Source organism: Mytilus trossulus, chromosome 14, assembly GCF_036588685.1.
Source record: "Mytilus trossulus isolate FHL-02 chromosome 14, PNRI_Mtr1.1.1.hap1, whole genome shotgun sequence".
Lineage (NCBI taxonomy): Eukaryota > Metazoa > Mollusca > Bivalvia > Mytilida > Mytilidae > Mytilus > Mytilus trossulus.
Window position 1 is genome coordinate 2,490,090 of NC_086386.1, and position 72,089 is coordinate 2,562,178.

Sequence of the window (72,089 nt, forward strand, 5' to 3'; positions counted from 1 at the left end):
ATTCTACGTACTGATGTTATTTACAACCTTAACAACGTGTTATATTGTTCTTTCATTTTTCTTTGTTCAGTTATTAATATTACTTTTACTGTTTAGTCTGTTTTGTGTGATATTCATTTGCAGTGGCTCGGTACTTAAACATCCCGTAAAAGTGTTTGTAATATCATTCATTTTTGCTGGTGTGTTTTGTATATGCGACTTTTTTTGTGTTTCTTTGGTTCTTATAACGTGACTCTTTACTTTTAAAGATCCCGTCGTTATGTTATTGTTCTATTTATAACATATGTTATTGTTTTATCATAAATTTGAAAATGCTTTGAACGACAAACGACAAAATTATTTTACTCGAGTAGTGATATCAACCATATGTGGATTTTCAAAATTCTAAAGAACTTCTAGACAAATTTCAATAACGGTCTGTTTTTTAAATTAATTGTTACATGATAACTTTTGATTTGTTAACCCTGTGTACCACCATTCTCTATATAATATTTTTTTAATATACATTGAACGACAAAATTTCTTTCTATGAGACGTTTGCATTTTCTGACGTCAAACATACGGAGCATTGAATGTGTTTTCTAATTTGATAGATGCTTTTTTGTGCTTTTTTTGTAAATGTTTGTTTTGAGGTTGTAATACAGTGATGACTAATGCATCCGTATGCTGACTATGTTAACTATTATGTCTGTTTTATTCACGCATCGTTGTATATACATGTATAACGGAATTTGATGCGACAGTCGGACTGTCATACAAGTGAGATATTAGGGCTAAAAAACGAGGTTCAATCCACCATATCTGCATTCGTACCAAGTAAGGAATATGACAGTTGCTGTCCAGTCGTTTGATCATTTGATTTTGACATTTGATAAGATACTTTCCAATTTGGATTTTCCTCGGTGTTCAGTATTTTTGTGATTTTACGTTTTATCCAATGACATGATCAAAAGAGTGAAACGCATCGAACGTATAGATAACAACTAACAACTGTCATAGACGTGACTAAGAAAAGGCTTGGGAAATTATTGATAAAGCATTGTTTAAAGCTAACCGATGAAATAGTACCCTGTTTAAGTAATTATGTATGGCGTTGTAAATGATTTGAAGGTCCATTTGTTGCTTTTTTATATTTTATGATATTTAATAGTCCACAGCTTGGTTGTATCCATATTTTCAAATTGAAATTAAACAATCACATTTGAAAAAACTCCAATACATGTAATTGAGATTCTTCAATATTGCCGGTCTTTTCCATAGAACCTGTGCAGAACTGTTAATTTCAATAGCAAAGGCTAAGCACATCAGACAAAATATTTTGTAAATTCAAATTTAAAATCATTGAATTTCAAACTTGATTTTAACGATATTTTGGTGTGTAATATTTATTCTGAAATGTTTAAATTACAAATTAAAACAAATTGTTGTTCCTAATTGTACATTAAACAGAAATCCAAATGAATTTCGACATTTTGTTATGCATTGTATAGTTTATATTTCTAGAAGATAAAAATTCTTAATGAAATACATATTATTTCATGGTAAGTCATGTGTTTAATGGAGTTAAGTTTTCTTCATATACAATTTGGATATTAGTATGGCGTTCATTATCACCGGAACTAGTACATATTTGTTTAAGGGCCAGCTGAAGGACGCCTCCGGGTGCGGGATTTTCTTGTTACATTGAAGACCTGTTGGTGACCTTCTGCTGTTTTTTCTATGGTCGGGTTGTTGTCTCTTTGATACATTCCCCATTCCCATTCTCAATTTATTAATCTTAAGCTAAGAGGATAAAGGGAGATTTTCAACGACACACAAAACTCATGGAAGTAATAACTGCACACAAATATATATTTGTACCTATCACGACATTTGCATGGATGTTTAATGTGTATGAATCCTTACATGTGTTTTATATTTGACCAGTGTTTGTCGTTTTGTTTGGTTTCTGCTTATTTATTTTTTTGTAATGTACACACAACTTTTTCATATTTGTAATTTTGCAATTCTAATACTCTTATTATTTCAAAATTTCTGTAAACAGATTGATGTAAATTTTGAGTTTATGAAACGAAGCAACAGGACACAATTCTATTAATGTAGATGTTGTTCATAAGTTTTTCTCATTTTTTTTTAATATAGATAAGACCGTTTGATTTCCTTTTTGAATGGTTTACACTTATATATTTATATATATTATTTTCGGCACTATATAGCTGCATGTTCGTTGTTAGCTAATGCTCCGTCTCGAAAGCTGTACTTTGATGAGTTTACTTTGACCTATAATGGAATTACTTTTTAAAATTGTAATGTCTCTGTGGCACCCATATTATGTTTCTTTATATCTATAAGATATTGTCAAAGGAACATAACCGCCCAATAAAAGCCTTGTAAGCGCTGTAGGCAGTTAACCAAAAATGATTTGAAAGAACAAACATAACACATTTGTATTTTGTGCATTTATGTTTATTTAATGAATTGATAATTACGGCAAACTAATTAATATGTCATCAAGGTTTTCAGAAGCAACGCATTTATCAATGCGTATTTCTTATATCTTTAATGTTAAGTCTTCAGTGTTACAAGATCGCAATGATAGCAGTTGTTCTAATAGGTAGTTAACGTTGGTACCAGTTGACTTTTAGTGGATCAAGTCAATGGAGGACAAGTTTGTAATTAGTATGAATTGACTTGATTCTCTGGAAGGAACGCTGAGTTTGGATTCTTCAGTACATAAGGTATGAGACACTTATCATAAAAATGTTTACTACAACAGGGATCAAAGGTGAGGTTTGACTTACCTGTCCATAGGAAATGTAAATGTCCCGAACATTCACCCTAAGCCAATGATATCACTCCATAGTAAATGTAAATGTCCCGAACATTAACTATAAGCCAACGATATCACTCCATGATGATTTTTATTTATTTGTATTATTGTCCCATACAAGTATAAATATGGTTGAGGGGTGGGGATCCGTTTTGTTTGTATTCATAAATCAACAGCAATAAATTGGCAAGCAGTCAGGGAATAATTCAATAAAGAAAGGAATTTGAATGTGCATAATCAACTTTAACTAAACAGTCAGGGGCATTACGTAAACAAGTAACAATTAAAATTACCTATACAAGTAATGTTGAAAACGAGGCTAATTTAAATATAACTTATATAAGTTATTTACCTGAATATTATTTCTATAGGTGTCCAAGAATACAGATTTGACTAGCTTTGAATAATTTTCACAGTTATCTGGTTACTTTTCCCTTGATATATAAAAACTAATTCTTCAGAAACATTAATTAACTTTCCGACGCACTTATCTTTCATACCGACGCTTCTGGGTCAAAGATTGGTCTCTTGGGACTATTAAATTATCATTTTCCTCTAAACTCTTGAAGGTAGACTGATATAAAAAGATAGATACTTGTGAATTAATTAAGACCTGAAGTTATTTATAATTTGTAACCTAAATCAATTACATATGTGCCTTAGATAAGTGTAATTGCTATTTTTTTTCAACAATGTTTAAAATAACTTATTCAAGTAATATTTTTGTCATTATTTTCATAGTGACCCTTTATCTCTATACTCCTCTCAAATCTGATAAATTCTTTATTTTATGATATAAAATGTTGTTTAAAATCATGAAAACTACATTTAGTCTATGTTTCTATTAAAAAATTAAATAACTCTATTAAGTAATTTTATTATTTTTAAAATAAAAAAATACTTATATAAGTAATTAAAAAAAATAACTTGTTTAAGTAACACCCCTGACTGCTAAAAGGATATCATGATTAACAATACTTCCTTTTTATCGGGCTTTGTATTATCAGAATCAAACGAACGTACGTTTCCTGTGAGTTAAAATTAACGCCAACTACTATACATAACTTTATTTCCTCTATTATAGATAATTGTTCTTTGATAACTTGACAGCCAAAACACAGGGGATAATAAACTACGGACGGATTTCTATTGAGCATTTATTCCTATGTACAACTTCAGATTTAATAGTTCGTTCGAGGATCATTTAAGGTTATTCTGGTCTTTTTTTTTCGTATCCCAGAATAAAAAGTAAGAAAAAATAATAACTAACATTTTAGCCTGTTAGATTATAACAATGACACTTTTTCAGCATTCGTTGATAAGAACATAAATCTAGGGTGCTAGCATAAAGTAGCTTATGTGTTCAATTATATTGTAGAAACAAACGGACCTTCACGGACAGAATGAGTTTTTGAGAGTATTTATTTGAGGGAGCCCGCCCCCCCCCCTTTGGGAAAAAAATTGGTTGCTTATATTGGAAATCACTGAAGCGTGATTGGAGCGGGCACCCTTTTAGGCAGTCAGTGGGCCCCCACTTATGAAAATTTCTGGATCCGCCACTGAATCTGTGAAATATTGAAATAAAATTTAAAAAATCTGTTATTCAAATTTTATCAGGTTCAACATTGTTCAACAGAAGCCGGTTATAGATTTTCAATATTATTGCAGAGTTTTATATTTTTAAAATACTTATTAAATATAAATTACTGATTATTGTTGCTGAAAACAGACGAAAACAAACGCATAAATATAAACGGATCCGGAGTTGATTGTTTATCAACGTTTTTCTACCTTATGCCGTCGTTAATTATATGTCAAGTTCAAAGTTAAACACATATAATTTTTCATAATCGATTGTGTATTATTCCGAAAATGAACGTTATGTCAGAGTACAATATAATATTAGGTGTAAAGGACATGTGTATAGTTCAATTTTTCGATATTTTAAATAACTTTGTCAGATACACCGTTTTGAATATTGAACTCGACGTTCTTGATATTGACAAAATCACACTATAAAAATGACATTGTAATCCAACAGCTGTTAATATGATAATTTCATGAAAACATTCAGTTTACTGTGTATTATCTCTGTAAGACTTGTGTAAGATATGTTATATATATATTTATATCTACTGGTGTCGGTTTACAGTCAGTGTTTACATAAAATAAGAACATTTATCAGGTATGTTATATATTTCTATCAGCATGATCAGTTGGTGTCGGTGTTTTTTACATATCTTTTCGGTAATTAAAACTGTACACCTGTTGGTTTGGTAATGTTATTGCATAATAATAATGATTTTGTTTTGGTAGCCCACAAACTTGTTCAATCTGTTATGTACTTAACATTTGATGTAAAAAGGGAACTTTGCACCTGTCCTAAGTCAGGAATCTGATGTACAGTAGTTGTCGTTTGTTTATGTAATATATACGTGTTTCTCGTTTTTCGTTTTGTTTATATAGATTAGACCGTTGGTTTTCCCGTTTGAATGGTTTTACACTAGTAATTTTGGGGCCCTTTATAGCTTGTTGTTCGGTGTGAGCCAAGGCTCCGTGTTGAAGGCCGTACTTTAACCTATAATGGTTTAATTTTTAAATTGTTATTTGGATGGAGAGTTGTCTCATTGGCACTCACACCACATCTTCCTATATCTATTGTATAAAATAAACACGTGTTGTCATGGTTTGATGCGATGCCAAAGTACGGACTCATTTAATGTAAAAAAACAACATCTAAACAACATGTACATAGGTTTTATATAAGTGTAAGAGTATGTACTGAAAGTTTTGAAATTGCACTAGTATGTATGCCAAATAGGGCGTAAAGGCCCCTTTTCCTTTCCTCTCCTAAAATGATTCGTCCATTATATATGCATGAATTCAAAAATTACTAGAGACTAAATTGTTAGACTAATGTTTAATCAAGATTCATACTCCATTAACATGATTAATTCGGCGCTCTCAGTTTTCATCCGTATCATGAAAGTTTATATATGTATTCTTCTGGCTTTTTCACATTCATGATTTATTTATGTTGATTACCAAAATAGTAGAATTACATATGTATAAATACATTCATATCAATTGAAACGTCATCTATGTGTCAAAGACTTGGGAATAATGATTATTATGAATACTACTAGTTGTATACCAGTATACCTAACAGAACATGAAGAATGTTTAAGAGAAAAACAAGTAAGCCATTAAACTCTCGATTATAAATATCCTGATTTCATTATAGTATTCTTATAATATTTCTTATTATTTGTAAAAGACAATTGAAATGAAAGGCTGGAAAATAGAAATTCTGGACGGTGTTGACATGTTGTCATTTCCAGGCTGTGTCCCGGGAGTAATTTTTGTGTACGGAGAGACTTCACAGGCAATCCTTGCAAACAAGAAAGGACACGTTTTTTGTGCGGCAGGTTTGTATTCTTTATTGTTATATAGCGTTTATTCTTCTACATGTCCTATGTTGATACAAATAGCAATCAATAAGTGCTATATAAATTTGTTTTTCTCTTGCTGATTACGTTTCTATCGATATTTTACGAATTTCAATTTAAAAGGGTTTTCAGTTGAATTTTTGCTATGTTATAGTTACATTTGATTCGATTCAATGTTTTTTTTTTGTGTTTGAACAACGTACAGTCGATGTTTGTAACAAACTTTGAAACAGATATCGGAAAAATACTTTGAATGTCGAGGCTGACATAGGGATAGCAAAAGACAACAAAAAATCATTTCATCTACTTTAAGCGAGGAGGAATATTATAAAAGCAAAACTGATAATCTATAACATATGTTCCTACTTTCTGTCATAACCATTTATTTTTCTGAAAAAAATTATCAAAACGACTTCGATATTTTTTTTGATATTCCATTGTACTTATATTTAGGTTTGAAAAGAACATCAATACGTTCATATTTTATAGTGTATCTTTCTATGTCACATGTATGATGTGATGTTTCACTAATGCACCAGTCCTAAGTCAGGATTGTATAGTGTATCTTTCTATGTCACATGTATGATGTGATGTTTCACTAATGCACCTGTCCTAAGTCAGAAACCTGATGTTCAGTAGTTGTCTTTGTTTGTGTGGTAATAAGTGTCTTGTTTTTAAATTAAATAGATTAGATCGTTGGTTTTCCTATTTGAATGTTTTTTGTAAATGTAAAAATTAACCTTGTATCCTTTAATACTGTTTATTTTTTCAGCTGAATTTGGTAAAGGAAGAATAATTCTAATGCAATTTGTATGTAACAATTTTTTTCATTGGCTAAAAGTTGACGTCAAATCCACAGTTGACCAGGCGTAACTAAGGATGGACCCGCCATTTTGAATTGTTGAATAAACAAATGTTCGATTACTTCTATATAATCGAAAATACAACAACACCTACCTCGAATTCGCCATTTTGATGTAATTTTATCCGAATTTGAATCGTACCGGTAACGTAATTATCTCCAGTTTGTAAGTTTTCATTTGTATGACGTCACGTTTAGCCATGACGTCTTTGCGCCAAAATCATTAATGAAGTTTCGCGGATTTTTTTTATTTGTCAAATTTAGACCTTTTTTCAAGTTTTATCGTATCATTTCTTTTTGTAATGCATTAGAATCGGAATAACAGTACTGTAGTTGAAGAGTTGCCACCGTCAATTGTAGATTTGACGGTCGCAAATGCAGTTTTACTGGCGACGCGTAGCGTAACTACAGTACTGTTATTCCGTAATTGTATTTTCGCACAATGTATTTGTTAACAGTTTTGGAAAGAAAGATACGAAACGCAAAAACAAACGATTCAACGAAAATATCAGAAATTGGATAACGAAAAACACAGACAAGGGAAATGAGATACCTTGTTTTTCTGATTACTTTAATATCTTCGATGAGCTTCTTCCTGAATGTAGGATATTAACATGGAATGGACTTCCGGTTCGGATAGAGGATGACAGTGTATTGAAATTACTTGATTGGGTAGAGAGAGGAGGTGGATTGATATGTGGAGTGTGCCCATGGAGATTTGCAGAGGTTTATAAAATAGACGTTGAAAATATACCACTTAACATCATCTTCAGGGCAATAGGTATCGCTTATGCTGGTAAATTAATGTACAAGAATGATAGCGATTTAGCGGAACTTTTAGTAAACGACAATATGGCGGATTATGCAAAGCCCAGTGATCTAGTTTCAGCAATTAACAAGCACCCAGAAAAGATTAACAGATTAGGAGGATTACTACACAGTGTAGTACACTTACCAGAGGAACTTTATATCAAACACAAACCACATGTTGTGGAAATGATTCAGAAATTATCAGCAAATAACGACCATATATACCAACACGGAGTAAACCCGTTGAGTCACATGGCGCCAAAAAAGCTGCGATGCTTGTGTGCGATATCATGATACGAGATGGCTTAGAAGGGAATGTAGTATTAGCAGAAGGAATTCATGAATTTCCGGGAAAATTTGAGAATACACCGGAAGTTCAGTCTATCGAATTAGAATTTTCCTCACAAACACACAAATTATTATCATGGAATTGTCGTGCAGCAAGACGAAAAAAACATGGAATATTATTATTGGTCTGCATGGTGACGAGCTTTACAATATTAATTCTAAGCTATGACGATGGCCTAAGATCAGAATAAAGAAAGAGCTTAAAACAAACGAATTGAGAAATTTGTCTTCAACACCACTAACCATTTGCAGTCCATTTGGAGGACTGATTTATTTACAGTCGCCTAAAAGTACAAAGGATAAATTGCAGTTGAGACTACACAATGTCGTACCTGCTCACATATTTACTTACAAAACGGCAGATACATGGGAAACTGTAGAACGTTACAAGCCAGGACTATGGTGTGATATCATTGGTGACAAAATAGCTTTGACCTTACCATCCGCGTCAGTAAGACAGCTCTCAGATCCAACAATGACAATGAAAGTTTGGGATTCTGTAGTATCTGCCCACATTGACCTACTTGGGAAGGATCCATCCAATGGTAGAGGACAATGGGTTGTTACAGATGAACAGCCGTCAATTGGTTACATGCATTCTGGTTATCCAATCGTCACCCATCTGGACATGGCAGATCCTAATAAGGTTCGGTTTAAAAATTGACTAAAGAAAATATGTTAGAATTTTGTATATTCTGTACTTTTTTTAGTCTTTTGACTTTCCTTCTTTTAACGTGATTCATGTTTGCTGTAACAAAAATAGGAAGTTATATTGAAGAGTGTCACATATGGATTTTTATCTGCTCACACGTCCAGCTACATGTTATCATTCTCAGGTTTGAAGGGGTTTGTGTTGCTCAGTTGATATTTTTTTTTATGTTTTCCATGTTTTGGTTGGGCACTAATATTTGTTTGTTTGTCTGTTGATCCTTTCCTTTTGCACACATGACGTTTTAGATATAGTTTATCTCTTATAGTAGTATTTCCATACAAACCAAGCATCATAATTTCAAATTGCATTCCTAACATATCTGACAAAATGACGTCCTTTCATTGAACTAGTATACATATTTGTTTAGGGGCCAGATGAAGAACGCCTCCGGTTACGAGAGTTTCTAGCTGCATTGAAGACCAATGGGTGGCCTTCAGCTGTTGTCTGCTCTATGATCGGGTTGTTCTTTCTTTGACACATCCCCCATTTCCATTCTTAATTGCATTATCATTCTCATTAACGAAAATCCTGATTTGCAAATAGTATGAAGATTGTGTACCCTATGCCTCAAACGTCTTAGAATTTTATCAAATACCAATATGTTTACATTGTAGGATTCATTCAAGAAAAAGTTTTATTATTACATGAACCATTTTACATTTGTAATTAGATCTACGAGGACTGCTTCCTATTGTCCAGGGACCACATTTTAAACGTAAACAACATGAAAGGAGCTGGGGAATGTTCCATGAACTGGGACATAATTTCCAGGATTCTATGTGGACGTGGGGTAGAACGAAGGAGGTGACTTGTAATATATTTACTTTGCATGCTATGGACGTAGTTTGCAATGTGAAACCATGGGATCATCTCTGGGTCAGATAAAAGTTCGAAAATGCAAACAACTATGTCCGGGTAAGATATATCATATAAGTTATATCTATGAGTGTTTGTTCTCAAATTTATACACAATCCTAATTCTTGTTTCATAGATATAGGAAGATGTGGTGTGAGTGCCAATGAGACAACTCTCCATCCAAATAACAATTTAAAAAGTAAACCATTATAGGTTCAAGTACGGCCTTCAACACGGAGCATTGGCTCACACCGAACAACAAGCTATAAAGGACCCCCAAATTACTAGTGTAAAACCTTTCAAACGGGAAAACCAACGGTCTAATCTATATAAACAAAACGAGACACGAGAAACACGTATATATAACATAAACAAACGACAACTACTGTACATCAGATTCCTGACTTGGACAGGTGCAAACATTTTCAGCGGTATTAAACGTTTTAATTGATCCAAACCTTCTCCCTTTTTCTGAAACAATAGCATAACATAGAAAACACAAGATAATCACTTTTTAATGCCAAGAAAAATAACCGGTGTTCAAAACGTGTTTTTGTAACTTGAAATATACGGCTTCGTATACATACCTCTACTGATTAATTTATTGTATAAACAAAACTTGATTGATTTGTGTCAACAAACAAAATAATACACTTGATTTTTATGTCCCTATCATAACTAGATATTGTTTAAATATGGCGGCGATGAGCAATATTAATCTGTCATAATGTATTACAAGAAACTTATTCGAAAATCCGTAATTTCAAAGGTTTTAATTTGTATAGACATACACACACTTTTGTTTACAGGAAGGGGCAAAGTATGACAAATGGTGTACTAATCCTGGTATAGCGTTGTTAGTGTACGCACAGTTGGCAAGGGACTTTGGCTGGGGTACTCAAAAATCTGTATTTAGGACTTATGATAAAATTCCAAAAGACAAACGACCATCAAACCAGAAAGAAAAAGAGAACATGTGGATACAGACGTTTTCCAATGTAGTCAAGAGGAATCTAAGCCTCGTTTTCGAATTTTGGGGATGGCCGATTTGGGGCTTGGACGATTTGAAAAGTTCTACTTATTCACTTTTTATTCATCACTTCTCATGTAGCAAGTTTTGGCAACAATTGAAATAACAAGATTCAATTTAATGTCGGGGTCGATACCTCTGTTGATTTACAATGAGTACCCAGAGAGTGTAATCAGCTCAGTGGTTAGTAATTCTGTACTGACATGATTTGTAGCAAACCATTCTAAAAGTTTACGTTTATAAATTTCAATAAAAAAATGAAACTCAGATTTCAACTTCAACCTGCAAAGTGGAATTTTGATTGTTTTGTCTAGGTCTAAATAATTTTAATATAGCCTTATGATACCATTAGTATCGCGAAAATCGTTTGTACTGGTTTAATGAAAATAATTGTGTGAAGTTCTAGATAACATATTTGTTACATCGTCAATGTTTATGATCCTGTGGCGTCTGTAGTTGATTTAGGTGCTCCTTGTTGTTCTGCAGTTTGTATGCTGTGTCCACATTATATTATGTTCCTGTGGCGTCTGTCGTTGATGTAGGTGTTCCTTGTTGTTCTGCGGTTTGTATACTGTGTCCACATTATATTATGTTCCTGTGTCGTCTGTCGTTGATGTAGGTGTTCCTTGTTGTTCTGCGGTTTGTATGCTGTGTCCACATTATATTATGTTCCTGTGGCGTCTGTCGTTGATGAAGGTGTTCCTTGTTGTTCTGCGGTTTGCATGCTGTGTCAACATTATATTAAGTTCCTGTGGCGTATGTCGTTGATGTAGGTGTTCCTTGTTGTTTTGCGGTTTGCATGCTGTGTCCACATTATATTATGTTCCTGTGGCGTCTGTCGTTGATTTAGGTGTTCCTTGTTGTTCTGCGGTTTGTATGCTGTGTCCACATTATATTATGTTCCTGTGTCGTCTGTCGTTGATGTAGGTGTTCCTTGTTGTTCTGCGGTTTGTATGCTGTGTCCACATTATATTATGTTCCTGTGGCGTCTGTCGTTGATGAAGGTGTTCCTTGTTGTTCTGCGGTTTGCATGCTGTGTCAACATTATATTAAGTTCCTGTGGCGTATGTCGTTGATGTAGGTGTTCCTTGTTGTTTTGCGGTTTGCATGCTGTGTCCACATTATATTATGTTCCTGTGGCGTCTGTCGTTGATATAGGTGTTCCTTGTTGTTCTGCGGTTTGCATGCTGTGTCCACATTATATTATGTTCCTGTGGCGTCTGTCGTTAATGTAGGTGTTCCTTGTTGTTCTGCGGTTTGTATGCTGTGTCCACATTATATTATGTTCCTGTGGCGTCTGTCGTTGATGTAGGTGTTCCTTGTTGTTCTGCGGTTTGCATGATGTGTCCAAATTATATTATGTTCCTGTGGCGTCTGTCGTTGATGTAGGTGTTCCTTGTTGTTCTGCGTTTTGTATGCTGTGTCAACATTATATTATGTTCCTGTGGCGTCTGTCCTTGATGTAGGTGTTCCTTGTTGTTCTGCGGTTTGTATGCTGTGTCCACATTATATTATGTTCCTGTGGCGTCTGTCGTTGACGTAGTTGTTCCTTGTTGTTCTGCGGTTTGTATGCTGTGTCCACATTATATTATGTTCCTGTGGCGTCTGTCGTTGATGTAGGTGTTCCTTGTTGTTCTGCGGTTTTAATGCTGTGTCAACATTATATTATGTTCCTGTGGCGTCTGTAGTTGACGTAGGTGTTCCTTGTTGTTCTGCGGTTTTTATGCTGTGTCCACATTATATTATGTTCCTGTGGCGTGTGTCGTTGATGTAAATGTTCCTTGTTGTTCGGTGGTTTGCATGCTGTGTCAACATTATATTATGTTCCTGTGGCGTCTGTCGTTGATGTAGGTGTTCCTTGTTGTTTTGCGGTTTGCATGCTGTGTCAACATTATATTATGTTCCTGTGGCGTCTGTCGTTGATGTAGATGTTCCTTGTTGTTCGGTGGTTTGCATGCTGTGTCAACATTATAATATGTTCCTGTGGCGTCTGTCGTTGATGTAGGTGTTCCTTGTTGTTTTGCGGTTTGCATACTGTGTCAACATTATATGGTGTTACTGTGGTGTATGTCGTTGACGTATGTGTTCCTTGTTGTTTTGCCGTTTGCATGCTGTGTCAACATTATATTATGTTCCTGTGGCGTCTGTCGTTGGTGTATGTGTTCCTTGTTGTTTTGCCGTTTGCATGCTGTGTCAACATTATATTATGTTTTTGTGTGTATCTCTGTGATGAGTGTTCTTGCATATGTTTGTTCTGTCAAGTATTGTTGTCATTTTAGCGTAATATTTTTACATTGCCGTAAAAATGGGAGGTTGGCTAGCAATACGAACAGGTTCAATGCATCATGTTTTTTCTTAAAATGTTCTTTAACAAATCAGGAATATGGCAGTTGTTAACAAACAGTTCGTTTCTATGTATGTTGGCGTTTGCTTTTGTTTCAGTTTTCCTCTTATATTTGGTGTGTTTCCCTGGGTTGAAGTATGTTACCCGAATTTGCTTTCTCTCAATCAATTTATGTCTTTTGAACAGCATTATACTACTGTTGCCTTTATTTTAGGCCCTGTTTAGTCATATACCTTTTTAACTGTTTTGTTTCTTATACATCCATGGCTTTGCAATATTTGACTTGTAGTTTCTTAATGATGGTAAACTCCAGAAAATTGCTTAAGCGGCATGAAATTTAATCAAAGTGCTTTTAAGCACGTGCACTGAACGGTAAACATTGCTTCAATTTATCAGTGATAGGTAATTATTGCATTGGTTGTACATGTAGTTGATTTCACAGCAATTCTAGACAAATGAAAATAACACCAAATGTATAAGGAAGATTATAACAATGACATCATTCTTCTTTTATAACAGTTATTAGATTCCTGCACTTGCAAAAGTAATGTAATTGTTTTGACAACTGTTACATCATTTTTTGCCTTTAATATCGGAGCATAAATTAAAGCGATATATTTCTTGAAATGTTCATGGATAGGATTAATAGAATGTTATGATCCTTGAACCATATTTTGTGTATAAAAAGGTAGTTATAAGCCTTGGAATATTTAGATATCAAGTCAGTCCCATAAGGTTTGGATTGCATTTCATGCAATCTTCACCTAAAACGTGTTATTTGCATCTTTTATAGCACATTGTCGAGTGGTTAATACTATAAATTTTGAACCAGAACTTATAACAAACAATTAAAAGAGTAAGGTTAAAATCATTGAATGTAATATTTTAATATTATTATGTATACATTTTTACATACATTGGTGACATATTTTATAAACCAAGTTTTAAGTTCAACTTGATACATTTTGTAGCACAGTAATGTATTGACAATAAAAACATTGAACTTGAAACCAAGATGACAACTACACAGACATATTAATACATTTTCTGTTAGATAGAAGTAGAAATTACAAAAATACTCACATACACATTCAAATCAATATATTTTAAAAACATAAAATATTGTAATAAATGCAAGTAAATTAAGGTGGAAGATAGATTATTTTTTTTTATTATAACTTTTGACTTTAACGCCACTTTCAGCACAGTTAAATCAACGCAGCCAATGGTTATTGGTCGAGAAAATATGAGTGCCTGATAGTTGTTTGTGAAAAACTGGCAATTCTTGTTAATATTGATTGTTGGTTGGTTGCTTAACGTCCAGTGGCAAATATTTCATGCATATTCAGGACGAGAACAAGTTCACACTAAATACAATAGGTAGGTTGATACAATAGAGGCCATCTGGGATGATGGTCGGAGCAATTTGGACTGCCACCGGAAAAGGATGGTATATGGAAGGGACAGATATTCTGCCTTGCAACAGGCCACCTACGGACCCCTCAAAGGGTTGTTGCAAGGGTTCTTAACGTGCAAAGATTTAACAAAGATTGGAGTTAACCTTACAGACCTTAGTTTTCACACATTACCTATATCATAAACGAACAACATAGACCACTTGGCCAAAAAAGCTTGGATAAAATTAAGACAACAGCCTTAGATAAAAGCTGAAATACAGACGGCAAATTCGTACTTCTTACAGCATCATGACAGTTAAAAAACATTTTATAGACATGATATAAGTCTTATTACTTTTTTGGTAAATTTTGACATCATTGTTAAAAAATGAAACGAAGATTACTTGACATGAGTTGTTATTGGTATCAATATAATTTAGCCTTTACTTCAGGTTAAATACAAACAGATAAATAAATCAGAAGTATAACAAGAATGAATAGAAAGATAAATTGTGAACGAAAATATGTACATGATGATTTGAAAGGATTCAATCATGCGAAAATGTTGTCATTGTCTATTTAAATGTGGACTAAAATACAATGCCATACTTATTTTCCGGTTATGATTATATGAATTATTAAGAAACTAATGTAGAGTTTCAACTCCCTCAGACTAAATTTATGTAAGATGGATGTGAGTATCATTTCTAGATTCTTTCAGTTCATACAACTCTTCAATTGTTTCAGTTCTTATACATCATTGACTTCAAATGTATGGCTCTGAGCGAGTTCGATAAAGGTTAGTTAATCAAAAAAAGTTGGTCGCAGACTATCAAACCCCTGACATGCAATGAAAGGAAAAACACAACAACAAACAAACAGAAAAGCACTGGCCTGTACAAATGATTATTTTAATAAATTGCAAAGCTTTATAAGGTAAATCTTTTTCTAAGGCTTGCATATCGTCTGAATGGTAGAACCAAAATGTGCGACACATACCGTGGACAGTTTGTTAAATGAATAAAAATTACTAAGGGAAAGGAGTTGAATTTACTCAATTTGTTTTACAAATACCGTGGAAATTAATTTGTTTTTAATCAATATTGTTTTACGCATACCATGCAAATTGTATAGAGGCGCATTAAATGGTACGACACATATTGTAGATGAAATCTTTGTATATTGGATTTAGTTGAACGAAAATGTATGACATATACTATTGCTGCACTTCAGTGTATATCGAGTAAAATGTAAAAACAGCATTCATTGATTGACATTCGTTATTTACAAAATCATTTGCGGAGATACATGTCTTTTACAAACTGAAACCCTCCAAGATGAACGCGTTCCAGACCAACCAGTAACTTGAACACAGTAGGTTTTTCTTCTGTTGAGTTTTTCCATTTTCTTAATATATCTGCGGTTTGGTCGTACATCTTTCGGTAGTCTGTCTTTGTCTGCTCTATAGAATTAATAGTAATTCCTAGTTCTACACCCAGATGTAAAGCGCAGTTACCAAGGTTGTGGGGTAGATTATTCATGATATCATCATTTGGAACTTCGTCTGGTCCGACATTTGGAAATTCTGTAAATGAAAATGAATATTCTTAACAATCTCACGACAAATTGTCATCTATCAATTTAAGTTTCTATTTCTTACACATTTTTGTTATCTGAAATTTATTTCCTTAAATGATTTTGATCACACAAAATTAGGTATGTTGGTGTTCATCATTTTAAATGCTACTTTCCTAGAGCAAATGAACATGTAATTGAGTGTGGAAATTTCAAATGTGTTTGTTTAAAGGTATTTGTACTTCAAAGGGTACAAAATTGTTTGAAATTTCAATGCAAAGGTTTGCACCACTGCATATATATTGTTTTTGAATTTGATTGTGTTCAGCGACCACTTTCCAGAGTAACTGTACCTGTTTGTTGGAAACATTCATATTTTCAGGTTTCCATATGATAAATAGATAACCGTGTTTTAGATAAATTTACATTGTGATAGATTGTGCTAACACACATCAGACAAGTTAATGTCGATTTTTGGCGTTTTCGCCTTTACCGTTTAAGAGTTATTGTACCTGAATATTGTAAAAACATGAGGTTTGTTTCAAGATGATAAATCGGTTATTAACATTATTTGATATTCTAGCAATTTTTTGTTCCACTATAGACCGAGAATATTGATTTTGTTTTTATTTTTACCGTTATGAGTAATGGTACATATGTACCTGATGCAAGATAATTAGAAATTTTGTTTTGAGACAATAAAAAGATAGGCTATCTTTGAAAGTATTTGAAACATTTATTGGTTGTATAGATTATTGACTTTGAAATTTTTGCTTATATGAAAAAAGAAGATGTGGTATGATTGCCAATGAGACAACTGTCCACAAGAGACTAAAATGACATAGAAATTAATAACTATAGGTCACCGTACGGCCTTCAATATGAGCAAAGATCATACCGCATGGTGAGCTATCAACGGCCCCGATATGACAATTTAAAACAATTCAAACGAGAAAACTACCGGCAATATTTGTATTAAAAAAAATGAACGACTTGGGCCAGGCACATACATAAATGATGTGACGGTGTTAAACATGTTAACGGGATTCCAACCTTCCCATAACCTCGGACAGTGGTATAACAATACAACATAAGAACGAACTATACAAATCAGCTGAAAAAGGTTAACTTATCAGATGTACAAAAATGCAAGTGGACGTGGCCGGGTACTTGTACATCACGACAACAAAGAGATACTGGAAACAGATCTTAGAGTACTTTCAGATATCTGACAGCTAGTGTTCAAAACAACTGAAAACTAATAAAATAAACAGCTGCGCCATGAGCGCATGATACGCCCGACATCTTGTGTGGAAGTCTTATGCAATAATCAAAAATAGTTTCTGAGAAAGTTTTAAGCAATAACCATATATTGTTTTTGAGACACGGTGTGACATGTGAAACCCCCCACCCTGTTTTTATTTTACAAAAAACTAAATATTACTAAAATAAAATGTTAAATCAAAACCAAAAAGTATACAGATCTTTTGATTAATATAACAAAGTAGTGTGTAAAGTTTAAAGCAATAATCATAAATTATTTTTGAGATACGGCGAGACATTTAAAAAAAAAATCCCTTGTTTTACAAAATACTCAATAACTCAAAAATTAAATTTTGAATCATCACTAAAAAGTATAAAGATCTTTAGATAAGATTAATTTAAGAAAGAAGTGTGTAAAATTTTAAGTAATAATCATAAATCGTTTTTGGGATACGGCACATGTAAAAAAAACTCCCCCTTTTACTAATAACTCAAAAATGAAATTTTGAATCATCACCAAAAAGTATACAGATCTTTAGATTAATATAACACAAACATGTTTAAAGTTTTAAGCAATAATCATAAATCCTTTTTGATATATAGCGCGACATGTAAAAAAAACCCTCCCCCTTTTTTACAAAATACTCAATAACTCAAAAATAAAGTTTTGAATCATCACCAAAAGTATACAGATATTGGAATTAATATAACTAAGACGTGTTTAAAGTTTTAAGTCATAATCAAGAATCGTTTTTTAGATACAGTGCGACATGTGAAAAAACACCCCCCTGTTTTAGTCATAAAGTGCCGTAACTCAAAAAAGTTTAAATCTTATTTTCACCAAAAATTATACAGATCATTTGACCATCATAAGAAACAACTATATTAAGTTTCATGAAATTTGGATAAGTCGTTCTCAAGTTACGGTGCAACATGTTTACGCCGGACAGACAAACAGACAGACGGACGGACACCGGACAGACGGACGGACACCGGACATTTGTATACCATAATATGTCCCGTGAAAATTTTGACTGGCGTATAAAAAGCATGCGTCTAATAAAATTGAGAATGGTAATGGGGAATGTATCAAAAAAACAACAACCCGACCATAGAAAAAACAACAGCAGAAGGTCACTAACAGGTCTTCAATGTAACGAGAAATTCCCGCATCCGAAGGCGTCCTTCAGCTGGCCCATAAACAAATATATACTAGTTCAGTGATAATGAACGCCATACTAATTTCCAAATTGTACACAAGAAACTAAAATTAAAATAATACAAGACTAACAAAGACCAGAGACTCTTTTCTTTGGACAGGCGCAAAAATGCGGCGGGGTTAAACATGTTTATGAGATCTCAACCCTCCACCTATACCTCTAGCCAATGAAGAAAAGTACACTCATAACAATACGTACATTTAAAATTCAGTTCAAGAGAATTCTGAGTCTGATGTCAGAAGATGTAACCAAAGAAAATAAACTAATGACAATTATACATAAATAACAACAGACTACTAGCAGTTGACTGACATGCCAGCTCCAGACTTCAATTAAACTGATTGAAAGATTATGATTTCATCATATGAATATCAGGCATTATCCTTCCCGTTAGGGGTTTAGTATCATACCATCATAACATATATGAGAAGAGCATAACCCGTGTCATGCCAACAACTGTTTTTTTAATAAATGTGTTTAGTTCCGATGCAAAGACCCTATAAGTGAATCAATATTAACGCCAAAATATGCAATCTTTTATGAACTGACAACAGTATCGTAACTATATCCCTTCTTAATAAGTCTATTTATAGGTTTTGTAAGTTTCTGCGCTGAATACTAACATTTTTGTGCTTTATAAACAATATTTCCATAAAAAAAATTGGATGTGAAATACCTAAACGCATAAGAAGTCTACATGTTGAGCTATATTTACGAATGATATCCGTCTAAGACTAAACTATCAATCCGTACACATCCAACATCCATTGCATTTAGCGTCAAGACGTCATAAACAGTCAGAGAAAAACATGATGAGTTTGACTGTCCCTTTTTTATTATAATTAGTATGAAATTGTATAAGCAGTGGCATATCTCATTTCATGGAGACGATTTTGCCTCACACACTCAGTCATGGTCTATTGAATTCGAATTTTTTGCTTTGTTTTAATGTAATGATTTATGATAATGTCAGTTTATGGTGAACCACTAGTGGTAAGTAACTGATAATTAGTATGCAGTTGTATAAGCATTGACATATCTCATTTCGATGGAGATCATTTGTCTCGGTCTTCTCACGTTCTATTGACTTTGAAACTTTTGCTTAGGTGTCATGTATTAGATTAGATTGTGATTATGTCGGTTTACGGAGAACCACTTGTGGTAGGTTGAATGATATTTGATATGCAGTTGTATTAGTATTGGTACATCTTATTACTTTGGAGAGTACTTGACCCCGCAACCTCAGTCATCGTTTATTGACTTTGAAATTTTGCTTAGTTAATATGTAGCAGTTTGGTTAACGGGAACTACTTATGATGAGTCAATGGTATTTGGTTTGTGTTGTATTATCATTAGCACATCCCATGTTCATAGATATTGTCTTGTTCCTTCAGTCATGGTTCATTGACTCTGAATAATTGCAAATCTTACATGTTAAAGTATTGCTATTTTATCTTTTTGGTATTGCACTAACTGTGTCTCTGGTTTGAAAAATGTCTGGCAGAGGCATGTATATAAACCGAATGTCAGAATAGTATTTTACCAGTTTGAACTCAATATTTGACTTTAAAACTCTCTTTGATATTATGATGTTACATATATATAGCTGACTGCTATAATAGTCTTACCAGAAAAATCTGAGTATTCTCTGAACACCTGAAAGTAAAATTAAGAGAAGGCTTTTTTAAAAAACATTTTTTTTATAAATACACAAGGGCAACACTAAATATGGTTTATATCGACAATCGTCTTGTAATCAATTTAATGTCTGCAATATAAACAAGAGGAATACTTCTTAATAGTGTGTACTATTTACATATTCAGTTGTACACGAAAACATTATAGACCAAAGCGTCAAAGTCAAATAACCTTATATAATTCGTAAATGAATTCAGATGACAAATGCGTTCTATAAAAATGAAAAAAATACAGATTATTTACTGTTTCCGTCTTCTTTCTATCAACCATATCAAAAATTCCAAAAAAATCAGTTCATCATAAAAAATGTATATCTTATGAATAGATTAATTCAGCTTCCAAACTGTGACCTTGACAATGAAGCAAAATTACAGCAGCGCCTTGTGTGAAGTATATATCTCCCAGTTGATGATATGCCAGAGCGATTTATAAATTTCACTTGTAAACTAGCAAAAAAAAAACAAAGTGCAAACGTTAAAATAAATTGTAAAACGTACAAACCTTGCAAAGAACATGCGTATCAGCACCAATTGCTTTCAATCCTGCGTGCAAATTATTCAATGATTTTGTTGTTGACTTTCCTTTTATCTTTGTATTCATCCATGCATATAACACCATGGTATTTAGCGTCAGCGCATCCTGGCCATACTTGTGATTTACATTTTTCCAAAGTATTTCTTGTAACCCGAGTTGAAGGACCAACCCTTTACAACTATCGATTTCAAGATGGCTGGCAAGTCTAACCAGATGTTTGTCGCTTGGCAACATTTCCAGGGCATCAACGTGAAGACCTGAAGCATATAAAGATTAAACACAGAGTTATATAATCATAAAGACATTATAGAAATAAAGATTCCATTCAAAACAACATATGTTAGTCGGCCTTTGTTGAATGACTTTAAAACATATTTTTGAATTGATTGACTTTGATTGATAGACACAAAGAACTATATCAAAATTAAATGCTGGTAAAACAAACCAAATAAGTATGACTCTTTGGTCAAATATCCTCCAGGGTTCAAATGAGTAACTATCAATTGTTACGTCATCGTCATGACTTCATTGATTAACAAATTTAAAAGCGTTAAGTCAGTTAAAATGCGAAGCAATTTAAGAGAAAACACGAAAGGCCGTACTCATACAAAGTAAATTATAAAAAAATGAATATGACAGGCATTAACCAACGAAAACAAATGAGTAACAGGCTCCTCGCTTAGACCGGCATATTACAAATGTAGGTGGTTTGAACATATTTGTGATCGCTTAACCATCCGCTAACCTGGAACAATGTCGTTATAGCAAAACATAAAAATACACTGTACATTTAGTAGTTAGTCAAGTAGTTACAATTAGTCCAGTCGATGTGTGCAGATTTTTGACAAAATTGCTCAGATTTTGGTAAAAGCATGAAATTTGGCATAGTGGTAGTATATGTCATGGACAACATTTTAAGCTATGGACCCACTCTGAAAGTCGAAATTTGTGGAAGATGCGGCCATTTTAAAATGGCGGCCGTTTGATCTCTATAGATTAATAAAAAAATCATGAAAATGATATTAGAGAAGATATGGACATGAAACCTGGGTAATAGAATAACAGTGCAGATTCCAATTGTCTTGTTGAACAAAGTTTTTGGAAATATTACCGATATTGAATGGCGGCCATCTTGAAAAATCTTTTGTTTTTTTAAACCAAAAAAAGGTAGTCATTATTTGATGAAAATTTAAAAAAAAACAATGTCGAAGATATACAAATGTATTTGTTTGAACTATATAAACAGGACGAAAAGCGAGCCTATACCCCCTCCCGAGTTATTCTTCTGTTTCATAGCGGGTACAAATAACTTTATATTTTCCGACAATATACATTTATTGTTATTATCCAAAAATTCACACCCAACACTTGAAACTATAGTTGTTGAAATCTGAATTATTGTCTCTAATGTTCAAAAGTAATCGACATAGTTAAAACGCGACCACTAAGAAGATTATAAAATGAACTATTACTCTAAAAGCAATATTCGTGCCACCGCTTGTTCAACATAGAATAACAGGAGAATTTTATTTTACAAGTATAAATAAAGCAAGAAAATATTTGTAAACCTGTCATTTATAATAGTTGGCTGATAACAGGATAATTCGTTTTGTTGATATTGTTCATTTGAAACAACTTTCAAAAACCTTGATTGCAGACATAATGAATTTCATATCATACAAGTAATTAATGTTATAGGAACATCAACTGCTCAAATGTTCTCAATTGACGTTAACAATATCTAACAAAAATAAAACGTACATGTTTTGTCAAACCACACTCTGTCTATCATATTCTATCACATTGTCCTCCACATTAACATAGAGTAGTACAACTTAATACTGCCTTTACACATTTGCATTTCTTTAGTAACCGTGTTCACTTTGACTTATAAGTTAAGCACTTGCTGCAGGAAGTTATTTTATAGTCATATGGTATATTCATCAAAGAAGACAAGGACTGTCATCTGAGGACTTCATATGTATTGATTTTTTGGTAGCCATTTTGAATGATGGCAATTTTGAAAACATGAATTTCCAATATAACATTATTCGCTAATCTTATCAATTCACTGTTTGCATTCACACTCTTTTTTTACTAATTTGTATTGGATATTTACAAAATGGTCAGATAAGGCATGCACATGTTTACAAAATAAAGATATCAGTAAAATAATTTCTGACTGGTTCTTACACGTTTGCCTAAGTAACTTTTTAAAACAGAAATTACGTATATATGATATAATTTATGACCGAACGTTGTTGTTGGAAAAGATCAACATTGAAGATTTCTAAAACACTGGAGCTAGAAGAACATAATGGGCGTTTAGACTGGAAGGAATGTGTGAAACGGCAAGAGAGGACATGTGAGGGTTTGCATGCAATGCCAAACAGTTACAAACAGAACAGATATATACATTTGAGCTGGCAATCACTCTTTTTGATGCAGGCATACGACGATGTTTGGTCTTGAATTGGGTTTCCTTTCGTTCACTTTGAAACAGTTGAATGAGGGTTATGAAACTTCAGAAGCACTCCAGACGGCAAAAATCCTGTCAAACAAATTTTCAGACTTCAAAATATTTCATCAGTAAAAGGGAAAACATACTTCTGATGTTGAAGATAAATTGCCAGTTGAAAGAAAGCAAAAAGTAACAAGACACTGTAAAGTGATACCGAATCAACACAAACAATGACTGAAATGTATTTTTTCTGTGGCGATGTATCTGAAGATCTCCATGATACATCGAAATTTAAAAATCGACAAAAATGGGACATGACTGTGCACCTGTACTACAAGACATATTTCCTTAGCCAAAGTAAGAGCTGGAGATGTCACATCACTAGTATCCTGCTTGATGATTGATAAAACTTGACAACATAGCAAATAGGCAGAATAAAAGACACAGAAAGAAAGCCAAGAATCTTTTATCCTTGGAGTTGTGCTTTCCAAAGTAATAAAATAGATTGAAGGCACACGGTCTGGCAGAGGTATTGTACCAATCTCCAAGCTTGCAGGTCACGCTAAATTGTACAATAAATGCCTGGAACAACTTGTAGTTATCATGGAAGGAAGAACTGATACAACGCATCTAACAAAGTAGGAATGTAGCTAACAAAGGATATCTGCAAGCATACAAGCAAGATAAATTAGTTCTCTTGATTTCCAACAAAGGCAAAAATAGGACATGACTGTGCACCTGTACTACAAGACATATTTCCTTAGCCAAAGTAAGAGCTGGAGATGTCACATCACTAGTATCCTGCTTGATGATTGATAAAACTTGACAACATAGCAAATAGGCAGAATAAAAGACACAGAAAGAAAGCCAAGAATCTTTTATCCTTGGAGTTGTGCTTTCCAAAGTAATAAAATAGATTGAAGGCACACGGTCTGGCAGAGGTATTGTACCAATCTCCAAGCTTGCAGGTCACGCTAAATTGTACAATAAATGCCTGGAACAACTTGTAGTTATCATGGAAGGAAGAACTGATACAACGCATCTAACAAAGTAGGAATGTAGCTAACAAAGGATATCTGCAAGCATACAAGCAAGATAAATTAGTTCTCTTGATTTCCAACAAAGGCAAAAATGGGACATGACTGTGCACCTGTACTACAAGACATATTTCCTTAGCCAAAGTAAGAGCTGGAGATGTCACATCACTAGTATCCTGCTTGATGATTGATAAAACTTGACAACATAGCAAATAGGCAGAATAAAAGACACAGAAAGAAAGCCAAGAATCTTTTATCCTTGGAGTTGTGCTTTCCAAAGTAATAAAATAGATTGAAGGCACACGGTCTGGCAGAGGTATTGTACCAATCTCCAAGCTTGCAGGTCACGCTAAATTGTACAATAAATGCCTGGAACAACTTGTAGTTTTCATGGAAGGAAGAACTGATACAACGCATCTAACAAAGTAGGAATGTAGCTAACAAAGGATATCTGCAAGCATACAAGCAAGATAAATTAGTTCTCTTGATTTCCAACAAAGGTATTCTTGAAGCTCTGAAACACACCTCATAATTCGAGGGTACCACCATAGCCATAGCAGGCAAAATATATATGCTTGATACTTAGAAAAGCTTTACAGGAACACTCAAAAACAGCTGTTAACACGAATCAGTTCACCCGACATAAGTTTCCTTAGGATGACTGATACAGGATGGCCAAACATCGAGGCACAATCCAGTAATATCGATGAGTGGAAAACAACACTCACCATTTCTCAGCTATAATCAGTTAAATTGTGCAACTCGTCGTCAGAGGATACAACTGCAACTTATCAGTCATCCGATAGAGAGTAAGATTTCTCAAAGTTTGTGGAACGGATTCATTTTGAAAGCCGACAATGAATGTCCCTGTAAACCTTTCTATAGTAGCAAGCCTAACTCTTCAAATTATTCTAGTTACTTTGACTATGAAGAAGCCTTCCCCATCACGACTAAAACATTTTGTAAAAAATATGGCCTGTTTCAGAACTTCCCTAACATATTCATTGAGAATCCATAGAAAGACGCAACCTTTCATGTGTGCTTGCATATTATCTATGGTAGTTAGTATTCAATTTTTCATAAATGTTGTATTAAACATTCCTTCCATGACAACTCATATTTACTAAGAACGTTTACTGTACCATTTTTCCATATCATCAATTTCAAATATTAAAGTAATATCTGTTCCAGACTGTAAGCCGTCACTGTTTTCTATTATTTTGGCAAGCCCCATTTCCATGGATAACAGATTCTTGACTTTCTTTTTGCGTCTCGAATTCTGTCTAATTGCCTTGTCGTGCAGTTTTAACAAACATTTAGCATGAGATCGGCTCCTGAAACATTAATCTTGAGCACTGAGTCTGGCTAAAAGAACAATGGTTACTAGTTCAAGTGACAGTCACATACTCTATTGTCGATCACAATTGTTGATGATTCATGATGATAGTCAGTTACCTTAGCACAAAGAAAGAAAGAAATCTCTGCAATCATTGTTCTTGTTGATTCATCACAACTGTGGCTGGTTATTCTACTGCTATTTTCAATCCGTGACTCATTTTGTTTTCCTGACTAAATATATTAAGATTTGCTTTGGCAGCATTAGTACCTTTTGCCTTGTGATTCTCCCATTACATGGCATTCATCAACGTCGAACAGTTTTATGCTTACAAAAAATGACTGATTACCAGCTCAAATGTCTATATCTTTTGTATTTGCTTGGCATTGTAAATCATCACGTGTCCTCTCTTTCCGTTACGGAATTCTTTCCAGTCTATTTATTTATTAGATTTTTTTCAGTTCCAGTGATTTTGATACCAACGTATTTTTCCTTTTCAACATACAGTGTTCATATTGTATATACGCATTTTTTTATTGTAAAAAAAGTACCTAAGCCATACATGCTAAACTGCAATTTAAAGACTTAACGTATTTCTTTACATACACGTATTTCTTAACATATGCATACCTTATTTGAGCACTTGGTGAATATATCTTATATGAAAAGCAACAGTCATAAATAAATGATAAGCAAAACTAGTTGTAAATGCATATAAAACTTAGTATTAATTCAAAAAAAAAATTAGGATAGCTAATAATAATATATTGGAAATTTACGTTTCCAAAATGGCCACCATTCAAGATGGCCACTAAATATTTAAATAGTCCCCAGTTTATATTCTTTGACATAATAAATACGAAAGTTTATCAAAATTAGTTAAGTAACATATTTTTCATATTTTTTCTAATAATTTTTATTAACTTTTTGGACATGATTTCAAAATGCCCGCCCATAGCCGCCATTTTGATTTTCTGAATTGGGTCCATAGCTATAAATGTTTGTTATGACCTCAACTAATACTTTGCAAAGTTTGATGCTTTTACCACAATCTGAGCAATTGTTTCACATTTCGACTGGACTAAATTGGGTTAATTCAAACGATCAGTACGAAGCACATAAAAAACTAGCATCAAACTAAGATTACAAAGCACAGCCATGTTCAATCAAACCTTACTTTACCTGTACAATCTGATGGACATTCTGCTTGTGTCTGATAAAAGAAAAAGTATATTTTAATATCAATAAATATATGCCATTTTTGGAACGATTTGACGTAGGCTTTTGTACGTGATCGAAAGGTAACACAGTTTTCAAGTGGATTTATTTTAGCTGTCAATAAGTACTAGAAAATTAAATACCAAAGAATGTGCAGAGTTAGTGAATTATAGATAGAGCCAAAAGATGCAAAATACATATTTCGGATCACATTTCTTCGTTCATTGTGTATTAATTTACGTTTTTTGATTGAGTTAAGTCTGCCAATTGATATTTTATCATGTTATGTATTTCTATGTTGTGATGTTATGATATTGTTTCAGGAAAAGGGAAAAGGTTTGGATTGAAACGTTTAATCCCGCTGCAAATGCTTGCACCTGTCCTAAGTCAGGAATTTGATGTACAGTAGTTGTCGTTTGCTTATGTAATATATACGTGTTTCTCGTTTCTCGTTTTTTTGTATATAGATTAGACCGTTGGTTTTCCCGTTTGAATGGTTTTACACTAGTAATTTTGGGCCCTTTATAGCTTGTTGTTCGGTGTGAGCCAAGGCTCCGTGTTGAAGGCCGTATATTGACCTATAATGGTTTACTTTTTTTTAATTGTTATTTGGATGGAGCATTGTCTCATTGGCACTCACACCACATCTTCCTATATCTATGAAAACCTCTATTAATAATTGGCATGACAACCATGAACATAAACAGGTCATTAAACATTCTGAAAAAAACGTCATATCAGAATTTTTTTTAAAGCAATCTAACATGGATAATACATATTCTGCAAAAAATAGTTTTCAAACACAATCACTTGTTGATTTTACATACCTTGTCAAAAATCCAAAGCAATGGATATTTAGTAAAATGTTGATTTCTACTGCAACTCCAGCTAGAAGTTCGTTTCGCCTCGGAAACAGAAAACACACAGGGGGATCTGTCACAAACTTCCCCGACTTCAATTTGAAAGAGGTTTGATATATCTTTATTATTATGGCTCTTTCCAATACTTGTTAGATAGAATTTAAGAACATCGTTTAATGTGAATGTCAAGCATTCTTGAATGCTGGCTGCAATATCTGGCGAGATAGTAAACTTAGATGGCATGTGTGTAAGGTAGACGACGACTCTAGTTTCCTCTATAATTATTCTAAACTCGGTTTTACTGTCAACATATAACACAGCTGAGGAGTGATATAATAGTGAGCATTTGTTCTCTTCTTTAATAGGCCAAATGCTACTTACAGCACCAATAAGTTTAAAGGCCAATGTAGACGGTATGGTTCTATTATGTAATCGATAGACCAAAGAAATGGTTTTGTTTTCAAATGATTTGTCATCCAAAAATGACATCGGCATTTTGTTTTTAGCAGTGCACGGAACCAAGAAACAATCGTCTGTGACTGTCTTGCCTAAGTACCGCTTTGGAAGTACCAAAATATTCAGATGTACGAGGACTTGAATAACATACTCTTTGAACTCATCACATGATAAGTACTGGTTGACTTGTTTTTGTTGCCATAGTTTCAGGAGATCATGTTTTCTTATAACTCCAGTATCCGTCATTTTTCTAAGGATATCTTTCAGGGTTTTATCTTCTGGCCAAAACATTTCATCAGTGACGAATGACTTCAGGATATTGACCAATGCAGGAGGATAGAGAATGATGAAACTGTTTAGTTCTGGTTGATTGAAATACATTAACTTACCCAATGCGTGTTGTGTTAAGAGAAAATCATCTAGTTGTTTTTCAGAGAGTGCTAGCTCTCCATTCATGGTGTTTGCCTCAGCTAAGTGTGTTTTTAGTATAACATTTATCTTATCTTTTTTCATATTATCAATCAGAAGTTCAAGAGGAACCCAGATCATAGGCCGTCGTTGTCCCCAAGATGGCTGGTTCACAGCGATACTGACAAGTTGGTTTTTCAAATTTTGAATGTCAAGATCAGCTTCGTCTGTACCATTTATGAAGTAAACTGGATCGAACACAATGTGTTTCTTCATTTCATGGGTACCAAACATATCAGTGACTTTTTTAGCGAATTCTTTTTTCATCTTCTGCTGCTTATTCTGGAAGGTAAATGATATCACTGTAAAAACATAACTGCTAATGTTACATTTTTAGCTCACCTGGCCCGAAGGGCCAAGTGATCTTTTCACACCACTTGGCGTCCGTCGTCCGTCGTCGTCGTCGTCGTTAACTTTTTACATTTTGAACTTCTTCTAGAGAACAACTGAATGGAATAAAATCAAACATGACATGAATGTTCCTTATGAGGTGCTGACCAAGTGTTGTTACTTCGTAGCCGATCCATCATCCAAGATGGCCGTCAGCGGGGGACTTAGTTTAACATAGGAACCTATGGGAAATGCATACAAATGACTTCTTTTAGAGAACCACTGAATGGAATGGAACCAAACATGGCATGAATGTTCCTTATGAGGTGCTGACCAAGTGTTGTTACTTTGTAGCCGATTTATCATCCAAGATGGCGGTCAGCCGGGGACTTATTTCAACATAGGACCCTATGGGAAATGCATACAAATGTCTTCTTTTAGAGAACCACTGAATGGAATGAAACCACACATGGCATGAATGTTCCTTTTTAAGGTGCTGACTAAGTGTTATTACTTTGTAGCCGATCCATCATCCAAGATGGCCACCAGCTGGGGACTTAGTTTAACATAGGAACCTATGGGAAATGCATTCAAATGATTTCTTTTAAAGAAACACTGAATGGAATGAATCCAAACATGGCATGAATGTTCCTTATGAGGTGCTGACCAACTGTTGTTACTTTGTAGCCGATTCATCCTCCAAGATGGCCGTCAGCCGGGGACTTATTTTAACATAGGACCCTATGGGAAATGTATACAAATGTCTTCTTTTAGAGAACCACTGAATGGAATGAAACCAAACATGGCATGAATGTTCCTTTTGAGGTGCTGACCAAGTGTTGTTACTTTGTAGCCGATCCATTATCCATGATGGCCGTTAGTGGGGGACTTAGTTTGACAAAGGTCCCTATGGGAAATATATACAGATGTCTTCTTTGAGAGAACCACTGAAAGGAATGAAATAAACATGGCATGAATGTTCCTTTTGAGGTGCTGACCAAGTGTTGTTACTTTGAAGCCGATCAAACATCCAAGATGGCGGCTTGCAGGGGACTTAGTTTAAAATAGGATCCTATGGGAAATGCATACAAATGACTTCTTTTAGAGAACCACTGAATGGAATGGAACCAAACATGGCATGAATGTTCCTTATGAGGTGCTGACCAAGTGTTGTTACTTTGTAGCCGATTTATCATCCAAGATGGCGGTCAGCCGGGGACTTATTTCAACATAGGACCCTATGGGAAATGCATACAAATGTCTTCTTTTAGAGAACCACTGAATGGAATGAAACCACACATGGCATGAATGTTCCTTTTTAAGGTGCTGACTAAGTGTTATTACTTTGTAGCCGATCCATCATCCAAGATGGCCACCAGCTGGGGACTTAGTTTAACATAGGAACCTATGGGAAATGCATTCAAATGATTTCTTTTAAAGAAACACTGAATGGAATGAATCCAAACATGGCATGAATGTTCCTTATGAGGTGCTGACCAACTGTTGTTACTTTGTAGCCGATTCATCCTCCAAGATGGCCGTCAGCCGGGGACTTATTTTAACATAGGACCCTATGGGAAATGTATACAAATGTCTTCTTTTAGAGAACCACTGAATGGAATGAAACCAAACATGGCATGAATGTTCCTTTTGAGGTGCTGACCAAGTGTTGTTACTTTGTAGCCGATCCATTATCCATGATGGCCGTTAGTGGGGGACTTAGTTTGACAAAGGTCCCTATGGGAAATATATACAGATGTCTTCTTTGAGAGAACCACTGAAAGGAATGAAATAAACATGGCATGAATGTTCCTTTTGAGGTGCTGACCAAGTGTTGTTACTTTGAAGCCGATCAAACATCCAAGATGGCGGCTTGCAGGGGACTTAGTTTAAAATAGGATCCTATGGGAAATGCATTCAAATGATTTCTTTCAGAGAACTACTAAATGGAATAAAACAAAACATAGCATGAATGTTCCTTATGGGGTGCTGACCAAGTGTTGTAAATTTGTAGCCAATCCAGCATCCAAGATGGCCGTCAGCCGGGGACTTATTTTAACATAGGACCTTATGGAAAATGCATACAAATGTCTTCTTTTAGAGAACCACTGAATGGAATGAAACCAAACATGGCATGAATGTTCCTTATGAGGTGCTGACCAAGTGTTGTTACTTTGAAGCCGATCCATTATCCAAGATGGCCGCTTGCAGGGGGACTTAGTTTAAAATAGGACCCTAAGGGAAATGCATTCAAATGATTTCTTTAGAGAACCACTAAATGGAATAAAACAAAACATAGCATGCATGTTCCTTATGAGGTGCTGACCAAGTGTTGTTACTTTGTAGCCAATCCAGCATCCAAGATGGCCGCGAGTGGGAGACTTTTTTGAATGATATCAAACATAGCCTGAATGTCCCTTTCTTTATGAGGTTGTGTTGTTACTTTTAGCCAAATTCTTTTTTTTTATATGATTTCAAAAACCCAAGTAGAATCAGGTGAGCGATACAGACTCTTGAGAGCCTCTAGTTGCTAATGTGCTTTGTCTACATGCCGTTTATTGCTAATTTGTAACATATCTGTTTGTTTATTAGTGATTAATAGTATACACAATATTGACTGATGTACCCCTATTTTGACATTTTTACCTATTATGTATTTTTGTTTTATTCACACATTGTTGTCAATTGTTGGAATTGTATGCGACTGTAATACAAGTGAGAGGTTTAGCTTGCTATAAAACCAACGTTAATCCACATTTGTTTAACTGCATAATAATTTTATTTATCAAATATTGCTGATTATAGAAAACATCAAGATTCCAAGCTTCTCTTGACGTACCCTGCTACAATCCACTGATTACCCAGGGAATAATCAGCTGATTAAATTAATTGACATACATTTTGTTTACAAAACTCAATGTTTACAATTAAAAAAAAATCTCTAATTGAAAGTAACATTGGACTTATTTTATATCTATGTCTATAAATATTGGTATCTACACTCTTGGTTTATCCATTAATAAAAATTCTATATACGTCTATGTGTTTTGTTTTCTGCTCAGATACATAGTACAACTTGCATATTGGAAAAACACAAGAAATGTAATCAAACAATTTATTGGGTTATACTTGCTGTCTGAAATTATGTATCCAAATATCATGTGTTGTAATTTTATTGAAGAATGTAAACTACTCTTTTTTAAGAGATCGTTTATTTGTTGCCAAAATCTTGTTAAATAAGAGCAATTGAAAAATCAATGAGCGTAGTCTTTTTCTATTTTACAAAAATAACACAAACTGTTATTAGTTATTTTCCATTGTTATAAAATGCTTTTTGTATTGTACAATAAACTGTAGTATTTTCTATCTGCATATTTTTTTATTTATTTTCAGTTAAGTATTTGAAAATAAAGTTAAAAACCTGATAATAAAATATATTAAATCAAATAAGGCCTTTGAAAACAGTGGGATTAATTACTTTTGGAGTGTCAAAAAGTCGTTGGAAGTACTTGATAAATTGCATGCATATCTTGGTGATTTTGAATCTGTTCAAAGTTTTGATTTTTCTACACTATATACCACTTTGCCTCATATTCTTATTAAGAAAAACTTCACATCCCTAATTATGTGGGCATTTGAAAAATCCGAATGCAAGTACATATGTTCAAACTCTTTTAGATCATTTTTTAGTAGCAATAAACAAAAGAACTATGTCAATTGGACATGCTTTGATACTATTTATGCGCTTGAATTTTTACTTGATAACATTTTTGTTCGCTTTGCTATATCGTCAAGTTATTGGAATTCCCATGGGGACTAACTGTGCACCACTTATTGCGGACCTGTTTTTGTATTGTTATGAGTTACAATTTATGACTAAAATTAGCAAAGACCCATCAAAACAACATTTGATACAAAAATTTAACAATACTTTTAGATATTTGGATGATATATTGGCTCTCTATAATGACGACTTCAGTATGTATACTAAAGAAATTTATCCTGTAGAACTTACTTTAAATAAAGCTAATGATAACAATGACCACTGCCCTTTCCTCGATCTTGATATATCTATATCATAAACGGGAAGCTTAATACAAAAATTTATGATAAAAGAGATGATTTTTCATTTCCTATTGTTAATTATCCATTTTTAGATGGTGACGTTCCCTTGTCACCATCTTATGGTATTTATAGATCTCAACTTGTACGATTCGCTCGTGAATGTAACAACGTATTAGATTTTAGCGAGAAAAAATTTATGTATTACTGGAAAATTATAACACCAGGGTTTTCGATATCACAAAAACTGGTCAAAACATTTTCTAAATTTTATCACCGGTATAAGGAAATAATTCGTAAATATAACTCAACATGCAGACATCTTATACGTTCAGGTATTTCACATCCAAGATTTTATGGAAATATTCTTTATAAAGCACAAAAATGTCAGTATTCTCCTCAGAAATTAAAAAAATCTTTAAGTAGACTTATTAAAAGGGAATATAGTTACGATACTGTTGTCAGGTCATTAAAGATTGCATATTTTGGCTATAACATTGATTCACTGATAGGGTCTTTGCATCGGAAGTAATCACATTTATTTCTTTAAAAAAACAGTTGTTGGCATGACACGGGTTATGTTCTTCTCATATATTTTATGATAGTATGATACTAAACCCCTAACGGGAGGAATTGTACCTGATATTCATATGATGAAGACACAATCTTTCAATCAGTTTAATAGAGGTCTGGAGCTGGCATGTCAGTTAACTGCTAGTAGTCTGTTGTTATTTATGTATTATTGTCATTTTATTTATTTTCTTTTGTTACATCATTTGACATCGGACTCGGACTTCTCTTGAACTGAATTTTAATGTGCGTATTGTTATTCTTTTACTTTTCTACATTGGCTAGAGGTATAGGGGGAGGGTTGAGATCTCATAAATATGTTTAACCCCGCCTCAATTTTGCGCCTGTCCCAAGTCAGGAGCCTCTGGCCTTTGTTAGTCTTGTATGATTTTAAATTTTAGTTTCTTGTGTATAATTCGGAGTTTAGTATGACGTCCATTATCACTGTACTATTATGCATATTTTAGGGGCCAGCTGAAGGACACCTACGGGTGCGGGAATTCTCGCTACATTGAAGACCCATTGGTTGCCTTCGGCTGTTGTTTGCTCAATGGTCGGGTGGTTGTCGCTTTGACATATTCACCATTTCCTTTCTCAATTTTATTATATAATGAAATCATTATTGAAGCTTCTTGCAATGATAAAATCCACTATTTTCTTAATAAGAAAATGCCTGAACCAAGTCTGGATTATGGCAGTTGTTATCCATTCATTTTGGTGTGCTTGGCATTTTAATTTTGTCATTGGATTATGGAAATACCATTTTGATTTTTCATCGAAGTTAAGTATTTTTGTGATTTCTATTTTTACTCAAGTATGTTAGGTTTTTTTTAGGTGGAGGTTTGTATGAACAATATTGATCAATTATCGATGACGAATGTATCAACAAACTTAGTTAAGGGCATATCATACATTAACAGCAGAAAATAGAACAGCATCCCAATATTGGTCTTTTCACAACGCTGCTAGTAGAAGGGTTTACACATTTTACAAAAACAATAATATCATCAGTAAATAGGCTTCATCAGTTGTATATAACACAAAGGGAAATGATTGACCCCCTCTTCGATCGCAATTCATAGAATCTGAAAACAGGAAAAGGTCACTATTGGATCCGAAAATTACCCAAACATGACTCCTTATCAATGCAAAACTTCATTTGAAGTCGAAGTCATTATGTTCAGTTGTAGTTCAAAATAATTGAAAAATGTGACAAATAACTAAAGATTATTGAACATATAGAAACATTTAAGGTCTAGCGGATCAGAACGGTATGAACACATTACATCTATAAATTTGCAGCTGTTAACCAAATAGAAACTCTGCTCAAAGTTCCACCGAAAGTGTTGCAGGAATATGTATTCAATGATTAGACGGACGAAGATGAGTTCAGTTTAGTCCCAATCTTACCGTAAACGGAATTAGATACTGCTAAGAACAAAGGAACGACATATCAAATAAAAATGGGATCATCAGCATTTTACAAATCTAGATTTAATTTTGAAATAGAAAAATAATTATACCAGTATATCTTATAACCGATTCTACACTGTGTTAAAATTGAGGTTTTAGGGAAAAAAATAAAGATAATTATCCGTTTCTTGTTTTATTTCGTCAACAAATGTGTTTTCGATATCAACTTGTTCGTACTACATGTAAACATAAACAAAGCGATACTTACCTCATGAATTAGGTCGCTGTGCGTTGCAGCGAACACGATCAGAGGCATAGGATCATTAACGTCACTCTCATCAACACAATAAGTGAGTATTGAATTGACCCAATGCTTCACAATAGCTAGAAGAAAAATAAGAATATACAAGTCATATCCTGTCTACATATGCCTTCTCTATTGAATAAATCAATAAATCCTTGTTATTGAGACACCAAATTCAGGATATGTTGTCAATTCGTTTGATGTTTTTCCATTTTCGATTTAGCCATTTCATCAAGGACTTAACGATTTGAATGTTCTCCGGAGTTCATTATTTTTGTGATTTTACTTTTTAAAAAACAGAGTGTACTATTTACAAAAATAAAAGTTAAACTAGCGTTTCACTAATGTATTCAATGTTTGTGTCGCTGAAACTTGATGCTTACTATATTGGTGGGTTTTATTGATAATGCAAGCCTCTAACTTGACCTCTAAGTACCAGTCTTGTCATTTTTTCTGATTTTTTTTCTGTTTGATTATAGGTTTATTGAAGGCCGTACTTTAACCTATAATGGTTTACTTTTTAAATTGTTTTTTTGGATCGAGAGTTGTCTTATTGGCACTCACACCACATCTTCCTATATCTATTTACGCTGAATTGAAACATGTATATATAGATTTAAAAAAAATCTTGCATGTTTTTTGGGGATATCAATCCAAGAAATTGGAAAGATATCATGCTTACTGGAAGTGAAGCGGCCTAGTAATATCAGCAAACAGAAAGTAGATAAAAATTGTGACTTCAGGGTGACGTAACTTTTTAATCTCCGTGGTATGACCCACTGTTTTTCTCGATTAAATCACAATTTCACATTAGAAAATACATAATATGAACATGAATTGTTTTTTTCCATGTGAAATATTTATTTTTTTTTATTTTCTAAGATGTTGTAGTTTAAAGCATCATCAATATGATGTAAAATTTTAAAGCTGTATATTTTATACACAAACTCGGACCTACAATAAAACTTGCATAGAAGTAATTGGCATCAAAAAAGTTTATAGGCATTTGAATTGTGCATTGAAATCAATGCCAAGCATAGTTTTTTTATATATGTTTTTAAAATGCCATATAGATATAAAAGAAGATGTGATATCATTGCCAATGAGACAACTATCCACAAGAGACCAAATGACACAGAAAGAAACGACTATAGGTCACCGTACATATTCAACAATGAGCAAAGCCCAAACCGCATTGTCAGCTATAAAGGCCCAAAAATATTACCAATATGTATTGTTTTCAATGATTATACATTTTGATAGAAACGAAAAATATATTTTGTATAGTCATACTTTTTTATCTGTTATACATACTTTCGTTAGAAATATCTCCAGTAGGATATTCCTTCAGTGGTGCAAAAAAATCCCTACTTCCATCAAACATCACGATAAATGTCCCACCGTGCTGCACAAATAACTGATGAGTCATGTCATAAGATCGTTGACCACCAAAGTCGACTAAATCTGAAGGTGCAATCTTGATTTTGTATTTACAACTCTTAATTTCTTTCAAAATGTCATCACGAACAGCGTATGCTTCAATTTTGTTTATCTTAGGCAGACTAACTGATGTAGGTTTTTCAACGTCGGATGTCATTGTACTTTTAACCGGTAAATCTGTAGACTCTTTCAAACGAACATCGGATGAATGTGAAACTGTGGAACTGTAACCTGTGTCTTTCTTTATCGTCTGCTGATTTGCCTTGGGATTGTCAGTTCCACTAGATGATAGTACTGTGTGCTGGTCCTGGTTGGTATCAACAATTTGACGCGTTACTGTCTCGCGATTTGGCTTACATATAACCACCTTTGTCAACACATGCCGATCTCTTTTTACTACAAAAAAAACCCCAGTTTTTTTATTTTATGAACAACCATTGATACACATTTAGGACATTCATCTGAGAAAAACAATGTAGAAATGGCAAAGATAAAAAATATTGACACACGATGATCGGATATAGATAATTGTACACTGAAGTAGGAAACATTTATCGAGTTGTCTGTTTCATTATAAACATTTCGAAGTTTGTTTTATAGTATCTGTAATACGATTATTGAAATATTGTGTACAAAAAAGGAAAAAAAGCAAATGTTAACATAGAAGTAAAAGATACATCATATCACAAAAATGGAAACATAGCAACAATTGTGTCATACATGATATTTGAAATATAATTTTGGCAGGCAAAACAACATACTAAAATAAAACAAGTAGGTTTCAAATCTTCTTTTTAATTTTCAAAAGTAAACTGACTTTCACAAGCTTCGTTATTCGACTGTTCAAAGTTGATAAATTCAAAATTGAAATAAAAATAAACAGAAACATCACTTAACGAAATAAAAGCACATTTTCACCCAAAGTCGAAACTGCTAATTTACGTATCTTAAAAGAATATTTGACAATCACCAAAATACTGTTTTTACCAGTATGCAACTTTTTTACGTACTATGATAAAAATAGGTCAGGTATGAGATTTAAATTTATTCATTTGTTAAGTATTTCATAAAAACATGAAAACATAGTATTATTTTGTTCCAGCACTTGGCCATAAGTGATTGTACGCCTTTGTTATCGTTGACGAAGTTTTTGTTAATGGGTTTTTACATTACAAAAAACTGAACTCCGAGTAAATTCAGAAAACAATGAATGCATAGACTTTGCCATTGACAAGTGTGATGATTTCTAATTGGTATCCGGCACTCCTCCTAAATACCTATATCTGACCAAATAATGTTATTGCGGCCCCATATATCGTTGTTTATACAATTGTTTGCGTATCAAGTAAAATCCAACTCCTTCTAAACATTTGTTTTGCAATTTTGTGCTATTTACTCGGATGATTGTCTCTTTAACACATCCCCTATTTCATTCTCAGATTTTTCTTTTGTGAAAATGATATTTATTTGTTAATAATAAATTAATGTTAGAACCTATTTATGACACATTTGATAGATAAATATTTGTTCAACAACATGATTCAGTTATTTATCTATTTAAATATACTTTTAATACCGGATACAACTTATTTAAATGTTGTTAAGTTACATTATTGCTAGTGTACAGACATGCTATTCTGATAACCATATTTAATCGTTACAATTTTATTTTAGACTACAATACCTCCTGTTAAAGGAACCATCTCATGAGTTTCCAAGTTGATACCGTTTCGCCCAAAGTGTATGACTAATCCATCCGTTGATTTCCATGTAAATGGTATAGGGCTACCAATCAGAACGCTTGCTAGAGTGGACTTTCCACATGCACAACTTCCACAAAGGAAAACTCTGTTTTCAAACGATTCATAGGTTCCAGTGGATAGCAGATGGTGAAAATCTTCAGAAGTGCCAGCAAAAGGAAGTAAATAATCAGGATTTTCTAAAATAAATGTGAGAATCATTTCCATTTTATTGTTTTTTATATCAAGATATCTTCTAGAAATCCATTCGAGATTTTGTTTGTGAATTACCATAAACATTTACATTTTTGAACGAAAGAATTGACTGGAATTTGCTTTGATTAATGGCAACATCAATGCCTACTGTGTCCAAAAGATAAATTATGTTTTTTTGTTTTTTTGTGTTTATCTAGGACACGATATCGTAGCAACGGGAATAATACAAAGTTTACCAAAAGCGCAAATTGAGAATTATCAGTCATTGAAAAATGCATAGATGAATTTTCGTAACATGTGGTATTTGCATACAAGGTGGGAGCAACCACGTCTTCCACCTTCTGAAATATAAAGGTATATACAAAAAGCCAGATTGTAATCCTTATGTCACGTATTCTGCGACTTGTTGCAGACGAAATAGACATATGTTCATAGTATACAACAAGGTGTTGCAAAATGTGTTCTTTTGCCAATCATAACAAGTCTTGTACTTTTAATAAATTGGCTGGGATTGAGGAATGGTTGGTGTTTGATAGTCGTTCGCGTAATTTATCCGAACATTTCTCATAAATGTTTATTGTTAACTCTCTTTGGCTAAAAGGCTTGTATATAATACAAAACTGGTATATTTTGACATACGTAATCTTCTGCTTGTTTTTCCTTTGTCCATTTATTTCAAATCTGTCTTAAATTACCGTATTACTAAATAGAAAGAGTTTTTACTTATATTCGAACATACAAAAAGGTACATTGTGTTTGCATGTCACACAGGTATGTATAAATTTTATTACACCTTATACATGTTGTATGATAAAACCAGATCTTGATTGTTTGATAGACAATGATTTTTTTCCGCATATTCTAACATTGTTTCCTCATTTAAAACGAAGTTTCTTGTTGTTCACCCCTCTTGGGAGAATATGTCGATTTCCACTTAAATCGTGGTACTTCAAATTTTTGATATTTTCTGTTGACCCTCGCAAGACTCATTTTGGCCAAAATATTGATGGAATCATAAATACTTTTAAACATATTTTTTTACATAGAGACAGCGCTCACGCGTAAAAGAGACATAGCTTCCCGGAAACACGACAACACGTGCATGCAAAAAAGAGAGAGATACAGAGTAATTGGTCAATCGGAGTCGGATAGAGTGATGCATTTATAATCAATTATGAACATGATATGTGTTAAACGTTCTGAAACTATTTGTATCTTTTCCATGCCGATAGCTGACGGTAGACAGCGACATCGCGTAAATGTTCCAGCTGAAACGCCCATGGCTCAGTCAGTTCTGGAAACGTACACTTTTTGAAACATTCTACCATTTCTTGATTACCTTATGCAAGAACGTACACGCAGATGAGCTTCTAACAAAGAGCGGTTTTCTGCCCAGTTTTTGATATCTTCAAAGCCAAATAGGATTTATTAGGAAGCACTCAACATATTATTTGAGACGTATATAAATGACCTTACTGTTAACAATGTTGCACAATTTCGCGAGGAAGTTGAACGATGGATTGAAGGCGGGATATCGCAGCGGAATTCAAGCCTTCCATTCTTTCAGAAACTCTGCTAATGACAAACAGTGACTTAGATCCAAACATTAACGTTTGTCCGCTGATTCCAGTAACAAAACCGGTGACAGCAGCAACAGCAGAGAAAAGTTTTAGCGTAATGACAGGAGTGATAACCCATGTCCGCTCTACAATGCATACAGAAAGACTTTCTAGTCTGTCCATCCTTCATGAATACAAACATTGAAAAATTGATATTGAAAAAGTTACTGACGGACTTGCTTTTAAAAAAACGTCGTTTTAGATTCTGATCAGAATTAATATGACTTCAAGTTAGAAATTCAAACGATTTAATCAATGTTCTGATATGTTTAGGCCAACATAAACTACACATAACATTTTGTCTTGTCTTGTGTTTATGTTTATGGTTATGTCTTTTATATACATATTTGCTTACATCCATTTCATTTGAACTTCACAAAATTGCTTACATTAACTTCCATTTACACTTTGGCGGAAAGTTGTCTCATCGGTAATCATACCATATCCTCCTTATTTTTATATCTACTTTGCAGTACAAATACTTAAGAATGGAACAAATCTTCTTGATTTGAAAAGCTCTCACGGCGTAAAAAAAAATTTATGTTTTAAAAGTCTTCATTCGTGTCGAACATTTCAAAGTTAAATAATTGTAACAAATAGTTAAAATATACAAAATTTAATACGGTCAAAACTGGTTTAAACGCTAAATATGCGGAGCGTCCAGGGGGGGGGGGGGCTTCGCAATAATGTGGAATAACATTTTATCATATTGTAAAGTTTTTCTAATATCAAGGCTTACCAAAATACTCCGACTTTTTTTGCTTAGCAGTTCGTTCGGGTGTAAATATTTGTGTGCTATAAATGGCATAACCATTTGGTAACTATTTGTAAGATTACCAAACATGTCATGATGTCAGACTCATTGATAACTCAGTTAATCTAAAAATGATAAAAATTAATGGTCTGTGTCATATGTGTGTCATTAAAAATTATCTATCAAGAAAAAATTTATTTTTTTAATCTTTGACATAAGAAAGCTCATTGCTGCAAGTGAAGAGCGTCTCGCGATGCGATAAATTTACCTTTTATAAAATCTCTTGAAGAAAAACGCCATCTGTTTATATTCATGTTTACGTTTTATATCGGTTAATATCGATAGTTAATTAGATCACGTGTGTCATTCGGTTTATCGAGAGAAATGATCTTGAAAGAATATCTAACGGCGGTCAAGTATTGAGAGACGATCGTGAAAGTTCTGGTAACGGATCGTGAAAGACATTTAATCGAGAAGACATATGAAAGGTCAATACATACTCTAATTTAATTAATTACACGGACAAATTTACGACAAAACAAATCTGTCTGTCAAAATGGTGTAACATTATGATCAGCATGTGAGAATATCCAGTTTTAAAAGTAAATGGTTATTACAAAACAACAAAAGGCAGATTGCTTCTCGACATTTAAATGACATAGGAAATGTAAACAAACATGATTTTTTCACAAATTCGACTAGAAAAACTACTTTAATACGAATGAGGGCATTATATTTGAATTAATCAAATGGTTCTCATAGTTATTTTGTATAAACATAATCTAAAACTTGGGTAAATAAAGAACTTTTTACACAAAATTAGATTGTTCGGATCGTGAAAGATCACGTACCGCATTTTTGAAGATCGTGAAAAGGATCGTGAAAGATCTGATGCTACGAAGACGTTCAAATTATTCTTCAATTATATCATAATTAATATTTGTTATTGGTATTGAGAAAGCTATATAAGTCAACATCCTCAATATGTTTAAGCTTTTCAAAGTATTGATATTTTCAGAAAATGAAATGTAAAATAGTTGGATGATTATAGGATAAAGCTTTTTATTGTCATGTAAAGTACTCACTTATCACCATTTATAGGATACCCAAATTTTACATATTAGATCCTATAGACTACATGTCGGTCACCTGATCCCGAATTTGCCTTATTTCATGGATGAAGATTCATGTTTGTGGTCAAGTCCGTATGGCGGATTCGTTAAGTTTTAGGATAACTGTCTGTTGTTATGATTGTGAGGTGTACATTTTCAACTTCTGCAAGGTTTCAAAAAACATCGAACTCATTATCATGCATCATTTGGCAATGCTTGTTTTATTTTTTCTAGCCTTTTGGACATATAGCTGTATGCTATAGCGCCATGGTATTTCGTGTATGGTGTTCATGACTGTCTGCATGTTTCATATATACACACACAAGCTGATCTCAAAAACCTTACCATCACGATCATAGACCACAACGAGTGTTGGTCGAAGGTCGACAGAGTCGCTCGGGAAAGATTTTGGATAAGAAAGTTACGGACAGTCTCCCCAGAGGGCATAAATGAAAAAACATAGAACGAGTCCCTCATTTTCTGTGACCACCTGTTTCAAACAACGCCGGATTTAGTACTGGCTTTACAGTTCGAAATTATTTTTAAAATTACCGTTTAAATTACAGGTTTTCATTGATTCGGGATGATGTATAAGTACGTTGCCACGTTCAATTATTTACGCTCAATATACAAAACTTATTTTTTCAATCACTATTAGACTGCTATTCGTTTGAAAGGCTTAAATATGTAGTTTCCGTTGTAATTGCCCTACCGTTGTCTAATTTATACCATCCTGGATCGGTAAGGACATTTTTTATTATTTAGATTTTTTTGTTTGAGGACTGCCCTCAATGCAGTTATTACATTTCAACTGTCACATCCTTTGGAAATCTAAAGTTGTGCCATTTCACATCGTAAATAACTATTTTTATTTTTGGCATATTTCTGTAGTCTGCGGTGTGTTTGGAAATTTTAAAATTGTTCCAGCGTTCGCTTAAATTGTATAAATCAAGATTTTGATAGTCTCAATTTGAATTGACACGATTCATTTGACATCGTGCTATTATTGAAGAAGGATATCTGTTATCCGAAATATCTAATATTTGTATATTTTATAGTTATTTTATGGTGATGTTGTACCCTTTTTGACTTGTTATATATTATATTTTGTAGTGTACAGAATCATATTACATGATCCATCGCCCTGTAAGATTGATCGTTGACTATTTATTCAGTCATTTAATATTTTTACCTTTTTGGTAGTCTGCATCGAGTGTGTTCACCCGATCCGATTTTCTTACTGCATATTCCATCATGCATTTTCAATTTTATTTTAAGAAATTAAGATCTTCTACTATCAAAATTATCAAAACAGAACATCACATTTCAAATTTAGAAACCTACATTAATCAAGGAATTATTCCGAAAGGACTTATTTTAAAGGCCTCCCCACTCACAACAGGAGAAAAGTCGAACAGATTTTTTCACAGATGGAACAACATTTTATACAACAGTTCTTTTCGTCTGATGGATCTCTTACGCCAAGAAGCAATTCATCAAGTTAATAATATTTATAAACTACGTGATAATTTGCACTGCCGATCCCGTGAACATTTGTCTGATCCTGAACTTGACGAAATTCAAGTACGTCTTGGTGATATCAACCATATTGAATCACATAAGCTCCACGTCAAACAGATCAACAAATTTAAACGTGATGGTGTGCAAATTAACACCCCTTCAATTAGACCCTCTACAAAATCTAAGAAAAAACCTCGAAATCGTAGATTTAAAAGAAAAATTCGAGTTCCGATGGATCCCAACAACACGGTTGTCAATTTATCCTCAGTCTCTTTATCTGAGGACGAAACTAAAGTCTTGTCCAAGGGTTTGAATTTTTGCCCTACTCCCAATAACATAGATGATATGAAATTGGGAGATGACCTTGATAACTTTGCTAGAACCCTCAGAATCAAAGAATATTTTGGTAACAAGGATAAAGAGGTGGATAATGAGGAGGACACAGACACGTCTGACTCGGAGGAAGAAATCATAATTCCGCATTTTAAAAAGAAGAGTTCATGGATTCCAAAACCTAGTAAATCTGCTACACTGGAAGATGTTATCGACAAAATCAAATCGGATGTTGTTCATCTAGCTAGCAACAAGTACTCGTCATTTTACAACACCTCTCCTGACGAGAAAAAAGCCATACAATCGCTGAGAAACCGAGATGATATTGTGATAAAACCAGCAGACAAGGGCAGTGCCGTTGTGATAATGGACAAAGCTAACTACATCGCGGAAGCAGTGCGTCAGCTCTCTGATGAGAGATTTTATAAGAAGCTAGACTATGACCCTACTTCCGAGTTTAGCTCCAAAATTATCACTGCGTTACAAACCATGTACAATGACGGTCACATAAATGAGGATACAATTGGTTATTTAAAGCCAGAGAATGCCAAGCCTGGTCGATTGTATCTTCTTCCCAAAATACACAAGGTTAACAACCCTGGTAGACCCATTGTATCCGCAAACGGCCATCCGACTGAGAAAATCTCGGAATTCGTCGATTTTCATTTAAGATCTCATGTAGAAAATCTTCCTTCCCACATTCAAGACACTACAGATTATCTTCGTAAAATGGAATCCATGAACCCTCTTCCTTCGGAAACCCTCCTTGTCACTTTAGATGTCACCTCATTGTATACCAACATACCTCATGATGACGGCATACAATCTTGTAGGGAAATATGGGACTCGCGCCACATTTTAGAACCACCTACTGAATGTTTAGTCCAGCTGCTTACTCTGGTCCTGAAATGCAACAATTTCACCTTTAATGGTGAGCATTATCTTCAAATTAACGGGACAGCGATGGGGACGAAAATGGCACCGTCTTACGCCAATATTTTCATGGGCAAATTAGAAAAACAAATTATTGCAACATCTTTATCCAAACCTTTGTCTTGGTTCCGTTTCATTGATGATGTTGACATGAAATGGAATGAATCTCAACAAAAACTGGATGATTTCATCAGACATGCAAACAACGCCCACCATTCAATTAAATTTACGTATGAAATTTCCGACTCTAAGATATCTTTCTTAGACACAACCACATCTATAAAGGACGGTGTCATATCAACAGACCTCTACTGTAAACCCACAGATAAACATCAATACCTTTCTCCCCAAAGCTGTCACCCAAAACACTGTACAAAAAGTATCCCGTACAGTCAAGCTCTCAGAGTCAAGCGGATTTGCTCCTCTGAGGAGGCTGTCACGAAACGGTTACAGGAACTTCGCGGATTTTTGACAAAACGAGGTTATAAGAAATTGGACATAGATAAGGGGTCTGCGCGCGCTAACAATAACAGCCGCAATGACCTCTTACAGTACAAACGGAAGAGGCGCAGCAAAATAGTCCCGTTTGTTCTTACATACAATCCAGCCTTTAATAACCTTTCACGTTTGATCCGTGCCAATTGGCAAACTATTGCCAAACACCCTAAATTATCCAAGATCTTTCCCAATCCTCCTGTCTTAGCTTTTCGGAGACCAGCAAGTCTGAAAGACTTATTTGTTAGAGCTGACGTTTCCTCAAATAAAAGCTGTTCAACTGCAGGATGGTGCAAGTCATGTGCTAACATACGTTGCCTGACTTGTCAACAAATACTGAATACTCAAACATTCACTTGCCACTCGACTGGGTCTGTGTACACTATATATTGCAATGTAACTTGCAGAACCCAGAATGTTGTATACCTCCTTCAGTGTCGATGTGGCATGCAGTATGTTGGCGAGACAGAGCAGCCATTTAACAAACGCATGAATGGTCATCGAAGTGACTACACTTGCAAACCCGACCTACCCGTAAGTCGTCATTTGAGATCACCTGGACACACACAAGCTGATCTCAAAAACCTTACCATCACGATCATAGACCACAACGAGTGTTGGTCGAAGGTCGACAGAGTCGCTCGGGAAAGATTTTGGATAAGAAAGTTACGGACAGTCTCCCCAGAGGGCATAAATGAAAAAACATAGAACGAGTCCCTCATTTTCTGTGACCACCTGTTTCAAACAACGCCGGATTTAGTACTGGCTTTACAGTTCGAAAATATTTTTAAAATTACCGTTTAAATTACAGGTTTTCATTGATTCGGGATGATGTATAAGTACGTTGCCACGTTCAATTATTTACGCTCAATATACAAAACTTATTTTTTTCAATCACTTTTAGACTGCTATTCGTTTGAAAGGCTTTAATATGTAGTTTCCGTTGTAATTGCCCTACCGTTGTCTAATTTATACCATCCTGGATCGGTAAGGACATTTTTTATTATTTAGATTTTTTTGTTTGAGGACTGCCCTCAATGCAGTTATTACATCTCAACTGTCACATCCTTTGGAAATCTAAAGTTGTGCCATTTCACATCGTAAATAACTATTTTTATTTTTGGCATATTTCTGTAGTCTGCGGTGTGTTTGGAAATTTTAAAATTGTTCCAGCGTTCGCTTAAATTGTATAAATCAAGATTTTGATAGTCTCAATTTGAATTGACACGATTCATTTGACATCGTGCTATTATTGAAGAAGGATATCTGTTATCCGAAATATCTAATATTTGTATATTTTATAGTTATTTTATGGTGATGTTGTACCCTTTTTGACTTGTTATATATTATATTTTGTAGTGTACAGAATCATATTACATGATCCATCGCCCTGTAAGATTGATCGTTGACTATTTATTCAGTCATTTAATATTTTTACCTTTTTGGTAGTCTGCATCGAGTGTGTTCACCCGATCCGATCTTCTTACTGCATATTCCATCATGCATTTTCAATTTTATTTTAAGAAATTAAGATCTTCTACTATCAAAATTATCAAAACAGAACATCACATTTCAAATTTAGAAACCTACATTAATCAAGGAATTATTCCGAAAGGACTTATTTTAAAGGCCTCCCCACTCACAACAGGAGAAAAGTCGAACAGATTTTTTCACAGATGGAACAACATTTTATACAACAGTTCTTTTGGTCTGATGGATCTCTTACGCCAAGAAGCAATTCATCAAGTTAATAATATTTATAAACTACGTGATAATTTGCACTGCCGATCCCGTGAACATTTGTCTGATCCTGAACTTGACGAAATTCAAGTACGTCTTGGTGATATCAACCATATTGAATCACATAAGCTCCACGTCAAACAGATCAACACATTTAAACGTGATGGTGTGCAAATTAACACCCCTTCAATTAGACCCTCTACAAAATCTAAGAAAAAACCTCGAAATCGTAGATTTAAAAGAAAAATTCGAGTTCCGATGGATCCCAACAACACGGTTGTCAATTTATCCTCAGTCTCTTTATCTGAGGACGAAACTAAAGTCTTGTCCAAGGGTTTGAATTTTTGCCCTACTCCCAATAACATAGATGATATGAAATTGGGAGATGACCTTGATAACTTTGCTAGAACCCTCAGAATCAAAGAATATTTTGGTAACAAGGATAAAGAGGTGGATAATGAGGAGAACACAGACACGTCTGACTCGGAGGAAGAAATCATAATTCCGCATTTTAAAAAGAAGAGTTCATGGATTCCAAAACCTAGTAAATCTGCTACACTGGAAGATGTTATCGACAAAATCAAATCAGATGTTGTTCATCTAGCTAGCAACAAGTACTCGTCATTTTACAACACCTCTCCTGACGAGAAAAAAGCCATACAATCGCTGAGAAACCGAGATGATATTGTGATAAAACCAGCAGACAAGGGCAGTGCCGTTGTGATAATGGACAAAGCTAACTACATCGCGGAAGCAGTGCGTCAGCTCTCTGATGAGAGATTTTATAAGAAGCTAGACTATGACCCTACTTCCGAGTTTAGCTCCAAAATTATCACTGCGTTACAAACCATGTACAATGACGGTCAAATAAATGAGGATACAATTGGTTATTTAAAGCCAGAGAATGCCAAGCCTGGTCGATTGTATCTTCTTCCCAAAATACACAAGGTTAACAACCCTGGTAGACCCATTGTATCCGCAAACGGCCATCCGACTGAGAAAATCTCGGAATTCGTCGATTTTCATTTAAGATCTCATGTAGAAAATCTTCCTTCCCACATTCAAGACACTACAGATTATCTTCGTAAAATGGAATCCATGAACCCTCTTCCTCCGGAAACCCTCCTTGTCACTTTAGATGTCACCTCATTGTATACCAACATACCTCATGATGACGGCATACAATCTTGTAGGGAAATATGGGACTCGCGTCACATTTTAGAACCACCTACTGAATGTTTAGTCCAGCTGCTTACTCTGGTCCTGAAATGCAAAAATTTCACCTTTAATGGTGAGCATTATCTTCAAATTAACGGGACAGCGATGGGGACGAAAATGGCACCGTCTTACGCCAATATTTTCATGGGCAAATTAGAAAAACAAATTATTGCAACATCTTTATCCAAACCTTTGTCTTGGTTCCGTTTCATTGATGATGTTGACATGAAATGGAATGAATCTCAACAAAAACTGGATGATTTCATCAGACATGCAAACAACGCCCACCATTCAATTAAATTTACGTATGAAATTTCCGACTCTAAGATATCTTTCTTAGACACAACCACATCTATAAAGGACGGTGTCATATCAACAGACCTCTACTGTAAACCCACAGATAAACATCAATACCTTTCTCCCCAAAGCTGTCACCCAAAACACTGTACAAAAAGTATCCCGTACAGTCAAGCTCTCAGAGTCAAGCGGATTTGCTCCTCTGAGGAGGCTGTCACGAAACGGTTACAGGAACTTCGCGGATTTTTGACAAAACGAGGTTATAAGAAATTGGACATAGATAAGGGGTTTGCGCGCGCTAACAATAACAGCCGCAATGACCTCTTACAGTACAAACGGAAGAGGCGCAGCAAAATAGTCCCGTTTGTTCTTACATACAATCCAGCCTTTAATAACCTTTCACGTTTGATCCGTGCCAATTGGCAAACTATTGCCAAACACCCTAAATTATCCAAGATCTTTCCCAATCCTCCTGTCTTAGCTTTTCGGAGACCAGCAAGTCTGAAAGACTTATTTGTTAGAGCTGACGTTTCCTCAAATAAAGGCTGTTCATCTGCAGGATGGTGCAAGTCATGTGGTAACATACGTTGCCTGACTTGTCAACAAATACTGAATACTCAAACATTCACTTGCCACTCGACTGGGTCTGTGTACACTATATATTGCAATGTAACTTGCAGAACCCAGAATGTTGTATACCTCCTTCAGTGTCGATGTGGCATGCAGTATGTTGGCTAGACAGAGCAGCCATTTAACAAACGCATGAATGGTCATCGAAGTGACTACACTTGCAAACCCGACCTACCCGTAAGTCGTCATTTGAGATCACCTGGACACACACAAGCTGATCTCAAAAACCTTACCATCACGATCATAGACCACAACGAGTGTTGGTCGAAGGTCGACAGAGTCGCTCGGGAAAGATTTTGGATAAGAAAGTTACGGACAGTCTCCCCAGAGGGCATAAATGAAAAAACATAGAACGAGTCCCTCATTTTCTGTGACCACCTGTTTCAAACAAAGCCGGATTTAGTACTGGCTTTACAGTTCGAATTTATTTTTAAAATTACCGTTTAAATTACAGGTTTTCATTGATTCGGGATGATGTATAAGTACGTTGCCACGTTCAATTATTTACGCTCAATATACAAAACTTATTTTTTCAATCACTATTAGACTGCTATTCGTTTGAAAGGCTTTAATATGTAGTTTCCGTTGTAATTGCCCTACCGTTGTCTAATTTATACCATCCTGGATCGGTAAGGACATTTTTTATTATTTAGATTTTTTTGTTTGAGGACTGCCCTCAATGCAGTTATTACATCTCAACTGTCGCATCCTTTGGAAATCTAAAGTTGTGCCATTTCACATCGTAAATAACTATTTTTATTTTTGGCATATTTCTGTAGTCTGCGGTGTGTTTGGAAATTTTAAAATTGTTCCAGCGTTCGCTTAAATTGTATAAATCAAGATTTTGATAGTCTCAATTTGAATTGACACGATTCATTTGACATCGTGCTATTATTGAAGAAGGATATCTGTTATCCGAAATATCTAATATTTGTATATTTTATAGTTATTTTATGGTGATGTTGTACCCTTTTTGACTTGTTATATATATTGGTGTCACGATATCACAGTAGCATGGGTTCGAATCCCGGCGAGGGAAGAACCAAAAATTTGCGAAAGCAAATTTACAGATCTAACATTGTTGGGTTGATGTTTAGACGAGTTGTATATACATTATGTACACAGCCATGTATCACCATCATTGATGGCGATCCGATGGACACATCTGTTGTAGGGTTGTCACTGACTCAGACGTACTTATGAATATAATTATTTTCTGTGACTGTATCTTACATTAATTTGTAGGATCCTTTACTATAGATAATTTAGCTGATCTGTAACAATAACATCTTCATGCCTAATATATCATGTACTGTAGTACGCCGCTAGATTAAAACTGACGTGGAAAGGTAACATATGGCCCCCGAAAGCTCTTTTTTTGAGAGCCCAGGTGGTCGTGTGGTCTAGCGGGACGGCTGCAGTGCAGGCGATTTGGTGTCACGATATCACAGTAGCATGGGTTCGAATCCCGGCGAGGGAAGAACCAAAAATTTGCGAAAGCAAATTTACAGATCTAACATTGTTGGGTTGATGTTTAGACGAGTTGTATATACATTATGTACACAGCCATGTATCACCATCATTGATGGCGATCCGATGGACACATCTGTTGTAGGGTTGTCACTGACTCAGACGTACTTATGAATATAATTATTTTCTGTGACTGTATCTTACATTAATTTGTAGGATCCTTTACTATAGATAATTTAGCTGATCTGTAACAATAACATCTTCATGCCTAATATATCATGTACTGTAGTACGCCGCTAGATTAAAACTGACGTGGAAAGGTAACATATGGCCACCGAAAGCTCTTTTTTTGAGAGCCCAGGTGGTCGTGTGGTCTAGCGGGACGGCTGCAGTGCAGGCGATTTGGTGTCACGATATCACAGTAGCATGGGTTCGAATCCCGGCGAGGGAAGAACCAAAAATTTGCGAAAGCAAATTTACAGATCTAACATTGTTGGGTTGATGTTTAGACGAGTTGTATATACATTATGTACACAGCCATGTATCACCATCGTTGATGGCGATCCGATGGACACATCTGTTGTAGGGTTGTCACTGACTCAGACGTACTTATGAATATAATTATTTTCTGTGACTGTATCTTACATTAATTTGTAGGATCCTTTACTATAGATAATTTAGCTGATCTTTAACAATAACATCTGCATGCCTAATATATCATGTACTGTAGTACGCCGCTAGATTAAAACTGACGTGGAAAGGTAACATATGGCCACCGAAAGCTCTTTTTTTGAGAGCCCAGGTGGTCGTGTGGTCTAGCGGGACGGCTGCAGTGCAGGCGATTTGGTGTCACGATATCACAGTAGCATGGGTTCGAATCCCGGCGAGGGAAGAACCAAAAATTTGCGAAAGCAAATTTACAGATCTAACATTGTTGGGTTGGTGTTTAGACGAGTTGTATATATATATATATATATATATATATATGATCATGATGACGTCAATTGTATTTGATATATTAAATGAAAGTAAGATATTAATGTCTGGCTGTCGGTTAGGGTTCCTATACTTTTGACCTAATAAATATGTTTCGAAGTAATTTGCCAAGCATAACTTTTACATTTGTCAGTTTCTTAGGCACTGTAAGGATCGGAACTCATTTATTTGGTCTACAGGATATTTGTAGAGATCTGTATGTTATGGTTCATCCGACCTTGCACTCTTTTTATGAACCATTGACAATCATAATTTAAAAAAAAAAAAAACATTATATATAAAAAAAAAGAAGATGTGGTATGATTGCCAAAGAGACAACTATCCACAAGAGACCAAGATGACACAGACACAGACATTAACAACTATAGGTCACCGTACGGCCTTCAACAATGAGCAAAGCCCATACCGCATACTCAGCTATAAAATGCCCCGATAAGACAATGTTAAACAATTCAAACAAAAACTAACGGCCTTATTTATGTAAAAAAATCAAATATGTAACACATAAACAAACGACAACCACTGAATTACAGGCTCTTGACTTTGAACAGGCACATACATAAATAATGTGGCGGATTATACATGTTAGCGGGATCCCAACTCTCCCCTAACCCAAAACAGTTGTTCAATAGTAAAACATAAGTACGAACTATAAAAATCAATTGAAAAGGCTTAACTCATCAGATAGACAAACATACATTAATCGCATTATGCGCGTTTGACACTTCTAGTAAAACCCTTGATATTATAGAAGTTCCAAAATTAACTATCATAAGTAAAGCAGACGAGACATTACAGCATTTGCGCTCTGGTGTTCTATAGTCTGTAGTATATAGTTAAATCAGTCCACATCTGCGTTGTATATACAGAACTTAAGAAAGTACTGTTGGTTATCGTTCAATCTCAAATTACTCATGAAAGATGCTGTTTTGCTGTAAATTTGTTTGATGGATATTATTTTGGTTTAAACGTTGCATATCCATATTATTGGCTAAATAGTGTCGGTCTGCCTGAATTGCACTTGACCGATTCTCAGAGATGAATCTTTCAAACTTATTTAGAGATGTTTTTAGTTGTTTTTTTAACTTTCGAGGTAAATTGTTGATAGAAAAAATTAGCTTTAATGTTCATCTTTATTAAAATAGTTGCAGGCTTCAACCAGTTGCAGATTTATCAAATGGCCAAAGAAATACTGATTTCTGATTACTAGTATTAAGTCTGGTCACGCATTTTCTTTCACGATCGAAAAAATACGTTACCTGATCTTTCACGATCAACTTTGATGGAAATTCCACAAATTCAAGGTTTTATAAACAAATTAACGCTTTTTATGGAAGAACATACTTAAATTTTACTGTACTATCAGATACACCAAAGATTAAATTTCAAGCATATCATAATATTCTGAAATATTACCATTATAGGTACAAACAGCGTGTTGTTTGTGATTAATTTCATAGACACGATTGCGCCTTTTGTGTTTTTTTCAAAAAGTACTGCGATTATGCCTCTTTAACAGTTATGTTGAGGAAGTTAGATATTCTTTCACGATCATTTCTCTCGATAAACCGAATGACACCCGTGTAGATGTCGTCAAGATAAAACTACACATGAAATGCTGAAATATATTATCGAAAACGTGCATTGTTAACTGTTTATTTCTCACGAATTGTAATTTAGAGACACGATTTAGTATGCTATTTATCAAATGAGAATTAAACCAAACTGGTTAACATGACTTAACAGATTATGCCTCTTTAAACTTTTATTTTAACTATTCAATCAAAATGCTTAAACAGGTGATGGGAGATCACCATATACACATATACAGTCTTATCTATTAAATCTCTAATTAATGACAGTCTTTTTAAACAGGAAGCTAACGAATAAATTTGTTAATTTTGATTTTTCTAAAACTTAAAGGTATATGTTTTTTCGCAAAAAAAGATACTTCTACAATATTGTTATATGAATCTTAAATACAATTGCAGTATAACCGAAATTCTGACACTGTTTTGTAAAATTTGTATATTGACCTTATCTAGTTTTGAAAGACAGAAAGCAGAGTTTCATCAAGATTTCATTTGAAGTATGCACAAGTATTTCTAATTAAAGATTATACTATAGAAAACAATTTGATATTATAAGATCAAAAATTAGGATGATTTTTTTCAAACTTGAAACAAATCAAATTCGTTAACTTTATATATATTTTTCTAAATTTGCTAATTGTATAACCAGTATACAAAATATAAACACAATTAAAAACCAATTGTTCAGAGAACAATTGAAGGTCTTTCCACTGAAAACAATGTATTTTAATATGAAAGTTGTAAAATTAAGTTTAAAATGTCATTTCAATCGTCAACTGATAGGTTATTGTACGCTGATTCCAAAAATAAATGGTTTCTATACAATATTTTTTAAATAAGGGAGATAATTTCTTACTTCCGGTTTGAAAAATGCTATTTCCGATAATATTTGACTATTTACTTGACACTGATTCTAAAAATATCTTGTTCTATATACTTTTATATTAATAAAGTACAATAAATAGCTACTTCCGGTTTACACAAGGTCACTTCCGGTTGTTTTTTCAAGGTTAAATGGTTTGATACTGTTTGCCAAAAGTCTTATGGCTTTATTATGTATACTTGGTAAAAGCAAAGGTCAAAATCTAGAACGTCAAATTTAGCTATGACCTTGAGATCAATTTCAAGGTCATTAACCAAGAACCTCAAATCAAAAGACCATAGATCTTAATTATGTTTGGTTAATGAGTTATATCACCATATGCATATTTTTAAATACCAAAGAGGAGAAAACTCCCTTTTACGTTCAACGTACCCTTGTAATCAAAATTTTCTTGTTACGACATGTCGCAAATAACAATTCAGAAAAAATAATTTGTCGATATCTTATACGGTTTCTGAAAATGAGTGGAAAGAAGCAAAATTCAAAAATTAGAGTATGACCTTGACCTTTGACCTTGACCTAATTTTTATTTTTTTGGACCAAGGACCTCAAATCAAAAGATCCTTGGTCTCTAGCACTTATGGTTTACAAGATAGAAATGCATATCACTTATATCAACTGCATAAGGGGAAATAACTCTCATATGGAGCGTTCATATCACTTTGGTCAAAATAGGACAAATCATGCGAAGGATATAACGAGCAATTTTGTAAAATAAATTTGTCATAATATTTTACGGTTGCGAAGGAGTTGCGCTAACAAGAAAAACAGTGTTTGGGGAGATAACTCCTACAAAGAAAAGTATTCGTTTACGCAGGGTAAAATTCAAAAGCGCATAAACTGTTCGATATCATATACAAAATATCTAAGCGACATATTGCGAAACAAATATTTATCGCAAGAACAAAATTAGGCGGAAGAAAAAAAAAAAAAAAAAAATAATCAGAAGAAAAACAATAGGTCTTTCCACAGAAAAGTGGAAAGACCTAATTATAACAATATCAATATGGACTAAATACATTTAGAAATATGATTTTAAAGTATTTCACAATAAAAGTAATGTTGGACACATACCTGCCACATTCTGTTCTTGTGGTGGTATATCACTTCCTTCATCTCTTACCATATCTTTGTTATCAGAACCTTTCTCAAGAGCTGGTTTTCCAACATTGTCAGCTTTATTCATATCATAACCTTTATCTATCAGTAGGTTTACTATATCAATTTTGCCATTGTTAGAGGCTAATGAAAATGGCGTATTTCCGTTCTTGTCAGTAATGTTAATGTCAGCACCCTCCTCAATAAGGCGAGATACTACCGGTAGATGTCCGCGATAACAAGCATTCATTACAGGTGTCTTTCCATCATTGTCAGGTTTATCTATTTCACAACCTTTATCTATCAGTAAGTTTACTATATCAATGTTACAATCATAACTGGACCATAACAATGGCGTGTCTCCATGATTGTCGGCAATGTTAATGGCAGCACCTCTCTCAATAAGACGAGATACTATCGGTAGATGTCCGCGATAACAAGCATTCATTAGAGGCGTCATTCCATCCTTCTCAGGTTTATCTATTTCACAACCTTTATCTATCAGTAAGTTTACCATATCAATGTTACCATTATAACAGGACAATAAAACTGACGTGTTTCCATCAATGTCGGTAGTGTTAATGTCAGCACCTCTCTCAATAAGACGGACCATTATCGGCAGATGTCCATAACGACAAGCTTTCATAAGAGGTGTCATTCCATCATTGTCAGGTTTAATTATATTACAACCTTTATCTATTAGTAAGTCTACTATATAAATGTAACCATTCATACAATACAATGACAATGGTGTGTCTCCATCCTTGTCTGTAGTGTTTATGTCAGCACCTCTTTCAATAAGACGGACTATTATCGGCAGATGTCCACAACGACAAGCTTTCATTAGAGGTGTCACTCCATCATTGTCAGGTTTATGTTTATCACAATCTTTATCTATCAGTAAGTTTACTATATCAATGTTACCATTCATACAGAACAATGACAATGGTGTGTCTCCATCCTTGTCTGTAGTGTTAATGTCAGCACCTCTCTCAATAAGACGGACTATTATCGGCAGATGTTCACAACGACAAGCTTTCATTAGAGGTGTCACTCCATCATTGTCAGGTTTATGTATATCACAACCTTTATCTATCAGTAAGTTAACTATATCAATGTTACCATTCATACAGAACAATGACAATGGTGTGTCTCCATCCTTGTCTGTAGTGTTAATGTCAGCACCTCTATCAATAATACGGACTATTATCGGCAGATGTTCACAACGACACGCTTTCATCAGAGGTGTCACTCCATCATTGTCAGGTTTATGTATATCACAACCTTTATCTATCAGTAAGTTTACTATATCAATGTAACCATTCATACAGAACAATGACAATGGTGTGTCTCCATCCTTGTCTGTAGTGTTAATGTCAGCACCTCTATCAATAAGACGGACTATTATCGGCAGATGTTCACAACGACAAGCTTTCATTAGAGGTGTCACTCCATCATTGTCAGGTTTATGTATATCACAACCTTTATCTAACAGTAAATTTACTATTTCAATGTAACCATTCATACAGAACAATGACAATGGTGTGTCTCCATCCTTGTCTGTAGTGTTAATGTCAGCACCTCTCTCAACAAGACGGACTATTATCGGCAGATGTCCATAACGACAAGCTTTCATTAGAGGTGTCACTCCAGCATTGCCAGGTTTATTTATATCACAACCTTTATCTATCAGTAAGTTTACTATATCAATGTTACCATTATCACAGGACAATGCCAATGGCGTGTTTCCATCCTTGTCTGTAGTGTTAATGTCAGCACCTCTTTCAATAAGACGGGCTACTATCGGTAGACATTCTTCATCACAAGCAGTCATTAGAGGTGTCATACCATCATTGTCAGTTTTATGTATATCACAACCTTTATCTATTAGTAAGTTTACTATATCAATGTTACCACTGACACAGGCCCAGCTAATCGGTGTGTATCCATTCTTGTTAGTAACGTTGATGTCAGTCCCTTTCTCAATAAGACTGTTAAATATTGATAAATCTCCATGTTGAGAAGCACTAATGAAACTGTTTTGTTCAATATTATTAGGTTTACCAAAAACGTGTATATCAGATTCTGACAACGACGAGTTATCATTTGTTGAATGAAAAGCTTCATTTGACGAAATCTCAATCTTTATGTTAGGTACATGATTGTTGTCTGATTTAATGTTTTTGTCGTTATAATGTTTCAAATCTCTCTGGTCTACACTTATTCCTGCAGAAAAAAAACCCGTAAAATATGTTTTGTTTTTGTTAAAATGAAGGGCATTCAGTTTTTTTTTGTACCTACCGAATAAAGCTTTCATCATAATCATTTAGAATGGTGCATTTTAAGCTAGTTATTTTTTTATGCTATGAACGTTACTATTCTGATCAATTCCGTACCTAGAAGGTATCAAACGTTTCAATCACAGTTATTGATTTTGAAGGGCACATATAAAGCTCCATTAAATGACTATTTTTGAAGTCATTGGTCGTAACTATAGCAAACTATTGTTGTTAAGAAAAGTATTTCATACTAAAAATTCATCGTTATACTAGCGTTTAAATTTAAAAGAAAAAGTGTTTAGTCTTATAAGTTTCTCACTTTAATCCATTACATAAGTGAAATAAATGTAATAACAGAAAACTGTGCATAACGTGTTTATTTTAATAACCCAAATGTTTTTGCATGCTAGTGTATGATTATTAAAATACAGTTCACAATCTTGCTGAATCACACAATAATGGAATGTACTATGACCTTTGAATGTCTGTGTTCCGTGTCATTTGTAAATTAAGACTTTGTTTTCGGTTCCCGCCAGTCAAATTACCAAATATCCTTCTTTTCTATAGAACCGCCACGCTAATAAAAAAGAGGGTAGGGTATAATATTCCCTTTTTATTCGTATTTCCAGCAGAAAAAAGAGGTTAAAAAACAATTGTTCTGAATAATCGGTAAAAATATTATTTTACAATCACGACTCGAGAAAACAATTAAGTATTAGAGCATAAACTTAGCATTCGCTTTTCAGAATTTTAATATAGCAACTTCTTTAGTGATAAGTAAAGTTTTTGCTTTATTTAGATAATCGAGTTGATAATCGAGTTCTATTTTTTATCATAAATATATCTTAATTACAATTTGTTTGCTGGTATATCTAATTACTCGTCCAACAGCAGTGGGTTTAAGTATATCTTATAATAATCTGTTGGGCGTTATACTTAACTTTTCAGGATATAAAATACAACTTAAATGTAAAAAGTGATGTGTGATGCAATGCCCTTGAACTTTTTGGCAAATATAATATTTTTGTACAGATATACATAAGTAAGATAATACATATTAAACAGAACATACGTTCAGTCAATCTTTTAAACAATCCAGACAATCATCGACAGGAAAAAAACTTAAAACATGCACAAGACTATGTATCAAATATTTGTTCTGTAAGTCTTATTTGATTTTTGTTCTTATACGTTTCGTTGGTCATTAAAAAGTATAAGTATCTATATTCCCTTATCCGCACAGGACCTTTAACAGACAATGCAAGTCCAGATGTGTGCCTTATAACAGAACATTAAAAGTTTGAATATATGTAATATACTCACTAGCATATATAACGTACATCACCACCAATATGACTAAAATAAAAAATAATACATTGCGTCAATGCAAACAATAATATTTGGCTTCCGTATGCGTAGTATAAAATTGCTGAAATGAGTGCATATTATCACTTACAAATATTTCATCATATTTTGTTTATTTCGCATGGCACACCATAAAAAAAAGTTAATTTAATTCATTAAGGTCAAATATTTGTTATAATACGTCGTTTTAAAAAAAATTAACCTTTTACTTTTAGCAGAGTGAAAACGGCAAAATTACGTCAATTATCGCCAAACTATGAACGAGATACAACTAAGAATGAGAGAGACGTTATCATAGTATCGTGTAAAGTAAAATTTGAATTAGCTATATTACCAGCTGCTTCAAATAAGACAATAATACTACCAATGTGTTATTCTTTCAATTTTTTACAAATGACCTTTTACCCCAATTTAAAAAAAATTGCACCATATTTCACTTTTATGACCGGGAAAAAATGGAATCAACACTTTTTTTCCTTTTGAATGATATATGATATAGCTGTGTGTAAGATAGGTGCATTAAAAATATGTTTTAGGTCTGAATGTCACTCGCCTATATGAGTAGTATAAAATTGCTGAAATGAGTGCATATCCTCGGAGGGTAAGGCTGTCCTACAAGAAGGTTCGGTAATGGTGATTCGGTCCTGACTGGTGCTGATAGGTCCTGACTCTGTGAAGATGGGGTTTGTTTTCATTGTATCAGAACGGCAGAAAAACAACCGTTCTGTTGCTTAATTTTTCTCAAATACGTCATTAGTACCATGCGAGAAATATTTGGTATTGCAAAGATCGTGCGAATTCGTCAAACGGATTTGTCCTGACGATGTGCTGGTGATTTGATTTAGGTACAACGGTCCTGGTTCTGTGCATATACGTCCTGGTTCTGTGTCTTAATATTTAAGTTAAAAGTGGCAAATATTCAAGATCATTGATGCAGAAATTTGTGAAATTGATAGAAACTATACCAAGATGTAGCATATACTTGATGGATATTTCATATAAGCAAAGCTGAGGCTAATTTGTTTTTATTTGATATTTGAGAGGTGGTGCGAGATTGTTTGGTTGAGGTGTTTGAAGCATTTTTCACTTTTGTTAACTGCTATTTTGAAGGTATATGTGTCGTTTACTGTTATTGATTGATACATTGCTTTCTGTTTCTTAAACTTGACATTATTGTGAACTGTTATAATAACGAAAATATTTTACCCCTGTTACTGTTGTTTTTCGAATTTTTCAATTCACTTTTAGTGAAACACCCCTTGCCCCCTATTGAGATAAGACCGTATGCATATCATTTGAGGGATCATGATCCTCTTGCAATGACTTCAATATACGGTATACAATATACAATACCTATATTAAAAGGTTATGTGGTAAGTTTGTCAATTGACAAATTTCTATCAAAAACCAAATGAAGTCGGTGTAAACAACTAAACGTTACCGTACGACCTTCAACAATGACCCGGAAAATCAAATTGTAAAAGGTTTTGCATAAAATGGAGAGCATAAATATAAAGCAAAGGACTTTTTTTAAATAAAATTGAGAATGGAAATAGGAAATGTGTCAACACAACTTGATCAAAGAGCAGAAAACAACCGACGGTCACCAATTGGCCTTCAACACTGTGAGAAAATTCCGCACTTGGAGTCGGGCTTCAATTAGACCCTAAACAAAATATACACAAGACTAAACTCAATAACATATAAACTGAAATAAAAAAAAACATACAAGACTAACAAAGGCCAGAGGCTCCTAGCTTTGCACAGGCGCACACTTGCGTCGGGTTTAAACATGTTTTGTGAAATGTGAACACTCCCCTACACCTCTAGCGAATGAAGAATAAACAAACACACAACAATATGCACAGTAAAACTCTGATGAAAAGAAGTCAAATTCCGTGTCAGAACATGTTAATACTAAAGAAACTAAGCAAAATGAAAATGATACATAAATTAACAAGGGACTGCCTTTGTACTACAGTTACTTCCATGCCAGCTCCAGACCTCAATTAAACTGATTGAAAGATGCTTCCGAAAGTTCAATAAACACTTAAAAATTATTCAATATTTCATGGAAGGACAAAAAATGGAGAATATTGCAAAAACATGTCTGATCAACCAGTCAAGAGTAGACTACAGTATGTACAATCAATTATAGAAGATCTTTCATGCGATTATCTGCGTGAAATGAATGCACAAACTTATCTGGGCAGACCAAAATGAACGCGCTTGCGGAAAATTGCCAAGTATAAGGATTGCTCCGTGTGTTCGGATAGAGACGGATTTGCCGGTCGTCATCTAACAAAAAACGGTGTGCAGAAACTGTAACAAAGGCTTACACAAAGACTGTATGAATAATCATGTGTGTATTGAACAATAGATTAATCATGTCATATTTCTCTGACATATTATTATATTGTCAACGCTTTTGTTTTGTTTTGTCTATTTAATATCAATAACAAAAAAAAAACAATTTACAGGATGGCAGAAAATATCAAAGGTAGACTGGAAACGTCATGACAAAAAAATATTTAAAACAGGCAATAAAAAGTCAAACTATGAGTCTACAAGAGGAACATGTATATAAAACTAAAGATTGGGTAACAATATCTTTACTAAAAAAACACACACAGAAAGGAAAGCAGGTAAAGAAAAAGGATTAAGATGCTGCCAATCTATTAGTGGGTTGATTTTCAGCTCTGCAGTTTTTGGCAATTTAAAGCTGGTTTTTTAAGGAATTTATCTATGCAAATCATATCATGATGTTTGGAATTTAATGAACTTTACAGAAATATGATTTACTTCACAGGGCACAGTTACAAAGACTGACCTTACTAATGCTATGATTAATTTGGTACAAATGTGTATTAAAAACAAAAAACAAAATTTCTCAGGGTCAGAGTTAGGAAAAACGCCAGACGCGCGTATCGTCTACAAAAGATTCATCAGTACCGTAACGTTTCCGATATTGGTTTTGTTGTTATGGATTTAGTTGTGACGTTATTTAAGGTATGACGTCATATTCAATGTAAAAAAAGAAACGCTGTTATCAGGTAACGTATTTTCATAATGTTGAATTCCTTTCTATATTTGTTGATATGTTGATAAATATACATTTTATTCAAAGTCTCATGCAAACAAGACAGACCGGAAAACATTTGTGCGCAGATGCAGAACGGAAAAAGAAGAAGATCGGAAAAAAAGGTTAACGATTTAAAGTTTATTTGTCAAATGAAAAATTGGGAAATTTTCCCGATTTTTTTTCTACCGTAATCGGGGACTACGTCCCCATAATATGAGGCATGCATTACCTGTAAATGAGGACAAAGTCTGTATGAATTATTTTTTGTAACTTTAATATTTGTTAAAAAAAACGGAAATATCGTAACGTTTCCGATTTTGGTTCTGTTGTTAGGGATTTTATTTGTGACGTTATTTATGTTATGACGTCATATGCAATTTAAACAAAGAAACGCTATCATCAGGTAACGTTGTTCAAGAATATTTAACGGATCGAATAAATAATCAATGAATTAAAATTTAATCAACAGTATTTTCTGTTGTTCATCAATATTTAACGTGTCGATTAAATTATCAGTGAATTTAAATTAAATCAATGCGTTAAAATTTAATCAACTGATCAATAAAGTGATGAAATAAAAACCTACCCATCATGCATTGTTTTGGAGCATCCTGTCTGTAAAACAATGGTTGAATCTGCTGAACCAAATCCAAGCAAACTAAAAAGACTGAAAAAGACCAACTTCACTGTGGGAGAAGAAGACCTCTTTCAATTACTTGTGAAAAAACACTCCAGTATCATTTATGGAAAATTAAAAAATACAGTAACCAACCAGTTAACAAAAATAGTTCGGGATGACATAGCTATGAAAGTTAATCTGCTTGGGGTTGCCCTTCGTACTGCTACAGAATAAAGAAAAAAGTGGGGGAATACCATAAGAGTGGTCAAGTCTGTTTACACAACTCACAGGAGTGAGTTATTTAAAACTGGTAGAGGACCAGCTCCAAAACAACATAGCTCTTCAGTAGAGAGAGTACTCCGTCTGACAAAGGACACCACTAGTTTCAGAGGAATTCAGGGTGGACTTGAAACCGAATCATTCCAGACAAGTAAGTAAATGATATTTATCACTTTGAAATAAATCCCCAAAAGTTTTTCCCCTTACTTAGAACTTCTCAAGGCTCTACCCTTCTTGTTGCACTTTGTAAAAAGTAAACCTGATCATTTTCACTCAACATGTTTTTATTTTCCATATAAAAACAAACACGTTTTGGCAAAATTTAGTTTTAAAGGTTATTTTTATTGTTATTGTTAATTATCAATGAAATTAACACAAATATGTGTAGCTGAAATGCACACTTTTTCTCTCAACATATTGTCAAACTGTTCATATAAAGATTTGTTACTATTTTCAAATTTCCTTATTTTTTAATGAAAGGCAATGTATGAAAATATGGAAAAATAAAGACATGCAATTTATTAGGCAAATAAGTGGTAGCAAAATGGTCCCGTATGCCTTCTCCGTCCTGTGGACCATTTTAGGGTGGCATCTGAGTGAAACGGTAAAAACAGAGACATATTATGTGTATATGTTTCTCTGGTAAAAAGCAATGATTCCACGGATCCATTAGAATGTCTTTTTTTCCATCGATTTTAAAATTACCAGAAGACCAGTATTATATAATTTACCTGGATTATATAATTTGGAACCAGGACATTTATACTTGAGGTCGAAAATATTTAGATCCTTACAAAAAAGTTTGTAATTGAAGTTTTAGTAGCCATTGGTTCTTAATGTATGGATAAGAATGGATTTGCGCAGACTGACCTTTAAAATAAGGAAGTATTTTCAATTGAACTAATTAATGATAAAGGATATTGACCAAGTTGACGGCATCAAGACCTTTGTCGAAAAATGAAAGTTTAAAAAAGGAACTTTTCTTCTTCTTTTATCTTTTCCATTGCGAACTGGTTTAAAAAGGGTGTGACTGAAGTTTTAAAGGGGTAATGAATAAACTTCGTGCAAATAGAATGAAAACTTACCTAATACCTAGTGTCTTTTATAGCTGACTATGCGGTATGGGCTTTGCTCAATGTTTAAGGCCGTACAGTGACCTATAGTTGTGAATGTTTATGCCATTTTGGTCTTTTGTGGAGAGTTGTCTCATTGGCAAGCATACCACATCTTCTTTTTTTATACATTAACAGCAGTTTGTAGATTTACGAAATGTACCATGAGACTGCGTGCATCATTTAACCATCACCATAAAGTTACCACAATTACCGAATACCAAGGACAGTTCTAATAGGAAAGCCCTTAATCAAGTGGCAAAATTAAAGACATCAAACGAATGGACAATGACTGCAATTTCCTGAAAGTTCAACCTTATAAAAGTTTCGTTAAATTCTTGTCTGGAACTGGTTTCACCAGTTTAACCCTGTAACATATTGTGAGAGTTCTACCGTAACACGGATCCTGACAGTTCAACTTTATGACATATTTGAGTAATTTTATTCATAGCAGTTCTTGAGCAGAACTGTTCTAAAACATTTTGAACCAGTTAATATGCCACTGATGAGTCACATTTCGACAAAACCTTATGTCTTATAACTGATTTTACGTATTCTATACCAGTCGTATTCTTTGAATTACAGTAACTTGTTTTATATTGTTAACTTTAATTATAAACAGAAGAAAAATATGAGGATACAATTGACAAGAACTGTGGTCGATTTGTGTCATTCTGAAAACTATATACACTGTTTTGCTATAGTGCATTATATAGGCACATCACTCAGTTAGTATATCCTTTTAGATTTCGATGCGATTCTACAAAAAAGTGCACACTTAAAACAAATATCGTTATTTGTTCCATTAATTCTAAATGATAAACATTATATAAAAACTATTTTACCTGCAATTACACCGATACACACTATCTTTACTGCTAAAGTTGTTCTTAAAGACTCTATCCATGGTTGGAACTGTTCAGTGCCTATAAAAATACATTATATAGATATAGGAAGATGTGGTGTGAGTGCCAATGAGACAACTCTCCATCCAAATAACAATTTAAAGATTAAACCATTATAGGTTAAAGTACGGCCTTCAACACGGAGCCTTGGCTCACACCGAACAACAAGCTATAAAGGGCCCCAAAATTACTAGTGTAAAACCATTCAAACGGGAAAACATTATACATAGATTTATTTGTGGACTTCAAAGGTACGTTGGTTCGTATCCGTCATACAGACAGATTCGCACGAAACTCGTCCGTAATATATATTGCTATATTTCTGTTATTTAATGAACTTAAATAAGAAATTAAACAGCTAAGCATAACACATATGTTTAAGAAACTAACAATATATACAATTTCTACTATTTAATTGCTTTTTTATTTTTTTCATTTAAAAAATGACAGAGGACACGACTATTTCAGTTGTGTTTTCTCTTCCTCCGTTTCTTTCCGTACAACATTTTACGGTTGAATATTTTTCTTTGGATGTGGAAGTGTATAACCACTAAATGGCCTTGTGCTTATCATCCTGATTTTCATATTAACTTGGCTTATGATATTCTTAAGTGTTTCCCCATTTTCTGTTCATTATATACATTTTTAACCCTTTGATATATATTTGATTTCGGCTTTTCATAAACAGCAGATCACCTGAAACAGTAGCACCTTAATATGATGTGACATATAAAAGATGACTTCTGACTATGATCTCTGTTAATCACAAATGATGTATTCAGTACACCGTATATGTTCATTTTTGAAGACTTTCTTACATCCATAAGTCATGGCAATACCATTTTATGTGGAGAATATAATGAAAAAGAAGCTAACGTCAAGTGAGACAATGATTGTTTCAGGTAGAAGGTAAAATCACAAAAATACTGAACTCCGACGAAAAATCAGAACGCAAGAACCCTTATCAAATTACAAAATCAAAAATTCAAGCATATCAAATGAATGGATATCAAATGTCATGTTCCTGACTTGATACAGGCATGTTTGTATGTTGCAAATGTTGGTTTGAGCCCGGTTTCCAAGTTGGCTAATCCTCTCACTTGTATACCAGTCAAATCAACTTCCATTATATTGACATCAATGTGTGCACACAAAAAAAACCAGACACATAAGAAAAAACTGTTAAAAATAAGGGGTTAGTAGTCTTATTCGTAGATCAAATTCGTGAAAAGGGAACGGCACTTTATTTACGGAATAAGGAACATATCCGAGACGGATATTCTATAATATCAACCAAATCCTGAGGTCGTCCGTAAAAAGTGACGATTGTCTCTCCTTCAAATCTTTTAAATAGGTTCATCATAGATACGAGTATTGAAATTTTGTATTTGAGCCGGCGTGCGTTTCGACTAGAAGAGACTCATTAGTGACACTCAAATAAGGACAAAATAAAAAAAGCCAAATATCAGTTTTTCAAAAGTCAATAAATCACATATTTAACAAAACAAAAGACAGTAATTGTGTTATTTCATATTCCGTCAGAAGAAAATGTATTTAATGTCAAACATATACCAAAACAATTTTACATGAAACATTTTACCATAACGTTGCATGTAAAAGCCCGTGACGTTTAGCGCGGTGAATAACACTATCTCAGGTGAATATTATACAATTACTGTCTTTTGAAAAGGTAAATGTGTGGTTTTATTGACTTTTGAAAAACTGATATTCACTGAGGCCAACGGCCACATATTTACCGAAACAAAAGACAGTAAATGTTTTATTCTATATTTTGAATGAAATGAATATAATAGAAAATATTTACCAAAAGCAATTGTAAATCATTTTTTTTTACCAAAATTGTAAACGAAAAAGCACGCGAAGTTTTGCGCGGTGAATATCCTTTTTCCGCAGGTGAATATGCTTATTTATTCAAAACCCAATTCATATAGATAAACCTACTAAAGGTTTATAAATATGGAATAAACTTTTTTATTTAAAATCCAATTTATATAAAGAAACCTACTAAAATAATACTAATATGGAATATTTAAATGATTTCATGTTTACCGGAGAATTTCACTTCCATCCGATAATGGTTTTTAATATTAAATCGTGCGTCGTGTTTGCCATCATCATCTTTGATTTTGACAAATTTAGTTGAGAAAATTTGAATATCGACGGCAATACAATACAAAGACAACTTTTTTTATTTTAAAGTTGAAGATAGGATTCCTGATGTTTTTAATCAAGCAAAGAAGCCACTTATTGAACGTTAAGGTATCATAAGTTTACTATAAACTAGGTAAACATGAATTGTTGACTATACACAACATCAGAATATACAACACAAAGTTGTCAAAAATAAAATAGAATAGGAGAAAAATAAAATAAAAAGACAAAAAAGTGTTCATTTCACAATCTTAAATAATATATGTTTTTTTTTTATTAAACATGTGTTTTGTATGTTAAAGTACATTATAGTCACCGGACATGCTCACGTAATGTGACTTCAGGGATATTTATTATTGTTTATGTAGTTGAGGGTTTTTATCATTATTTTGCTGTTTTTCTTTCAACTATATATTTTCTTTCTGCTTTGAATATTTTGATAAAATCTATGTTTGTTCTCCTCGAATCACACATATGACATGCCTGTATAGTGCGGTGACTGAAGGTAGATTTTTTTAAATTTAATCTCCCCACCGAACACACACCTATATAATATATCATCGGAAAGAGGAAATCGTGTACTATAATAATATGCCTGTCGTCAGGACTTAGTATGGTCACAATTTTTTAAAATTGAGGTCAAAGGTCATATGTGAAAATCTGTGAAAATTTGGGAGGGTTTCAATTTTGATTTTTTTTTATATTTCTAAACTCTACATAAATACAAACTATACTGGTTTGACTCTATTAATGTTTGTTATTGTACATAAACCTTAATCATTAAGATTTATTTTATCAAAAAAATCCTAAAACGACGTTTTATAAACAAAACTTCAGAATTTAAGTTTTCAACCTATAAAATGTTTAGAGCACCTTAACCTTTTGAAAAATTTCAATTTCAGGTAGAAATTAAGTGTCATGCAGGACAATACATTAAAATTATTTTTTAAACTATCATATTGGGTGAGGTATCAAATCAAAGCAATAGAACACTACAGTCAAATATGAGCTTAAATTGAATTGCGGATACTTCAGGTTTTATTATAGACTATTCGTTGCTTTTGGGTTTTTTTCACAATTATTACTGCTTCCATATAGTATTATCTGTTGTTGCGTATTTTACTCTGGTTAATATCTATTACATTATATGTTTTGTACCTATATCCCCCCTTTTTTTCCTTGCAACGTGCCACAAACTTCAAAAGTATTCCATATAAAAAAGAAGATCTGATATGATTGCAAATGAGGCAACCCTCCAAATGAGACATAAATTACCAATACGTCCCTTACGGGCTTCAACAATGAGTAAAATTTATACTGCATAGTCTTCCATTCACAAAATGAATATTGTAAAACAAACGAAAAATCTCTCAACCTGATTAATGTACAAAATGAATAAGAAACAAAAAAATATAGTATATAGAAACATACGACAAACACTGCATTACCTTCTCGTGACTTGAAACAGACACAAACAAGTGTGGCGGGGTTTGACTTTTTTAAGGGCACGGTAACACTCTCCAAACCCGGGGGCTGGAACCGTGCACGTGTATCAGTTCAACAAGCTCTATACCTAATCAACCGTTAGCTCCATCATCTTCATTTTCACCAACCGTGACAAGACATGTTTTAAATAGTTTTATACATTTCACTCATGGCCACAGTAATGCACATGAAAGGTTCTGCTCAAAGCAAACATGTCATTTGAGTTTTTCTTTACAAGTACAGACAAGGTTTTGTAGGAAGTCCGCAGACATTTGTTCCCAAAGAAATACTTGCTTTAAACCATCCCTTTCAATTCATCCAATATTTAACAGAGATCTAAAATGGGGTTAAGATGACATCCATATTCTTGTCTGCAAAGATGATGGGGAAACATTATGCATGAGACTCTTGATTTCGCTCAATTTCATGGTTGGCAACACATAAGATAGCGTCGCACTCTACTTTAAGACGCATAAAATCCATTGGCATTAAATATTTCAACAAGGTGTTTCGAACTAAACTCATGGTACATTTGTAAAGCCAATCCTAAATGAAAAGGAGAAAACCAATGGCCACACAAACGGTTGACGCAACAATTGCTTAAGCAATTACGCAATTTCTGTGCTCCCATTTTCTGAGAATAGTCTTGGCTATGCAGTTTCAACGAGTTACCATAAAATGAATTACAATAAAGACGAAGGCATTGACTGAATTAAAGAAGAAAGAGACAATTCTTCCGAAGTTAGGTATACTTCTGTAGAGTTTGTAGAGCTGTCCTTTGTATTGTATACTTGCAGCGGAATGACATATATGTCCGTTATTTGTGTCCATTACATCGTTGTCAATAGCCAAAATAAAATAAGTAAAAGCAGTATCGTGATCTGATACATCTGCTTTTTTTTTTCGTTTTTAGCAAATAATTTGTAATGCAACCAAACTATGCTGACAGAGTGCTTGAAGTTTAAAAGCTGGACGGGAAACTATTTCAACTTTAACTTTATCTGACACGGTTAAAACATTCTTAATACGCTCATCTGATTCAAACTTGAGTAGTTTTTGATCTTTCTAAAATGTTTTGTTGCAACAAAATATACAAGCGCTCCAGTTGAACGACTGCATTCTAAAACGCGTACACATACCCGAGACTGAGGGACAACAGTCCGATAATTGTATGTCGTCATTAAGTATCAGATTAGAAGCTTCCTCTCTCTAAAAGGGGGAAAAAATATGTTTACTTGTGTAACTTTTGTAGCATGAACAATTATAAACAGCCTGCACGGATTTCTATAAATTAACAGCTTTCGCATAAAACATCTTGATGGTCACCTCCTCCAATCTTTTATTCAATGCAGATACAAAAATCGACTTTCCTATACTGGTAAATTGACTCAAAATGTCAGTCCATTTTTTTCTTTTCTTTGTATATTAAGCACTGCATAAAATTAAACAACTTTTGTCTTTTCTTTTGACTTAATGGAGCAATTTGCAACGGACTTGACATATCACGGAATATTTACCGAAACTATCCGTCAATTATTTTGATTTTACAATTCGACTTTTCTGACAAAGTATATTTAATGTTTTATAACAAAAAAAACATTAATATATACACATACAAACAAAGAATGTAGCATACATCAGTGCAAATATGTGTATATAATAGCGAAAAGGTAGTAATATCATATATCAGTTGAGAGCAAATTATTGACTAATGCACAAAATGTGACGGAAGGCAAGTGATTAAGTTCCGTGTTGAAATTGAATTTTTTTATTCCATTCTTTTTCCATTGATTTCTTAAGGTTTTTTTCATATTTTGGTTCTGAAAATTTTATCACTGATCAATTATATGAAACACTATATGCTTAAAATATTATGGGATAATTTTTATTACTACTATGAAGAATAAACTAAAGTTTGTGTCTGAATTTGCAATCAAAATTACCTCAATTTTCAACAGTCTAAATTTCGCAAATTTTATAGATTATAAGAAAATAAAATACTAAAAAAATATTTTGATATATGAAAATAGCTTCAGGGAAAAACTATTTCAGTTAAATGCAAGCAAACATACACAATTTTTCATTTTGAAAAAGGGGGGTTGAAACTCTCCAATATACTACTAGTCATTAAAACGACTTTTTAGAAAAATGTGACCGTACGAAATTCTGACGACAGGGCAAAAACTAAAGAAGACATATATGTCTTTAAGTTAAGACCATTTTTAGCCGTGTGTTATATGGGGAGATTAAACTCGCGATCTAGACGACTTTTTACACTTCTGTCACCGCACTAGTAGTTTAAAAACAATATTACAGTCAAAAGGAAGTTAATTACACAGTAAGCTTTATCATTTATTTTATATCCTACTCTAAGATTTTCCATATTAAGAACTGATTTTATTGTCAGGTAAAAAAAGAAAGTCAAAACAATTTTCTAGTTTAAAGTAAAGGTTTTTGGTAAACAATATTTCCCACATTATAACTCTCATTGGCTTGTCTGGTTTGTTTTCGTTTATAATAATGTTATAAATTTATTTTGTACTCATTTTTATAATTTATTTCTTTGTGAAGCATGGTTTTTAGACTATTTATAGTTTTATGAATATTAAATTTTGTTTTATTTTAATTGTCTTGATATATCGTGGTACGCCAACGATGTGACATTGCTTTTTTAATGCAATATATCTGCCTGATCTAATGCTGTTTTTTAGTTTAGAAAGTATATATGTTTCTAAAATTTGACCTCTATCCTCTTTGATATCATTTATGAAAAAAAATAGTTGTTTATCCACTCTTCAAAAAATAAACATTTTCCATTTAGTCTGATAAAATTATTCTCCTATTTAAATTGTTTTCTTATTTGGAGAAAGTCATATGGGTATGATGACCCACCCCCTTTAACACAAATCCAAGTTTTAAATAATTCTTGGTAAAATTCTGGTACACTTTTGAAATTTGTTTTATCTAGATCATTTATATTTTGTAGATTCATTTGAAAAATTATTTTAAGAGTCAAAGATTTGAGCGTTTAATTTACATTCACATTCACATTGTGAATCAGTTAATATGCTTTTGCGTATATCATCAGTATTTGTGTTACTCTTACCTGATCAAGTAAACAATTTTAATTACTCCAGATTGCAAAGGTTTTACTTTCATCTTTGGTTGGAATGTAATTTCGTATTCAAATAGAATATGTTCATTGAGTATTAAGCAACTATCAAATTAAAAAAAAACCACATTCATTGTTTCGCGCGTCAGG

General features: G+C 33.7%; 3 protein-coding genes across 3 annotated transcripts; 1 reads left to right on the plus strand and 2 right to left on the minus strand.

The window, feature by feature from the left end:
* Positions 1-8,736: 8,736 nt before the first annotated feature.
* LOC134695716 (TRPM8 channel-associated factor homolog) lies at positions 8,737-9,904 on the plus strand. Its single transcript, XM_063557087.1, has 2 exons — positions 8,737-8,945; positions 9,682-9,904. The coding sequence occupies exons 1-2, from the start codon at positions 8,775-8,777 to the stop codon at positions 9,817-9,819; spliced, it is 309 nt and encodes a 102-aa protein (XP_063413157.1). The 5' UTR covers positions 8,737-8,774; the 3' UTR covers positions 9,820-9,904.
* Positions 9,905-27,786: 17,882 nt separating this feature from the next.
* On the minus strand, positions 27,787-39,508 carry LOC134696882 (uncharacterized). The gene is made up of 5 exons (XM_063558840.1): positions 39,478-39,508; positions 38,568-38,822; positions 36,758-37,279; positions 35,408-35,523; positions 27,787-29,046 (listed from the first exon to the last, which is right to left on the minus strand). Exons 1-5 carry the CDS (start codon positions 39,506-39,508, stop codon positions 27,787-27,789), a joined length of 2,184 nt encoding a protein of 727 aa, XP_063414910.1.
* Positions 39,509-55,476: 15,968 nt separating this feature from the next.
* LOC134696883 (ankyrin repeat and KH domain-containing protein 1-like) lies at positions 55,477-66,297 on the minus strand. Its single transcript, XM_063558841.1, has 3 exons — positions 66,207-66,297; positions 65,111-65,191; positions 55,477-57,755 (listed from the first exon to the last, which is right to left on the minus strand). Exons 1-3 carry the CDS (start codon positions 66,295-66,297, stop codon positions 55,477-55,479), a joined length of 2,451 nt encoding a protein of 816 aa, XP_063414911.1.
* Between the last annotated feature and the right edge of the window lie 5,792 nt (positions 66,298-72,089).

What these genes read in the sequence shown, in the direction of transcription:
- LOC134695716 (XM_063557087.1), top strand. Translation starts at nt 8,775, where the DNA reads ATGACAATGAAAGTTTGGGATTCTGTAGTATCTGCCCACATTGACCTA. An exon ending in ACATGGCAGATCCTAATAAG is followed by an intron (nt 8,946 to 9,681) that starts GTTCGGTTTAAA and finishes ATTTGTAATTAG; the next exon opens with ATCTACGAGGACTGCTTCCT.
- LOC134696883 (XM_063558841.1), bottom strand. Translation starts at nt 66,297, where the DNA reads ATGGAAGTTGATTTGACTGGTATACAAGTGAGAGGATTAGCCAACTTG. An exon ending in TGCAACATACAAACATGCCT is followed by an intron (nt 65,192 to 66,206) that starts GTATCAAGTCAG and finishes GTATTTTTATAG; the next exon opens with GCACTGAACAGTTCCAACCA. An exon ending in GTGTATCGGTGTAATTGCAG is followed by an intron (nt 57,756 to 65,110) that starts GTAAAATAGTTT and finishes TTTTTTCTGCAG; the next exon opens with GAATAAGTGTAGACCAGAGA.
- LOC134696882 (XM_063558840.1), bottom strand. Translation starts at nt 39,508, where the DNA reads ATGGACAAAGGAAAAACAAGCAGAAGATTAC. An exon ending in AAAAACAAGCAGAAGATTAC is followed by an intron (nt 38,823 to 39,477) that starts GTATGTCAAAAT and finishes CATTTATTTTAG; the next exon opens with AAAATCCTGATTATTTACTT. An exon ending in TGGAGATATTTCTAACGAAA is followed by an intron (nt 35,524 to 36,757) that starts GTATGTATAACA and finishes TTTTTCTTCTAG; the next exon opens with CTATTGTGAAGCATTGGGTC.